This window comes from Setaria viridis, chromosome 1, assembly GCF_005286985.2.
Source record: "Setaria viridis chromosome 1, Setaria_viridis_v4.0, whole genome shotgun sequence".
Classification (NCBI taxonomy): domain Eukaryota; kingdom Viridiplantae; phylum Streptophyta; class Magnoliopsida; order Poales; family Poaceae; genus Setaria; species Setaria viridis.
In genome coordinates, this window is record NC_048263.2 from 33,117,495 (window position 1) to 33,184,968 (window position 67,474).

At 48.5% G+C, this 67,474-nt stretch overlaps 10 protein-coding genes across 15 annotated transcripts; 3 read left to right on the forward strand and 7 right to left on the reverse strand.

Annotated features, from left to right (window-relative positions):
- Positions 1–13,689: 13,689 nt before the first annotated feature.
- LOC117863622 (acyl-acyl carrier protein thioesterase TE1, chloroplastic) lies at positions 13,690–16,062 on the reverse strand. The gene is made up of 4 exons (XM_034747422.2): positions 14,848–16,062; positions 14,422–14,760; positions 14,244–14,339; positions 13,690–14,136 (listed from the first exon to the last, which is right to left on the reverse strand). Exons 2-4 carry the CDS (start codon positions 14,518–14,520, stop codon positions 14,026–14,028), a joined length of 306 nt encoding a protein of 101 aa, XP_034603313.1. The 5' UTR covers positions 14,521–14,760; positions 14,848–16,062; the 3' UTR covers positions 13,690–14,025.
- Positions 16,063–16,203: 141 nt separating this feature from the next.
- LOC117863611 (acyl-acyl carrier protein thioesterase TE3, chloroplastic) lies at positions 16,204–17,667 on the reverse strand. The gene is made up of 5 exons (XM_034747414.2): positions 17,336–17,667; positions 17,150–17,250; positions 16,934–17,043; positions 16,711–16,806; positions 16,204–16,630 (listed from the first exon to the last, which is right to left on the reverse strand). Exons 1-5 carry the CDS (start codon positions 17,650–17,652, stop codon positions 16,523–16,525), a joined length of 732 nt encoding a protein of 243 aa, XP_034603305.1. The 5' UTR covers positions 17,653–17,667; the 3' UTR covers positions 16,204–16,522.
- Positions 17,668–19,981: 2,314 nt separating this feature from the next.
- LOC117835214 (peroxisome biogenesis protein 19-1) lies at positions 19,982–23,365 on the reverse strand. 2 transcript variants are annotated; one of them, XM_034714594.2, is made up of 4 exons: positions 23,087–23,365; positions 22,709–22,991; positions 21,394–21,710; positions 19,982–20,174 (listed from the first exon to the last, which is right to left on the reverse strand). In XM_034714594.2, exons 1-4 carry the CDS (start codon positions 23,218–23,220, stop codon positions 20,129–20,131), a joined length of 780 nt encoding a protein of 259 aa, XP_034570485.1. In that variant the 5' UTR covers positions 23,221–23,365; the 3' UTR covers positions 19,982–20,128. The 2 variants fall into 2 exon arrangements, with proteins under 2 accessions (XP_034570485.1, XP_034570481.1); XM_034714590.2 differs by having other exon boundaries at positions 22,709–22,994; positions 23,087–23,364.
- A 795-nt stretch (positions 23,366–24,160) lies between these two features.
- LOC117833387 (probable trehalose-phosphate phosphatase 1) lies at positions 24,161–28,142 on the reverse strand. Of its 4 annotated transcripts, none has more exons than XM_034712877.2 (13): positions 27,982–28,107; positions 27,678–27,764; positions 26,727–26,833; positions 26,220–26,646; positions 25,990–26,130; positions 25,827–25,898; positions 25,629–25,721; positions 25,474–25,530; positions 25,205–25,306; positions 24,997–25,074; positions 24,770–24,910; positions 24,586–24,678; positions 24,161–24,478 (listed from the first exon to the last, which is right to left on the reverse strand). In XM_034712877.2, exons 4-13 carry the CDS (start codon positions 26,496–26,498, stop codon positions 24,428–24,430), a joined length of 1,107 nt encoding a protein of 368 aa, XP_034568768.1. In that variant the 5' UTR covers positions 26,499–26,646; positions 26,727–26,833; positions 27,678–27,764; positions 27,982–28,107; the 3' UTR covers positions 24,161–24,427. The 4 variants fall into 4 exon arrangements, with proteins under 4 accessions (XP_034568768.1, XP_034568756.1, XP_034568763.1 ...); XM_034712865.2 differs by having other exon boundaries at positions 26,220–26,653; XM_034712872.1 differs by lacking the exon at positions 27,678–27,764 and having other exon boundaries at positions 27,982–28,142.
- Positions 28,143–30,089: 1,947 nt separating this feature from the next.
- LOC117861791 (protein INAPERTURATE POLLEN 1 homolog) lies at positions 30,090–35,345 on the reverse strand. Of its 2 annotated transcripts, none has more exons than XM_034745394.2 (3): positions 34,190–35,345; positions 30,679–30,755; positions 30,090–30,558 (listed from the first exon to the last, which is right to left on the reverse strand). In XM_034745394.2, the coding sequence occupies exon 1, from the start codon at positions 34,885–34,887 to the stop codon at positions 34,210–34,212; it is 678 nt and encodes a 225-aa protein (XP_034601285.1). In that variant the 5' UTR covers positions 34,888–35,345; the 3' UTR covers positions 30,090–30,558; positions 30,679–30,755; positions 34,190–34,209. The 2 variants fall into 2 exon arrangements, with proteins under 2 accessions (XP_034601285.1, XP_034601237.1); XM_034745346.2 differs by having other exon boundaries at positions 30,645–30,755; positions 34,190–35,344.
- A 213-nt stretch (positions 35,346–35,558) lies between these two features.
- Positions 35,559–36,609, reverse strand: LOC117855966 (protein RGF1 INDUCIBLE TRANSCRIPTION FACTOR 1). The gene is made up of 4 exons (XM_034738373.2): positions 36,424–36,609; positions 36,247–36,318; positions 35,985–36,125; positions 35,559–35,828 (listed from the first exon to the last, which is right to left on the reverse strand). The coding sequence occupies exons 1-4, from the start codon at positions 36,607–36,609 to the stop codon at positions 35,631–35,633; spliced, it is 597 nt and encodes a 198-aa protein (XP_034594264.1). The 3' UTR covers positions 35,559–35,630.
- A 9,249-nt stretch (positions 36,610–45,858) lies between these two features.
- On the reverse strand, positions 45,859–47,995 carry LOC117845025 (uncharacterized). The gene has a single exon (XM_034725900.2). The coding sequence runs from the start codon at positions 47,638–47,640 to the stop codon at positions 46,693–46,695; it is 948 nt and encodes a 315-aa protein (XP_034581791.1). The 5' UTR covers positions 47,641–47,995; the 3' UTR covers positions 45,859–46,692.
- A 6,147-nt stretch (positions 47,996–54,142) lies between these two features.
- LOC117837772 (probable lipid phosphate phosphatase beta) lies at positions 54,143–55,061 on the forward strand. Its single transcript, XM_034717535.2, has one exon. The coding sequence runs from the start codon at positions 54,241–54,243 to the stop codon at positions 54,856–54,858; it is 618 nt and encodes a 205-aa protein (XP_034573426.1). The 5' UTR covers positions 54,143–54,240; the 3' UTR covers positions 54,859–55,061.
- Positions 55,062–56,108: 1,047 nt separating this feature from the next.
- On the forward strand, positions 56,109–59,061 carry LOC117837764 (vesicle-associated protein 1-3). The gene is made up of 8 exons (XM_034717524.2): positions 56,109–56,686; positions 56,792–56,862; positions 56,967–57,048; positions 57,135–57,250; positions 57,356–57,514; positions 57,614–57,661; positions 58,164–58,241; positions 58,748–59,061. Exons 1-8 carry the CDS (start codon positions 56,638–56,640, stop codon positions 58,859–58,861), a joined length of 717 nt encoding a protein of 238 aa, XP_034573415.1. The 5' UTR covers positions 56,109–56,637; the 3' UTR covers positions 58,862–59,061.
- Positions 59,062–65,372: 6,311 nt separating this feature from the next.
- Positions 65,373–66,486, forward strand: LOC117864444 (14 kDa proline-rich protein DC2.15). Its single transcript, XM_034748557.2, has one exon. The coding sequence runs from the start codon at positions 65,502–65,504 to the stop codon at positions 65,877–65,879; it is 378 nt and encodes a 125-aa protein (XP_034604448.1). The 5' UTR covers positions 65,373–65,501; the 3' UTR covers positions 65,880–66,486.
- The last annotated feature ends 988 nt before the right edge of the window (positions 66,487–67,474 follow it).

The window sequence follows — 67,474 nt, forward strand, 5'->3', positions numbered from 1 at the left end:
ACATTGGCTACTTATTACTGTTTTCAGAGTGTAATGGCAACTGCTATTCAGTCTGTCAGTGATCACTGGACTTGCAATTCAGTTCGTCAGACAAACCTTAGAACAGCAACTGGGTTCCATATTTGAGATTCAATTCAAATATTCAGACCAACCTTTTCTTGTCCAATAGCTACTGTTCATTGTTGAATATGTATTATAGATCCCATTTTGCATGCTAACGACCAACTTCTACATATAGAATCTCCCAAAATTTATGAGCCAAGTTGATCATTTCTCACTGTTCTTGGAACTAAAACAGCCACTGCCATTCAGTTTCGTCAGGTGATTAACAGTTCATGGCTGAATTTTTGAGCTCCAATGCAACTGCTCAAACTTAGTTTATTTTACCCAAAAACTGCTGGAACTTGTTAACCGTATGACAGAGATTCCATTTTGCATATTAGATACCAACTCTTTGATATAAAATATTCCAAAATATCGAGCTAAAGCTGGACATTCCTCACTGTTCTTAGAACTGAATTGGCGATTGATATTCATTTTCGTTAGTTAAACTGACAGTGCAATATTCAAATTTTGGGCTTCAGGAAAAATTTGAATTATTTATTTTCTTTATCCCACAACATGCTCAAAATGTTCCCTGGACATCATAGTCCACTTGGAATCCGAAGTCTTTCAATGTATATATGAAAAATCTTCCAGACTTGAATTTCAAGGTTGCATACCTGACACTGTTTTCAAACTTCCTTCAGTTTAGCAGCTAAGTTGAAAACTGCACAACTTTCAAACTTTGGACCCCATTTCAAATATGAATTCTTTGTTTTCTCTCGCTAATAACATATCCAATAGATTCACTGAACATCCAAATCTATTTGTGACCCAAAACTCTCCAAAGCTTATATGAAAAATCTCTCAGAAATCAATTTCCAAGTTGTCAACTTGCCACTGTTTTCAAACTAAGAAATTTCAGATGGGGAACAGTACTTCAAATCAGCCACTTTGATTTCTGAATTTTTGATGCATATGACTTGACTTTGGTCTCCAATTTGATTCCTTTGAGTTCTAAATACCTTCAAGGCTTTACTTCATATTTTTTTCAAATTTCATCAGATTTGAATATTGAATTTGCATTTTTGTCAAATTTGACCCAAATTTGACTTTGGCTCATAATATCTTCTTATCATCCAAATTTCACCACTAACATTTTAATACCATGATTAAGCCTTTAACAACCTGGTTGTTACACAGCGCGTCTGACAGGACGAGGCAGGCGGATAGGACGGGGCACTGCGGGGAAGATGACACGAGGTGGAAGACGAGACTGGCAAGCAGGGCCCACCTGTTAGTGGTGGTGTGCATGTTGCGGACATGGAGTCGACCTGGTGTGGGAGCCAGGCCGAACTGGGCTGTGCGAAGGGAAGGGAGGTAGGCGGCCTGCTCGGGAAAGAAACGGGAGAGGGAAGGATGGACCGAGCCGGGCCGAAAGAAGAGGTGGGAGAGATTGAGCCCGAGTTCAAGGAGAGAGGGAGAAAAGGTTTGAACATTTTGAAGGGGATTCAAACAAGGATTTGAGAGGGTTTGAATGGATTTCAAATTTGAATCAAGGAGGTTTCCACCAAAGGTTTCAGGAAAAATAAAACACTCAAACAAAAATGCATATGGTGAATTTTGACAAAGTTTTAGGAAAAACAATTTTGAAAGGTTGTTTGAGATGAGAAACAAGCAAACACATTTTAGTTTATAGTTTTAAAAAGCTCAATTTTTTATTGGTTTTTAACATGAGGCAAAACACAAGGTGTTACAAACTTTTAAAATGTTCAGATCTTCTTTTCAGGTGTTGGCTTAGTTTAGGCCCAATTGGATGTCGATTTTGCACATGCAGGAATAGCTAGTCATGTGATGACATTAGCACAAAACGCACTATTATACTTGCATCGTGTTGCACATTGAATTTACAGAACTCTCAAAACTCAAAACTGTAGCCACACATTCATTTCAGTACAACATTCAGTGCAATAGTTCTCTCAATCTAACTGACTCCCAAGGCATATTCAACCATCTGCGATATCAGGGTCCCAATGTCCGCCCATCCACCAAAGAAAAGCTGCACCCAACACATCAACGAGCACCGATGCTAAGCGCGCCCAGAGCTCAGGGTCGCGAATACCCGGGAATCCTCTGATGGCTAGAAAGAATGCTCTTGATAAGCCATTGACAAGAACATTGGCAGTTCCATTCTGTTCATACTCCAGCATATGGTTCTCATTATTGATTACTCTTTCTCTTATTAGGACAACAAACCATATAAGTATGAAAGGAGCAGCAACTCGTTCCACTAGCCAGCCTGTGAATTTGATTACCCACTTGCTCCATACATCCTGCTGCGGCTCTGCGCTTGGAGGCTCTCCACAATGTATGTTTGATCCTTCATCGGTCTGTTCAAGCAACCTCATTCCCACAGATAGAAAATAGAGAACCACATTGGAGGCAATTGAAAAGCCAATAGTTGTCATAAAGCTTCTCCACATTCTCCAATAGTTGTTCGGCTGAGGAGGGTGTGCCAATTGTGGATCCCGTTGGTGACTAGTTGGCAGAGCTAGATTGCTGATGATATGACTGCGCGCTCTCTCAGACATGTGACTTAACATTCCAGTTATCAAAGTTATTGTTGCTTCAGTAATTCTACCGTCATCAATATCGCACTCAACATTCTCTATTGCTGTGAGGAGATCAAATATCATCTGCAACAAGTTTGAGGTACCACTGCACAAGCACAGCATCGAAACAAATCAACACACCATAGGCCAACAATACTTGTCTTTTCAGAAAATTAACCAGCTAGCTAAAATTTATGTACTGATTATCATAACCTGCTTCTTCTTCTTTTAAGAATCAGAGTCCTACATAAAGTGTTCATCAATCTAACAACATAGGCAATTGAAAATGAACTCGGAAAAATTGGAATGTGCATAACCTTTCACACAAATGGTTTCCACTTAGGCTGCTTTGGCATTGCAATATTGAGCAACTTTCTACTACATTTGAGGCAGGCGTACAAAAACCACATACTAATTTGAGGCAGGCGTACAAAAACCACATACTAATTTGAGGCAGGCGTACAAAAACCATACTAATTTTTTATTATTGAATATTTTTAATTAGTGAAACCAATTCCAAATGGTTCAAACCATTATAATCACTAAACCAAACCAAACCAAACCCAACCATTATCTCATTGTCCAACAAATCAAGCTAGATCAATTAAAAAAAATCAAATTATTAAAATCGATTTGAGACCGAACCATTCCCAGGTTTAATTAATTGGACAGAGTAAATTAAGGCAAAGATTAGCTTAGGTAAATACCTTGGCAGTACTTGATCATCCCGATTTATCTGCGAATGCCGCAAGCGTCCCTCTTCGAGCATACGGAAATCTCGATCATTCATGACATTTTGTGTAAGAGGTGGTAAAACGCCGTAGTCTGCGGCGGCGGGGTGCAGAGTTAGCCACGGTGGCCCGTCGAGGCCGACCGCCGCTGCTGCGAGTACAAGCAACCGCCGCAGCCCGTCGACGCCGAGCGCTGCGGCTGGGAGCGGAGGCAACCGCGGCTCGTCGAGGCCGACCGCCGCGGCAGCGAGAATAGGTAGCATGTCCACGCCGAGCGCCGCGGCTGGGAGCGGAAGCAACCGCGGCCGGTCGAGGCCGACCGCTGCGGCAGCGAGCAACGGTGCGAGGCCATCGACGTCGAGCGGTGGGAATCCCGGCGGCACGTTGACGCCGAGAACCGCGGCATGTAGTAGACCGCCGCCGCCATGGTTAGGGTTGGTGGCGGGCCGTGCGAGGACGAGCACAGCAGGTCGGAGGATATGCAGAAGTTGAGGCCGCCATTGGAGTAAGACTCTGAAGACGTTGAGGATGCCTCTCCATTCCTCCCCCAATCCGTGCGCGAGGTGGCGCTGCTCCACGTCGGCGTTCAGGAGCGCCGGGAAGGCACGTCTCCCGATGGTGACCACGAACAGACGACGCACGCCGGCCCGGTCGAATCCGACGAAGACCTCCAGGGTGCCGTCCTCGCGGAGGAACCAGGCCGACGCCGCCCGCGCCGTGCCGTGGCGGTCGAGCACCACGACGGCGAGCTCGCCCGTCCCGTCGTGGCGGACGAAGAGGGTGCTAACGAGACGGGCGATGCCCTGCCGGTCCAGTACGCGGAGAGATAGCTCAATGGTTCCTCCTTGGTGGAGGAACGCCTCGGCGATGAGCCTCGGCCTCCCTTGGCTGTCGATAAACACCAGGCGGGCTGCCATGGTGAGTTGTTGGAGCTTTGGTGTTGGAATTTTGAGGGGCGGCCGGGTGTTGGTTATATAGGGCCCCACATGCCTGCCTCGTGGCTGGAGAAGTCCGGTGCGGCGGTTATTTCGACGCCCACGACGATCCATGCCCCACCCTCTGCGTGCCCGATTGTGGACAATTGGTCGACCGCTAGGGTGGGCCTGCAGCAACCTCGCCCGCCTCGCCGACCTCGCCTCGGTCGCCGACGCCCTGGAGTTCGTGCGCGAAGAGATTCTTCCGATCCTGTACGCCTACCCCTCCGACCCGGAGCTGCTTCAGTTTCTGACCGACGCGGGGTTCCTGGCTCGAGCGCTCGGGGAGGCGGTCGAGGACCCGTTCGTTCAGAGGAAGACGAACACCCTGAAGCACCACATGGTGTTCACAGCGCAGAAGGCCAGGAAGTGGGACAAGGAGAGGATCCGCCCCGCAGGATTGTCGCTCACTACGGAGAGATCTCCGACCTTCTGGATCGACAGGTTCTCTTCCCTTGATCGCCCCGCCTGTCATAGCTTCCCGTGTGCGAGTCCCCCTGCCGTACAGAACCGTTTGATTTTGCATGCCAAGCTGTGATCAGATAGGAGAATCATGTGAGTAAGGAATTAGTTCCTCAGCATTGGATGTGAAATAGCTGTAGTTTTTTGCGCGCGCTGAACTCGGTGCGCCCCCTGGTGAGGGACCCAATCGGGTTCGATGCAGTTCGTCAGTATATCGCTTTAATGTTCAGATGAATAAAAGTTGTCGGAAACTGCTGAGAATTGCCCAGACACCAAGTTGTTCGTGAATGCATCCGTATTGCTCTATTTTCAGAATTGCAAAGCATGTTATTCACCTAACAACAGTGTGTATTAGGATCTCCAGTGGACTGGATGTTCCCCACCACATCTAATTTCTGTGATGCGTGTTCTCTGAGTGCTAAGTATTTGGTTATGATCGAGGCACCAGTTCATCTGTAAGTTGCAGTATCCTTCAGAGTCGACTGAAAAATGCCGTATGCCTCATTTTCCTTCGTTTTGCTTCGTTTTATGTGGGCGTGCCTGGTTTTTGGTGCTCAGTCCCATCTAGTTTTTTTGTCTTCATCCGCAAGGAATTCTACTTTGGATTGTTTCTAGCTGAAACTTCGAAGTTGGTCGGGTCGGGGAGAAGGGTGATGATGAATAAATTTCGGATCAGTGATTGTGGAAGGCTCTGGATTGTTTAAATTTCGAAATTGTTCAGATCGCGCTGGCGACCTTGTCGATGCCCCGAACGCGAACTGTGACGGGGTGGCGGTGGAGGAAGGGCTCCGGGAAGTGGCCGTAGGCGGCCGCGAGCAGCTCCATGTCGGCGAGGCCGTGCACCTCGTGCTCCTGCTCCGCCATGCTGCTCGCCTCGCCTCGCCGACTGCTTCTCCGCCGCCCGCCTGCTCACCGCCTCTCTGGAAACTTCTAGGAAACCTCACCGCCTCTCTTCCTTTGGATTGGGACGAGAGGTAGGCGAGCGATTTGGGTTTGCGATGTGAATTTCATTTCCTCCATCCCCTCCCCCACGTTATATAGGCGCCCGCCCCCCTTCCCAAATTTCAAACGGAAAAGGGGAGGTCGTCGTCTGGTCACTGACGGATGACCAGTGGGCTGGGCTCTTATTTCACAATGGTGGGCCGTCTCCAGACAATTGAGATTTCCTCAGGCCTCAGCCCAGCTCAGCTGTGCAGACACCAGCACATCGTGAAGGCGATCGAGAGGCCCCGGATACGCATGACGCATCCTGCCATTTCGAAAGGTTGCCTAGCCGTGGATGCTGCAGGATCAGTGTTGTACTGCTGTTATACCGGTCACAAAAGGTGTTGTTTGCGACATGGTAAAAAAAACACCGCTGGGACCACTAATTACTACTACTAGCATAAAACATATGAAGAGTATAGCAAAGCTATAATAATATTTCGAAACTCCTTTTGAATACAAAGTTAAATGTACCGTTTTAAAAGTGCATACAGAAATAATATACTGCTAGTAACTACTGTTATAACTTATAACTCACAAAGTGTAAGCTACTATTATAACTCACAAGCCTAGATTAAAAAAGGGCAAAAATACATTATAGGATGTTATATTTCACGTAGGGAACGATCATTCAGTTCACAAGCTCTCGAAACAGTAGTGGAATTTGTGAGCTCTCGAAATGTGGTTGAAAGAACTACTCCATCTGTTCCAAACTATATGTCATTTTGACTTTTCTAGGTGCATAAATATGTATATGAATCTAAATATAATGTATATCTAAATGCATACAAACATCCATGAATCTAGAAAAATCAAAACGCCCTACAATTTGAAACGGATTGAAACGGATAGAGTAACTCTCTAGCTTAGTTTCAAGAAACAATCTAAAAAAATACTAACTAGCTAATTCTCGTCTACTCTCAAGCACAGCATTTCCTACATAAATCACTTTAGTGGAGCCGGACGGCCAGTGTTAGCCCAACGTGTTGAACCCCACGGCCAACGCCGCACCTAATCACCTCGTATCCTCTACCAAACCTGTGCACCAGTGGATGCCTCGGCTAAGGCTGAGCCCCACGCCTAGAAGACGCTGGATTAGAGAGGCAGAGGAGGGAGCCGTCCGAAGAACGAGCGGGGTGAGACGACGAGAGGAGCAGGCGACTCGATCTGTTTGGGCTGCGAAGATTAGCACTGACTATTACTAAACTACTACTCCTTCCAGTAATTCAACTCTTTTTTAATCAACGGTTGATAATAATCGGGTAGAGAGGTATCCAGGAGTTGTTGGTGGAGTTGTGGGTGCATGTGCATGAATCTATCTGCTAATTTTCAAATCCTAGAGTTCGCATATTTACATGTTTGTATTTTTTTTGTGAGTTACATGTTTGTATTTAATGACCATATGCTCAGAGTGGGAAGTTATACTTACTTTTATCCTAAAGAGCTCTTTTACGATACACAATATTAAGCTATACTAGGGTTCAAAAAGGACTAGTATACAAACATCCGACGGTCAAGATTAATTGTATACTACTTAAACTTTCACATGTGGTATGGGTAGTATACATGAGTAGTATAGGTAGTATAAGGGTATCATGGTAAAAGAACACAAATGACATCACTAAAATTTTATTTTTAACACTAGCATAAAGTTTAAAAGGCCATTCCGTTTGAAATATCACTTTTCACATGTAATAATTACTAAATCATCCATAATCATGAACATTTAGATCTTATATATACTATATATACTACTAAGTAGTAGTATTGTGTACCGTAAAAGAGCTCTAAGGCATTTCATCAGACTGTAGTGTAAGCAAGATTGACAAGTCAACGTTGATCCACAAGTCAATTTCGAGCAAACATTTCGGCATTTTTTGGCATAATTTGCAAAGACACGCAAGTTTCACAAGTTGAAGGGTCTCTCCCTCAAGAAAAATAAAAAGTGAGAGAGAGTAGGGGGACGCGGGTTAGCACAGAATAAAAGTCGCTTAGGTCGATGTGGAGTTCTAGATGATTTCGTTAGCAGAACCGTATCTTTCATCGGTGACGTGCAACGATCAACGATGGCTACATCATCAGTTTTGGCCTAGCATTATCCTCTGGTATCAACAGTGTTATTGCAATTCTGTAGGTCAACCGGAAGTGAATTGTGTAGACTTCGTCGCTGATCCCGGCCAGTCCTGGCATCTCGACGCGTCCAAAGTCCAAATAGCACAGCTGACAGCAGACCAATCGTTTTCCATGATCATCAATTGTCTATCAGAAGGGCTTAGATAAACCATGGTCTAATCACACTGATCGTTCCAATATTCCTAGCTATTAGCATGTTAAGTAAGCTCAGTGAACAATTGGGGTCAACAGCGCTACCGCACGCCAATCATGCGCCGCGTTCCATTGCTTCTTCTCTTCCTGACTCCCCATCGCCTTCGCCTGCCGCCGGCGGCCGACCAGTTCACCTTCGACGGCTTCGCCGGCGCGAACCTCACGCTCGACGGCACGGCCGCGGTCACCGCGGACGGCCTCCTCATGCTGACGAACGGCACGACCCTGCTCAAGGGCCACGCCCTCTACCCTTCCCCTCTGCGGTTCCACCACGGCGCGGCGGGCGGCGGCGCCGCCGTGATGCGGTCCTTCTCGGCCGCATACGTGTTCGGCATCGCCAACGAATACGCCGACCTGAGCAGCCCCGGTCTGGCCTTCGTCGTGGCCAGGAGCACGGACTTCTCGACGGCGCTGCAGAGCCCGTACATGGGCCTGGCCAACGCGGCCAACAACAGCAACGCCACCAACCACTTCCTGGCCGTCGAGCTCGATACCATCGTCAACGCCGAGTTCGGGGACATGAGCGACAACCACGTCGGGGTCAACGTGAACGGCCTCGTGTCCCAGGTCGCCAGCGAGAAGACTTCCCTCCTGCGTCTGCGTGGCGTTTCTCACCACGACCGCCCCAGCCTCCCCATCGCCTGTTTCGTTGCCGCACTGGGCTTCCGCCCCCTTGCCTGTCTCGCGAGGCCCTCGACACGACCACACGACGCGGCCCGATGAACAGTAGGAGGAGCGTATTGGACCTGGACGCAAGCGGCAAGTTCGTTTCGTTTTTCGTGAGGCCGATCCGTCCGTACAAGAAATCATCTTCAAAAAGTGCGTTTCGTTTTTTTCGTGTTGGACCCGGTTACTATAACTCCTCGCACATATAATCCAGCCCCCCCCCCCCCCCCCACCCACGCACCCAACAACCCCCCCCCCCCCCCCCCCCCCCCCCCAAAAAAAAAAAAAAAAAACTCCCCACGTCGGTAGAAGCGCCGCGGCCCGCCACCGTGATGTGGATGATGGAAATAGGGTCGCTGTTGCGCCGCCTCGCCATCATGATGTGGAACGTGGGGTCGCTGTTGCGCCGCCTGGCCACTGGTGGCGGCCGCGGCCACGAGCCGATCCCGCGGTGGGAGGAGGAGCGCGAGGCGATGCGCGCCGCCGCCAAGGGCTTCAAGAAGGCTGCTTTCTCTCACGTCCACGCCAAAAACTGTACGTTAGATGTTGTGAATCGTGATCAATCTCAATCGATCGGTTTCTAGCCAATCTATACGGCGGTTATCACTTCAGCATTGCTCAAACATAAATCATGATGTGATGGTGATGGTGATGCAGGGAGAGAGGCCGCACTGGCGTTCGACGAGCAGGCTGCCTGTGACCTCAAGGTTTGTTCAGACCCCATCCATATGAACACATGATATTACTCGATCTGTTACAAAACAAACTTATTTATTTTTGGTCGAATTTAAATAAAAAAAAGTTTATGATCTATCTGGTGGAAATAGTTTGATGCTATAGATACTTCTACATTTTTCTATAGACTTTACCAATGTTAAAAGAAAAGAAGTTTGATATAGGACAAACCTAAATCGACTATAATTTGGAATGGAGAAATCCCTTACCAATTTGTCGCTGCGACTTGCAGTTAGGTGATGAGCTGAGTGCAGCATCTGCACTTCTCCATTCCGCTAAATGCTACGTTTGGATCCATGATGAAGGTACGTACGTCACGTACATAACGCCTTCTCCGAGTCTAGTGCTGTTGGTTTGTGTGTACTGACGCACCCTTGGTCGATATTGCACAGACCAGGGTGCAATTTCTGCCACGAAATTTGCATTGGACAAGGCCGTCGCGTTGTCTGTCAAGACAAATGATCTGGAAATGGCTGCTATGAGTTGTGAGGAACTGGCAGAGTTGTATGTGGAGCAGCGGGAGTTACAGACCGCCCTGGATTTCTACGAAAAGGCCGCAGATTATTATGGTAGTGATCGTCATAGCTGGAAATGCAGATTCGAAGCTAATCGGCTCAGGTATCTCTTGGACAACAAAGAGACTTATCGTCGGTCATCTGAGCCTAATTGTCGCTCACAATTGTACGAGGTGTTTGCTACTGGTATAATGTAACACTCCTTAGTTGTATAGTAAAATTATCGGTACACCAGCCAATTGCACAAGAGCACGTGACTAGGTTTATTTATCGTTTCTCAAAAATATTTCGTGAGGGTTTGATTAATGTCTGTAGGACATTAACCGAAGAAGACCTTCAGGGAATTGATCTCCTGGATCCCCTTTAATCCCTTATAATCCAGGATTAACCGAACAAATATGCGGTAACTAACCAGCACATCAGGAGGTGTTGCAAGGAGGTGTTGCAAGCCTCGACGTTTGCACCCTATCCCACGTGTCGCTCCTCTTGGAGTGACTCGGGCGATATCCGACACCCCATCCTCTGTCTTCTCGCCTCACCGCTGCCCAAGCGGGCTGCCGGAAGCCAGGCTGCCGCAAGCACGCTAGCCGAGGATAAACAGTCTTTGATACCAGCTATTGTAGTTGTGGCCGCCACGATCACTGGCGACGCGACGTGAGAAGATGAGATTGGATTGGAGAGGGGAATAGGAACCAAGAGAGGAAGGTTTCCTCTTCACATGTTTGTATTAGCTGTTCGATAATAGATTCGGTTACAAATTACAAGTTCTGGTACTTCCTCAATACAACAGAGACGACGGCCTCCGCGTTGCCCCGCTCGACCGCCCGCTCCTACCGCCACCACCCCTTCCCTCCCCTCGCTGCCGCCGGAGCGGTCGGCCGGAAGCCCGCGCCGGCCTCCAGGATGGCGGCGGCGGGGCCTCACTGCCTAGGCTCGGCGGATCTGGGCGGGCGTGGCCGTCAAATCCACCAGTGGAGGCTCATCGGCGTGGGAGGCGTCCCGCGGCGCTGGAGCTTGTCGGGCCTAAGATCCGGCACGGCGCCGGCCGGATCCAATGGTTGTGGCGCGGACGGCGGCGGTAGTGACAGCAGCGCAATCGGCGACGTGCGGAAGGAAACAGCGGTGGCGCAAGGGGGAAGTAGCCGCGTGCGCCCTGAGGAAGCGGCGGCGGCGCGGGGCAGGAGCAGCCGCGCGCCCCCAAGAGAAAGCGGCGGCGGCGTGGGGAACGAGCAGCGCGCACGCGAGCGGGACGAGCGGCGGCACGCGTGAGTGCACAGGGAGGAGCGGCGGTGTGATGCAGGCTCAAGCGGCGGCGGAGGGCTTGCCTCACGCTGGGCTGCGCAGAGGCCGTGAGCGGCGCGTGCGACGACGGCAGCGGGAGGCTCTCCGGCGTGTTAGCGACCTGTACTATACCTAGTTAGCACGTTCCTTGGCTCTCCTTAAGTGTAGCTATTGTTAGTTATCTGACTGCCGTGATGTACATGTATAAGAGGCGTAAGCCCTGATCAATACAACTTGAGTCGTCTGTATTCTTCCTATTCAGTTCTTACATGGTATCAGACGTTCCACGATCCTAACTCTCCGCTGCCTCAACCTCCCACCCCGACGCCATGAGTTCATCCTCGTCCTCATCGTCGTCGGCCTCCGACAACTCCGACGCCGAGTCTGGCCTTCCCCACACACTCCGCGTCCAAACTGAACCTGCCACACCGGCCGTCGTCCACGGCATCAACATCCTCAACCGCGTGCCGATCGTCCTCGACTTCAACGACGCGAACTACGTCGCCTGGGCGCGCTCCTTCTCCGCCATCTTTGGCCAGTTCGGACTCCGCGACCACGTCGACGGCTCCACCGCCAAGGGCGACAGCGACTGGGTGCAGAATGACTGCGCCATCGTCTCGTGGTTCTACAACCGCATCTCCCCCGAGCTTCTCTCCATGGTCTCGGAAGACAACGACACCGACACGGCGGCCAGCTCCAGCGAGCTGTGCGGGCTTCCAGTGCCCCCACGGCCCGGATCCGGTAGGCCTTGGCCTAGAGGAGGCCACTCGAGTGAGGGCGCTGAGGAGGCGCGCAGCAGGAGCATGCCGACCAAGCTGAATGGCGGCACGAGGAGCAGGCCACGGGTGAGACCTCGGCAGATCTGGCCGGGGATGCTACGGCAACAGTGGTGTCGTTGCGGTGGTGTGAGGATCTACACCGGTGGTGGTGGGGAGCCATTGTCGCGGGAAGCTTTGTGTCTGCGCACATGGTACAACTGAGATTCCGACGGCGGCAAGGTGGAGGTGAAGTAATTGGAGTAGCTCGGTGGTACCATGTCACCCCTGACGGCAAAACAAGTCCGGATCCTTGGTGTGGAGTCCCGCGACGGAAGTGGCGATGCCCCCGTTCGCTTTAAGGTGATGTGTCCGAGGAGTGGTGTGCGGCGGTGGATGTGGCGAGGCCCCCACGCGTTTCGAGTTGTCTTGAAGGGCTAGGATCCGGTGCAGTGTTTTGATTGTTTGGTGTGTACAGTGCGGCAGCGGTGCTTCGGCGTTGGGTCTTGTAGAGCGGTGGCCTTTTTGGTATGGTGCAGTGTGCTCCTCCTTTGACTTCTGCTTATAATAAGCCATGGACTGGGAGATCGACGACCATGTATGTGACCTGAGGATGACAGCGGCATGGTGGAGAAGCCCTCGTAGCTACATGGCTTGCAGCGGACTACGGTGGTCAGTCCTACGTGGTAACGACTGGTTCGGCGTGGGATATTGTCGGGACGACGGCGCTGGCGATAAGGGCTACTTGTCAGCTTTTTCTGCTGGGTGGTGGTGGTGTGGCGTGGTGGTTGTTGCCCAGACGTTAGCGTTGCGTGTCTTGCGTCGATGGCTCAATCCGACCGATCATAGAGTTCTCCTTTGTTTTTGTTTTGAGTTGAGTCGTCTGTTGGGAGCTATTTTGGTAGCTTTGTTGTTGTACCCAGTTTGGGATATTTCTTCCTTTTGATATAACTAGCTCTCCAACTTCGTTTCAATATAACAGAGACCCTCTCATCTTACTGCCAACGGTGGCCCACACCCTCACGCCCAACGCACGCGCTACAGCTAGCACATAGCTACACCTTTGATTTATCGTTGGCGCCTCCTTAAGTACCCGCCGCCTCCTCTGCTTTAGTACCATTCAGTCCGGGCGCCACACGGGGTTCACTGGGTGGGGCCATCGTGTTTGGGTGCCCCTTTCGAGGCCATGGTGGCGGTGGCTCATTTCCGGCGCCCTCGCGGGCAGACCCACCTTGCCGGCGACCTCTGGTTTTGCTGCGGTCCTCTTGGACCGCGGTGGCCGCACGCCTGTGGTTAGCTCGCCGCGGCTGCGTCATCCAGCGGTCGGCGGCCCATTGCAGACGGCCGCTCGTAGCGAAGAGAAGAAGCTGTTGGTGCTTATGGGTCGGATGAATTCGCGCTTCATGTGGCTGCTGATTCGTTCGCATACTTTGGGCCTGAGACAAACGAGATGAGCAGAGGTGTTTCTAGGCTGATCGACGGTTGCACAAGAAACAAAAAAGTTTGATCGCACATGCTGTGCTGCTAACCGACGGCGAACCCTGGATTAAATTCAAAGAATCCACTGAAGTACTCAAACAAACAAAAAAGTGATTCGTGTGGCCAAATTGATCGCACATCGGAGGCCGGCATACACAATTCAGCCTGGCATTCGCACATGAATCCCACATTTAGCTGCTGAAGGAGGCATGCGGCAGTTGAGCTCTCGCGCGGAGCGGAACACGAATGATCTGCCGTTGATTGACAATGCAAGTGACAGGAACTCGGCGATGCCTTCCTTATCTTTCAGAGTAATTTCTCCACCACGCGAGAGCATGTATATGTACCAAGAGACATTATACCAAGATACTACATACTACTGAACTTTGTTCGACTGCTGAAGTAACAAACGTACGGCTCCAAATTAGCAGCAGGCCAAGCAGCTTTGCCGTGCGTGATTGATCCTAGTCAGGATGAGAGAGGAAGTGCAGCAGATTCGCCATCTCCGGGAACATGCGAGTCGGGCGGTAGTCTTCGTTGAGGCAGACGACGGTGGCCATCGCTTCTAACACGAGCTGCAAATGCCATGTATATAAGCGTTCTCGCGTGCATTAGGAAATGTTTTTGCATTGCGACTATGACCGGCCGGTGGTCGCCACTCATGTACTATACGCCGACGTACCTGACGCTCCGGCAGCGTTGCAATCAAGTGCTCCATGAGCATCCGCACGCCCTTGATTCGGACGATCCTCACCATGACCACGAACTTGGCGCCGCGCTGAAGAATATAGTACCAAGCATGCATATCATGCAACGGCGTGGTAAGTAAAAAACACGAATGGAATTGAAAAAGGCAGTACCTTTAGAGGCGCGAAGTACTTGACGTTGAGCTCGGAGAGCGCCATGGCACGGCCGGTGCGCGCGATGGAGCCGGTGCAGACGCCGAGGCTTGCAATCATCTCCTGACGAGCTGGTTGGTTACCGTGGATCAAGGTTCGAAATGAATAATGAGCAAAAATTTAACTCATCAAGCTTGTGATTCCGTAGACCATCTGTTCATATGCTGTTGATGATCGAGGGTACGTGCTAGTACCAGACCTGTCTCGATGTAACCAGCATATATGGCATTGTTGACGACCTCGTACTTGTCGAGCTCGCAGTCGCGGACCGTCATCTCCAACTCGAAAAACTTGCCCGGCCTTTAGTTTCCACCAAAGATCGAAGTAAGACACGAGCACGTACAAATGTTGAATGCTCTGCAGGGAGAAATAATGTGACGATATAACCTTGGCAATCTCGTGTCCTGGATGATGTTCTTGGTGCAGATGACTTGAGAGGGACGAGGGGTAGTAGGAGCATCGAGTTGCAGTGCCCGGCTGCTCGGGCGTGATTCGCCGATGCGACCAGCGGTGGCGGGGAGGCCGGAGCGAGGCGAAGCCGCTCTCGCTGCTCCGGCGCTCGCCGGCGGTTGTTTGGTCTTCGAAACCGGCGGATTGAAACGCTGCTGCGCGCAGAATTCCATTGCGCTGCGCTGCCCGTCTTCCGAACCTCGACCAGCTCTCTTATACAGACCGTCGCGCTCGCGCCTTGACAGCTGCTGCTGCTGCCACGCCAAGCATGCGCGTGGCTCTGCTGTGTGGGCGTATGGCACACGAAGATGTCGTGTCAGAGCAGATACTTCCACGGCCGTACCTAGAAGGAGCAGGAAGCCAGGAACTGCATAGATTCTGCACAAGGTCGAGGCGTGCGGATCGGAAATTGTTTCTAATTTGATTTTTTTTAAAGAATAGACCATCCTATCTGCATCTATGGCTGGCACGCTCGGAATCTATCGAAGGCAGCAAGAGCTCAGGCTAGGATGCATACGTGCATGCGCACTCTCTTTCAGCCGTGGCAGCCAATAATCGTCAGTTACAAGACTTGGATATATGTAAGGATGAGGCTTTGCGTCCTTTTTTCCTGGACGGTATCATCACACTCCAGCAGCTAGTAGTAGCAGCTGCGAAAATCGGAGTAGAATATCAGAGGCCTATCCGGCCCCGGCTTCGATTAGGTGCTTTTCTTGTAGCAGGTCGTCAGTTGAGCTTTGAAATGACCGACAAATTTCTTTCCCGTTTTTTTCTTTTTCGGGGAAAATATTTTTTTTCTTTTCAGTTGCAACGCGGCGAACCGATTGCATGGCGGCCGGGCCGTACATTATCGAGATGAGATAGAAATCCCGGGCTGGCCGGACCGAATCGTATTACCAAAAGGCCCAGATGACGACAGCCTGATGAACGACATCTCGCAGTTGTGATGTCCACGTAGAGGAGTACGTACGTGCATTCATTAGTTGGGCTAGCTCGTCGTTCGCTGTACAAGGTCTCACAGTCAACAGCTGCTCCAAATTAAAAGCAGGCCGGGTTAAGCAGATGACGGTTAAAATTCGCGGTCCAACCGTCAAACAACCTCGCGCCTTTCCACCCATCTTGTACCTAGGCTGCAAGAATTAACCGAGCAATTGATCTCCCCAGAATCGGCTGCTAAATCGATCGCACATCACCGGCCATGCGTTTCAGCCTTGGCACGGATCGCGTACGTCGTGTCGTAATGTCGTGCGACGTCGACTCTCACCTGCTAATTAAGGAAACATGGCCGCCAGGGACACACAGACGCCAGACAGTGGCAGTTCTTTTCTTTTGCTGGCGATCACCGGGAAACGAAGCAGAGCCTTCCGGCCGGGCTTCTACACGCACGACATCGATCACCGCGAGCACGTACATACGTACAGAGATACGTACGATCGCTCATTCGGCTATGGGGTTTTAGTTTTGAAGTTTTAGATTTTTTTAGTCATAACTCATACGCTGGATGCTGGAGTTAACAGCAGTTGAGCACGCACGCACCAAGAACTAGATACGCTGTATACCACGACGACGTACGTCGATCGGCTTGTTGCCATCAAGTACTCCATGGTAACTACTAGGACGAGAAGAAGCTCAGCAACTTGGACGCCACCTCCGGGAACATGCGCGTCGGGCGGTAGTCTTTGTTGAGGCAGACCACGGTGGCCGTTGCTTCCAGGACGAGCTGCATGGCGTCGCTCTTCCACAGTTAATACGCCTCGGTTCATGATCGTTAGTCATCATAACAGCATAGCAGATATATACCTTGCGTTCCGGCAGCGTCTCGACAAAGTGGTCGACGAACATCCGCGCGCCCTTGATTTGGACGACTCTCACCAGAACAACGAACCTGGCGCCGCGCTGAAGAATCGAATGATAAAAGAGAGGTAAATAACCCGAACAGATTAACATTGGCAAACACCTGGATGAGCTGATGACGCAAGTAGATCGATCGGCATCCATCTACCATGCGTCCTCGCTTGCGTACCTTTAGAGGCGCGAAGTACTTGAGGTTCAGCTCGGAGAGTGCCATCGCTCTACCCGTGCTTGCGATAGAGCATCTGCTGATGCCAAGCCTCGAAGCAAGCTCTTCCCGAGCTGATGGTACAGTATCACCGAGCGCGTTTATAGAAAGTGTATGTAAAACCCATACTGCTTAGTCCAATAACATCTATACTATCCCTACCATTTACGGTTTAATTACCTTTGTCGATGTACTCCGCGTACACAGCATTGTTGACGACCCCGTACATGTCAAGCTCGCAGTCACGGACCATCATCTCCACCGGGAAATACTTGTCCCCCCTGTGTGTATCGCGTTAACGTTCGATCCCAGAAAGCGAACACTACTACAGAAGAACGGCACGACGACCGGGAACAGGGGGAGAACCTCAGCTTCTTCGTGCCCTGATCGATGCTGATGGCGCAGCCGCAGCAGATGGTCTCGAGGGGCCGGGACTTTGGGTTTGGGGCAGCGATCCGCGGAGCCCGCCACGGCCGGGCACGGAGGACGGCGAGGTGGCTGGAGCGAGGCCGAGCTCCAAAGCTGATCGCTGTTGGCGGTGGTTGGTTGGTGTTCGGATGCAGCCGACAGCAGCGAACCCGCATGCCGAGCTCCATTATTGCGGGGATGGCTAGCGCCTGCCCCTGTGCTTTTATGCACAGCGCGCGTATGCTATCACTAGCTTTTGCCCCCATGTGAAGCATGCGCACAGCAAACCTGACTAGTGAGCTGAATTGTTTAAATGAGTACAGAATATACCTATACTAATGTTATTAGTCTCGTCTCAAATTGCATTTCTACGTTCACAGCTTTCCATATGCATCTAAATACATATTATACCTAGATACATATTATTCGTGCTACGCACCGCTGCACTTGCACGTACTCCATCGCGCGCGGACCTCACATAGGACTAGGAGCCTTGAGAGTGATGGAGCCTCCTGAGCAACGCACGCCGCCCAGTACCTCGCCGGCTGGAGACAACCACCACCCCTCGCACACAGATGTTCCCCACCTTTCGCCGCCGACGGCCAGTCACCTCCACCTACATCCTCCCTCCAAAGCCTACCACAGCTCGCCAGCCTCTTCGCACGCCGCGGAAGAGGCACTGGACCTACTCTACTGCGCAGACTCTGAAGAAGACAGCCCGTGCTCTCGTCGCTTCAATGAGCGGGCACTGAAGACGGAGAAGGCGCAGCAAGTAGCATTAAAGACGGAGAAGGTGCTGCAAGCGGAGGAAAGAGGTGAGAAGGAATTTGGGAATATTTCTCTCGGACTTCTCCTTGCAAAACTAGGCTCTCAAAAAGATTGACAAGCTGAGAAGGGGTTTTCTATGGAAGGGTTCTGATAATGCACGAGTTCACTATCTTGTGAGATGGAAAAAGGCTGTGCTGCCTAAAAGCAAGGGTGGACTTAGGATCCTGGACCTGGACACTTTCAGTCGGGCATTAGATTATGGTGGTTATGGTATGAATGGAATGAACCGGACAGGTCTTAGGTAGAAACTACAACGCCCTGCAGCAACATAGATCAACAGCTAATCAGAGCAAGCACAGTTGTGACAGTTGGAGATGGAACACGTGCAAAGTTTTGGCTGTGCAGCTGGCTCAATGGTAGAACACCGATGGACATAGCACCTAACCTTTTCAAGCTTGCTTGGAGGAAAAATCGATTGGTGCAGGAAGATGTAACTAATCACAATTGGACAAGAGGACTATGGTGTATGAACTCGGTTGAAGAAATGATTCAGTTCATCGCATTATGGGACTTGGTTCAAAATGTTCGGCTAAATAGTGAGGAGGATAGCATCTGATGAAAATGGACATCAACTGGTGCATACACTTTAAAGTCTGCGTACATGGCACAATTACAAGGAACGTACTCATCCTTTCAAGCCATGAATATATGGAGAGCCCACGCAGAAGGAAAGCAGAAGTTCTTTGCATGGCTGCTAGTTCAGAGCAAAATCCTCACAGCAGATAAACTCATGGCAAGGAACTAGCCATGCTCACCAATTTGTGCTTTTTGTGATCAAGCTCCAGAAACAGCGTCTCATCTATGTCTACAATGCTCCTATGCAAAAGAAGTATGGCTTCTGGTTGCCAATTGGACAGGCGCTGATGCAACAATGGAGGAAGGGGATGAGGAGGACATTAAAGAATGGTGTAACAGATCTCTAGCCAAGCTGAATGGCAAGCGATGATGATCCATTGCAACAATCATGATGTACAAAACGTGGCATATATGGAAGTAAAGAAACCGAGGAGTCTTCGACAACAAATCTCTTCGCCCTGACCAAGTTCTCGGTTTGATTCAAGATGACATCAATACACGCCGGCAAGCATGTGGGAATCCTTTGTTAGGAGATGAGCTCCTTGTATCTTAATGTTGTTTGCCTATCTTTATGTTCTAGTGTTCGAGAGAGACCATCTCATTTATGTAATTGACAACTATCTGTAATATGGAACCTCTTTTCCTCTTAAATGCAAGGCAGCGCTCCTGTCAACATTTTCAAAACGAAACATAGTAAAAACTATGAATATAAGAATGATAAAACGACCTAGGACGTACCCCTCCAATTCTAAATAAAAGTCCATTATGCAAGGACATCAATCTTGATAGTGTCAATTTATATGAATTTGTAGCTATGACTGATCAAATTGAAAAAATTATTTGCTCTAGACAAATCTTGATTGGGTTGCATTTGGGATCGGAGGCAGTAGTTGCAAGCATATCAAAGCTAGAGTTGTAAAGGTACTTCGCGAGACAAATCTAAACAAATCATCGTCAGCTTTTAAATATGTATGCATCCATGACCAAAGTTCAAACCACGGACCATTCGTTCCTAAAGAAAAAAAATCTAGTAGTACCAAATGGTAATGGTAACAGAACTGCGTCACTAAACCAGAGGGGCATATAAGAAAATTGGGTAGAATTCAAAACAGGTCTATGAAAAAAATTTGAAGTTGGTAGGAGAGGAAGGGACATTACAATACATCAACGGGAAAGAATATAGCTTTCACTCAAGAACCATAAAGAACCATGAATTCATTATATAATTGTGAGGCTTTACAGATTATCCAGATGAAAATTATCTTCAAGCTACAGAAGCCAAAAGGGGGCTCGTAGAGGTAAAGAAAACTCCATGGAATTTGCATCCAAAATGGAATTCTTCACTCATCACATTACACAACAATTTGGTGCTGATTCAAGCATCTCAGGAGACCTGTAACATTGTGGAAACCATAAATAGTCAGATACGGGATGCACAACCAATGTATACCATACATCTTATGCAAGAATGAATTTGGATGAGATTAAGAAAAGAATGAATAAGATACCATAAGGCAAACCATCTACTCTATGAATATAGTGCAGAAGCATGCAAATTCTAGTTATAATACAACACAGATGAAACTCAAGCTAAGCTAAAATTTCTCAAAAAATACAAAAATTTTATTTCGCGAATGGCCACCTAATCTACTACAAGACAGCGGCTCTACTGTTCAAATGTTACACTGGAAAATGACTGCTCAAACATTAAAGTGCAATTGATGTTCAACTATAATCGTCTGAACTACCAATATTCAACTTGTCATGTGCTTCATGACTTGTTCAGTCAAGCAAACTGTTCTTATTGAGCATTAATTGAGCATTACTGGGTGATGTTCTTTCACCAGTCACCACCACCACTAATTGAGCATTAGTACAGTCAAGCAAAAGAATATTTCATATTTAAAAGCAACGGCAAAACCATACATCCACCTACTGATGGAAAAAAATGCCAACTTAATCTATAAGACAGCTATTTTCAATTTCAAACAAACAGTAAACTGGAGAAGACAGTTTCTCTCTTTCAAACACATGAAAGTGAAATCTATGTTCAACTACGATAATCCAGTTTATTTGCATCACCCAGCTTTCTAGGAGCTACAGAATTTGCTCATATGGCCCAATTATCACCACAGGGCAATGCCAATAGTTATACAATTAAAAATTGGCTAACAAAATTTCATATTTGCAAAGGCAGATGACTAAGAATTAGCACCTACTGAGGATACAGGATAAAAAGAAAGTCAAATTACATAACTGTGAATGATCAGAGCAACATTGAATTCTTCATAAGATTCTTTTTAACCACAGGTCTTTCTTATATTTCAAACTATTTGTTTTTTTTTCACGGTCCACTTCTTCAGAGACAACCAAAAAAAAAAAGAACTGCAGAGGCATGCATATATCTAGAGAAAGTCTAGGAACAATATTTTTGCTTGACCAAACCAACATGTTGTTGGAACATTATTGGATCCATAAAATGCATGCTGGGCCATGTTTTCAAACAGAAAAAAAAAACCAGAAGCCTTTTTGATTATAGACTTTGATCGGCATGAACATGCATATAGACATTAATGGCAGAATGGTTTGCTGGAAAAATATGAAAAACTCACAGCTGCCCCAACTTGCTCAGATCCAGATCAGGTACAATATCTTGGACAAGATCACTGGGGGGCTGACCACATTCTTGCATATTTTGCATGATGTCAAAAATCTTAGTCATGTTCTCAGGATCATTTTCATAGACCTCAATAAGCTTCACCATGAGTCCGAGCTGATTGTTGTAACGCTCATATTCTTCTTTGCTTATTGTACCTTTGTTATCCTCCAGCCATTTTGGATATTTTTCCACAATGTCTTTCATGGGCTCATGAAGAATCTCCTTGGACAAAAGTTGCTGCATCATTGTTTCAACAATAGAGTCCATATCCTGTGGATGATAAAAGAAAATCATTAGTTCAAGTGTACAGGCGCAAGTGAAAAATGGAGTAAATCAGAAAACCACAGGTTTCGTACTCGTAGCTGAAGAAAACTTAATGCCATGTTTTATGGTCAAAGAATTTCATAAACGGAGTGTCAAGTGGATCAACAAGCGGAGCGTATCAAACAGTCAATGAGCTTTAACTAGATTGGGTGGGGTTTTATGAAACATTATGACCATAAAATCTGGGATCAGTAGCAATGGCCAACTAGTCAAGAAAAATGTGGTTTTCAGGAACCATGGCCACAAATATATGTTCTTGTGAAATTATTACTCTGTAAATTAATTATGCTTTAACATCAAACAGTAGTATGAGATAAAAATAAGTGAAGTATATAATAGTTCAGTCAAATCAAATGCACTTCTTTTAGTACAAGTAACAGAAACTGGAGGGTAACTACCTATCAAGTATGAATACCAAACTGCCGATGTGCAGCTAACAGATTCATTTGCCCATTACACTCCCCAATTCGTCAAACGCCTGACTAAGTAAAGAGTCTTATAAGAAACCTACTGCTGCTGTGCTGCTGCTCCGAAACAAAACCTCTTTCCTTCCATAGGTATAAAGTAAAGAGTCTTATAAGAAAGCTAAAGCTGTATCAGCGTACCAGTCATCAGTAATGCCCACCCCTAACGTCCATGCCTACCAAGTCTCAATTCATCCATAGGACTTCAACATAGCAAAAAAAATTAGCAGGATAGGGAAAACGAGCATCCTTATTCCATAAATTGTCTATGCTCCAATATCAAAAGTAGCCTGACAACCTTTCAATGAAATGTCAATGTGAAATATCCAATGGTTCAGTAATATGAAATGTTCTTTCTTGTATCAAGGAACAAACTATATGATGTTATCCTGAATGAAACAACTATTCAGCAATTGTGCCTGCGATAGTGCGATGGAGCAGTAGGTATTCCATTGAACAGGCAGGCTAAAGCGATGGTACCTGCGCCCCTGCGAACTCCTCGAACTGCTTGACGAACTCCTCCATCATGGCATCGTCGTCCAGTGACGGGACACCGCCGGTGGCCGTCTCGAGCCCACGCACCGCCTCCCGCGTCTCGCGCGTAAGCTTCTCGAGCGCCTCCGACGCGCACGCGCCCCTCGGCAGCGGGGGAGGCTTCGCCCCGCGCCGCTTCGGCGCCTTGGGGTCCGGCAGCCCTAGCCCCAGCCCCAGCACCGGCCCCTTGGCACCCGACCCCGACGCCGACGCGGAGGCCTCGCTGCCGCTGCTGCACGGGGAGACAGACGCCGAGTCAGTGATTTGCGCAAACACCTAGCTGAAGGTGCTATTGACTGCGAGGGGAAGGACCAGAGGCGGTACCTTTTGGGAGCGGCGGAGGCGGAGAGATCGAGGCTGGTGAAGTCGTCGAGCGCGCTGTCTAGGAGCTGATCGAGGTCGTCGCCCCCGTCAGCGGCCGTGGCGGCGGCGGCGGAGCTGGAGTTGGAGGAGGCCATCGCCGGAAGCGCCGCTGCGCCTCAGAAGCCGCGACGGCGGCCGTGCTCCTAGATTTGGGGCTGGGGCGGCGGCAGCAGCAGGCGTGTGAGAATTGGGTTGGGATGATGGGGGTTTGGGCGTGCGTGAAGGGGAAGAAGAGAACACGGCCGGCAGGCGGCAGCCGGCTCGATTCCTTTTCTGGTCGGCAGGTAAGGACGGGGGCGCTCGCAGCCGTCGGATCGTGATCCTTGGAGTCAATTAGCAACCGATCCAACGGCGGCTGTAGACACTTGACACGGAACAAACTGCCGGTGCCGGGCACGGGTGAAGGTGAAATCAAATTCGGCGAACACCCGCTTTGAGAGCGTCCCCAAGTCCCACAACTCTGAATCTTACTCGCAACAAACTACTCTATTTTTGTGGTGTTTAAAAGAGAAGAAAACTACTCCCTCCGTCCCGTCCCAGATTATAAGTCATTCCAAGAATCTTGGAGAGTCAAAGCATCTTAAGTTTGACCAAAATTATAGAAAAAATATAAAGATTTATGACATCAAATAGATATACTATGAAAATATAATTGATAAAGAATCTAATGATACTTAATTGACATCATAAATGTTATTATATTATCATATAAATTTGGTCAAACTCGAGATGCTTTGACTCTTCAAAATTCTTGGAATGACTTACAATTTGAAACGGAACGGATGGAGTACAGGACTATATTCGTTGAGCTGTTGTTGGGTTTTTCATGTTTCCTCCCCTGTGGATTTACCCGCAGGGTGCTTGCCATTGAACAGTTATCGATTCAGTTTAACTTGGGACAGCAGCAAGCATCAGCATCCGGCACTCAATCAAATGCTTGATGCTTCTGACTTCAGACACGCACGACGACACCACATGACCTTGGAAACAAATGGACACCACTGGCAGATGCAAGATGCAGGGAGCACAGCAAGGTAAAAAAAAAAAGAGTAAGCGTCCCAGTTTTATTAACCATACTGAACAGGAAAGAGGCCCTCTTGCTTACAAACTACAGTTGCAAGAGGGTAAGCCAGCCACCGATCATTATCTCAGCGGCAAAGAACACGAACAAAAAAGGAAAAAAAAACAATGACAGACATGAAAGAATGAGCCACCCGGTGTGTCCAACTCTACAAAATTGCCGCCGCACGAACCACAGTTATTTTCACGACTTCTGGATCAATCATCGTATTTTCGGTTTCGTCACAGTGAGCGCTTCCTCCATCTCACCAGGGAATTGAGGAACCCCATCACCTACGTCAAGCAAACTCAGATTAGAATCACCAGACAAGATCACTAGACTGAATGGAACCAACAGGGTACAAGGAAAAACTGAAGAGGTCATGAGAAGAGAGATTTACTTCAGATGGGTCTCTCAGCGAGTAGAAGGCTTCAGTGTCCTTGGGCACCTGCGAAACTAGTATTCCGTATCCACAGTTCCGCTCTCGAAGTACCTGAGGCGAGACACCGAAGATTCAGAGATTAGACGCCTTTAGAATGAGTGAGATGTGCAACCACAGAAGTTCCTTCAGAAGATGTAGCAACCTTGAATGCGTCTTCGTCTGTTCGATCATCTCCGATGTAGATAGGAATCACATTTTCAGAGTCGTTTAAGCCGAGTGATTGAAGCAGGAACTCCACGGCCTTTCCCTTGTCCCAGTCAATCACTGGACGAACCTCTAAAACCTGAAGAATTGTGAAAGATTTATGTTAAATCTTGGAAGAACTATCACGATTTGTGCCAGACCTAGTAAAATAGTCTAGTCTCCTACCATTCGTCCATTGGTTACTTTGAGACGAGGAAAGGCCTCCAAGACTTCGTTTACGAGTCGTGCAACAACCTGCCAGTCCTGAAAACAACCGCACAAAACTGTCAGATAAATTGGCCAGTACTTACTCCTAAAGTTCTTGGAAGAACTGTCAGAGTATAAAACAAGAAAAGAGGCAAGAGCGCCTAAAGTTTGAGGTGCAAATGTTCACCTTCTCTGCTACATTGCGGTAATGTACAGATACGCAGAATTTGTTGTTCTCAATACTAGCACCTTCAATTCCACTTATGACCTCCAAGAGGGACTTGGAAACCTGTTGCAGAAATGTGTCTCAGTAATATATCACCCATCAAGAACAGTTACAGAATTGCACACAAATCAAATAGAGATAGTGCCATCATTTTTATGGATAAGTTTGTACTGTCCATTTGAAGTAAGCAACGTACTTTGTTAGCTGCAGTAGTTATAAAAGAAACACACCTCATCAATCATAGGAAGGAACTCGCAAGCAGGTTGGAAGAGATTGGCTTCTTTGCACTGCAAGTAGAATTCAAGGGATTGATAAGTATTATGCACAGAACTGTATGCTAATAATAACAGAATAGAATTCAGTGCTATTAGCAAGAAGGCCTCACCTTTTCAGTATTATGTTCTGCTACAGATGTCACTATGTCCATACCATGACTTCCAGCGTAGTATAGTTCCTTCAGTTTTACGAATTCAAACACCTGCATGGAGTGAGAAACAAAAGCAGATGTCAGACGATATATAACTTGCATATGACTAGGATTTTGATACTAGCACAGTAAGATACACAAACATATCATCGATACCTTCTTGCGTGACCTTCCGCTGACAATTGCAGTAGGGAAGGACTTTGCGACATTTCTCACAGCAGCTCTCATCTGAATAGTAGGTTTACGGACAGAGTATTAGTAATTTTTTAATGATCAAGTAATGCTATTTAAGTACTTGGAACAGGTTATTCTAATTTACCACTGGGGACATGAATGCTTTGTTGGGATCGTCCACTATAGGAGACAGGGTACCATCATAGTCCAAAAACACAGCAATCTTCTTGCCCTGTGCATTGGCTACTATCTGCTTGAAGGACGTCAGAGCAGAAGGGCATTTTGACTGCAACATAAGATAGCCATTAGTACATTTTGCATCCATCTCTAAAGGAAGTAGGCCACTCAAAAGTCAAAACTGCATATGTAACTTACCATCCATGAACTGTAAACAGGATCTTCGTCAAGTGAATTGCCCTGGCCGAAGGCGAGATTGTGTTTCTTGCGCGGTGATGAGGATTTCATTGCATCCAGCAGGCCATTGACAAGGACCTCTTCGATCTTACGCCTACTGGCGCTCACGTTCATGCTGGGACTGGAGCAGCCTCCGGACATGACTGAAAACTGCATCATATTTGAGGCCAAGCTTCCTAACAGTGGGGGGCTTATCGACAACGGATCGGTGATGACAGGTGAGCTGGTGCTCATATCCATTGGGGATGAATCAAGAAAGGGAACAGTGGTCAAGTGTTGTCTCTTTCTCTGAACTGAATTCAGCCTACTGTTTTGTCGATGAAAAACCACTTCTTGAGCGTTTTCTTGTCACTGCAGGTGTGGAGGCAGTTCATCAACAGCAGAATACCTGAGAACTGATCAGAGAACAAAAGATAAGTGCATCTCTTATATGAGAAATGAAAAGGTGGCTTAGGATATGTCGTGTACCTTCTCATGTTCAGAACAAGGAAACATCTATATCAGGAATCCGGATTGCTTCATAGGGATGGCCATAAAATCCAGCTCTGTTGCAATTTGATATTCAGAAAGCTCCACTGCACCAGTCAAGAAAGAAAAATATGAGTAGAATATTTGCAAAACAAAAATTGTGATCATTAGCAAAGTTAACATAATTTACAACTACTCCCTTCTCCTTTATTTGTTGGTCAAAGTATAATGATATAGGAAACGTGTTCTTGATGGAAAATATATGTTTTATGAGACTTCATTTACGTGGATCAGTGGTTAAAGTTTCAAAAGGTCGACTATACACACATTTTAGGACAAGAGAGAAAGGAGTTAGCATAATGACATGTTCGCCTAATCACTGTGGCCATGTGTGCTTGGGCCCATAGCTATGTTAATGTCTTGATGAGTGTTCTGACCTAGAGACATGGTAGGTAAACCTAACACTATTTTCAGTACGCAATTTAACCGATGCTACCAACCTTGAAAGAGCAGTTGCGTCGCTATAGTTAAGTTGCGATAGAAAGCATATACTATAAGAACGTCAGCTGTATGTTCGAATAAGATGTGATGTAAGCACAAGAACGTCATGCTACGGATCTTTTATCGAGAAAATGTCATCTTGGAAATCTTGAGAGAAAATGTTTCACGAATTACTTTCAGGATATTAGGTGAGAACGTTGACATTGATTTATTTCAAAGAGAACAGGTGCACGGAAGAATGACTTTATCATGACAAATTTAAGAGGTCAAGAAGAATACTCCACTAGACTGTGGGGATGGAATAGGAACGAACAGGTCAAGAGAAGGGGAATGACCGAGTACATGCTATGAATGCAGTCAGGCAGAAGCAGAACAATAGCAGCTCCCACGAGGGGAATGGCAGATTCAGTAGGAAGGTGTCCTAACTTTGATCCAAGAACTGTTCTGTACCTCTTACAAGTTCTAACCATGAGATGCTTCTAAAGGAAATTTCAGATTTGGCACATTTTTGCAGCATTTCACTTATTTTCTACGGACCTACATACATAAAAACCATCAATCAATTGAAACAAAGTAGCCCCACAAGCAGAAAAGAAAGCATCTCTTGTTTTCCAGGAAGGGACACTGAAGTTTAGTCGATACACTTTTGTGCCCAAATTTTGCAGAAGCAGAACATGAATGAACTCCAAAACAAGTTCTGAGGAAAGGATTGCACACCAAAAGGAAATAAGGAAGATGACCAAAAGATGCACACCTTAATACGATGGAGGGCTTGGAATGAACACGAGATGCGTGAGCCAATTCACCGAGTGGGGAGGGAGAGGAAGAATGGAGGAGAGGAGAATGGCGTCGGCCGTCGATTCAAGGGCTATATATAGAGGAGCGGGGAGAAGAAATCTTTGGAGAATTCAATGACGCCTGCATATTTTGTTACGGGATATTTGTTAGGAACCCTAGGTTGGAGTCCACACAATTTTGCGTGCCCCTGGTGTAGAATAACTCTTTAGCATTAGATGGTTTTATTATGTCGGATTCCTTTTGAGACTTGACAATGTAACGTCTCACTTGCTAAATGTTGACGTCTGAAGCATGGCCATGGTGGCTAGATGCACTCTTTAATTAATATAACTATTATTTGTGGACTATATATGTTTATTTTTATATTGCACCGTATTTGCTTAATAAAAAGATATCAGAAAGAAGTCAAAGGAAAACCGTGGTATTAAATATGTATATGTCGTTTAAATGTTCCCCTTAAACCGAATAAGCTATATGATGACATAACAAAATTGCAGGTCACACAAATCCCATGCCCGTATGAATCCGCGTAGGTACCAACCTACATGCTATGTTTTTTTATGTGGGGCCGAGCGTTCATACTATTTTTTAGATCTACAAGCTACACTAACATTTCTTATATAAATAAAACAAGGAATTGAACATTCTACTGCATCTTCAATCTTTAGTTACATCTATCATGAAAAGTACGTACTAAGACTTCTGTCTTAAAACTGATCAGAATACAATAATTCATTGCAAGGAAAAACACACAGAGCACATGAAAAACCATATTACGAGCCATTGAGATGGTAAATAAAAGGTAGTATCCGTTACTGATAAAACTGCAACAAATAAAAGAAAGGCTTCAGAATGAATCACCAGGTGGCGTCACACCAGGGGAGACCGTGGTGTGCACCCAGCATTTTGCTGGAACTAGCTGCCAGCAACCGCACACCACCACCCACCGGACCGACGCGTAGCCCGCCTCCGGTCCGGGCCCACCGGAAAAGCGCCCGGGCTCGCCCACCACTGACAATTGGACCACGCGACCCACGTCACCCTCAACCGCAGCCGCGTCCTCCTCAGCGTGGAGCTGGCGTCGCATCAGCGTCGACGTGCCGGGCCCCGCCGCGGTGGAGGCCTCACCACCCGCCCGCCGCCACCTCGGCGTGCCGTGGCCCGCCGCGGCCGGGGACGGGGCCGGTGGCGGGCGCGAGGAAACCACCACCAAGTCCCACCACCCCCGCCCCTCGCGGCCCGCCGACCCGTCCACGGTTACTGACCTGACCTGACCTGACCTGACCTGACAACCCCCCCGCGCGAAAGCGACGCGGTCGCCCGCTCGCCGTACGCGCGCACGTTTCGGACGGCCATCCGTGGCTCGGCGGCGGCTGGCGCGCGTCCGGTCACGCTCAGAGGGCGCAGCAGGGGGCGGGCGCGATCGCTTTAGCGCTTTACTCCCCGTACCGCTGCTTCCCCACGCCGAGCGCTGGGGGCCGAGCGCCCCGTCGCCGTCGCACGACGCGACCGCCGCGAAACGCGGCACATCGGCATAAGAATACACGACAGGGGCCTCGCCGTAGCTGTCCGCGGCACGTGGTCCTCTCGGGCACACGACGGCAACTTGCGGTAACCTGTCTTTCCTTTCGGAGCGCCCTGGCTTTGCAACTTGCGAGAGGGTTGATGTTACAGGTGCTACTACCAGTCGAGAGCGAGCGCCGGGCCGCCGGCGCGGCGGGCGAGCGTATCTTCCTTGTAACTTGTGTGCGGCAGGGCGATGCCAGTTTTGGGGCTTGGCTCTGGCTCTTCGGCGGCGAGAAGGCCGCGTCGGCGAGTCATTTTTATTTCGGGAAACTGACAGACCAAGTGCACCTCACGCTCACGGACACCACAGCAGCTGGTTCGTGCCGGGAAACAGACGAGAGGAGATGAGATAAACAAATGCTGATGGCAATCTTGTGCAGATATAAACAAGGCATTGAACAGCATGACCGATGGGCATGATGTTCCCTTGCCAGTTGCCACATTACTTATATATGCATCTCCCATATGGTTGGTATCTTGCGGGCGAAATGGAACCAATAAGCAAAGGAAGTCAAGTGTACTGCAAATTCTCAACGGACCAATTAGATGTCACTGATGTACACACTGCCTTTGGCCGGGACCATGCAAACAGACTAGATAAGATATCTCTGTCAACAATGCTAAGAAACTTCTGCACCATAAAAAATTATGCACAAAATACAATAGAGTACTACTGCAATATTAATTGGTCGGTGGCTAGCCAATTCCATGCAGATGTTACCGCATGTCCTTGTAAACAAACGTGCATCATCTTTCATCCGTCACCTTTTCTGTTTTTCATTGCCCACTAAAAGATTTGGTATCAAGTCAATTCGCAGGAGGGTTAATACTGAGGCGTCACTGCTGGCGACATGGTTCCTTGGGGAGAAATTGGAGTCCAAGTCGGATCCACGAGGCGCAGCTGCTCACAGGACGCTGCTGCAAACGTTTTCGAGTCGCTCACCACCACCTACCACCCAACTGGCCACTGCCAAAACACAAGCGAAGAACATGAGCTCTCATGAGCATCAGATATGAAAAATTGCATGTGGGAAGCAGCCATTGTATCTGTACCCGATTGTATCTAACTGGGACAAGAGTATCATACAATATTATACTTTGTCTTCTTGGTTTGGTCCTCGCTGCCCAGCACTTGCTACCCCATCTCGTGCTTCTCAAAGATGCCTGCATGATCAACAGGCACAAGCAGTAAGTAAATAGCCAATAGCACTCTGACTCTGAAATCAGACTCACGCATCACTCCAGATGTACTGATCCTACTGTTTCTCTAGTTACTTGTAGCATAGATTAATCTGACCACCAACAAGAATATCAGAACCAATAGGAACGCCATGTGCACTACTATAGTAAATGTGTCCATCCAGAACTTGAAAGGACAATGCTATAGCAAGTCAAATGAGAATATGATTAGCCAGGAAATACTACCAGTAACTGCCAAGTACATTAGTTTAGAAGTAGATTTGAACATCTGTTTGTTCTGTAGTAGTTCGGATAAGTATGGAGAATAGATGATTAAACAAGTTCAACCAGCAAAGATTCTTGGCCGTATCGTCTTAGTTTACCTTATCATCACATACCAACCCCACATGTCCTGTAATAAAACAGACAGATGCGATGCAGGGTTCAGGTGTTTCCTCTTGTCAGGTTGCAAACAAACCCACACAAGAAGCAACAGCTTTGCACTATACAAGCATGCTGCATGCGGGTGCAAGATTTACTAGGGAAGCTCATGGCTCAATCTGAAAGTCAAGGCCAGGCTGCACGACAAATTGGTGCAACATGGCAGATCAGAAAAGAACTCAAATGTGCAGTTCATCACTCCTTTGCCCTGACACCAAGAGGTGCATACGAAGGATATTCTCTTTTGATGCGCTTATATAATGTTAGATAATAATAAGAACCCAAGATCTTTAACATGGTGTTAAAACTTAGCCTCTTTGGTGCATGATTCATGAAAACATGCAGATTGTCAGGCCAATACGTGAAGACACCATTAAACTTCAACAATGCGCAGCTATGAAGAAAAATACAGAATAAAATACAAAAGCCAACTAGTTAGAATGTTTATGACATGAAGTTTCAGAGTCTACAAGGTAGAAATGTCGAATCAAGAAAACTGATATGAAAGGAATGCACTCCCACTGGTTGCTGATGAATTAAGGGAAAATCAATAACAGTCATATACATTTGTGTGAACTAAGAGAACAGATTTATGTCCTTGTGAACACAAACTCATGAACACTACTTCAGCGTGATCTATTGTAAACTTACAATCACCTGTATGTGCAACTGCCAGACTGGAACTACATGGAACCCAGAGGGCTTTGTTCTATTCAATGGATCTACTATGTGAACAACGGGACCTCTGGGTGCACTTTTGGAGACCATCACCTAACCCAGCAGTGATCTTTTCACACATCACATGGAAGAACTGTAAAGAAACTGTTCTTTATGACCATGACAAGTTCCTGATGCTAACCAACAGACTCCCATTATTTACTTAGTATAAGACTGTAGATCACACGTTGAGGTTAGATTGGACCACCAGTATACATATTCTTTCCATGTTTCTTGCACTGCTATAAATCCTTGCTGCTTTGGACCACATAAGCATAGAGTCCTGTGCTTACTAGCCTTTGTGAACCAAGTTTTACATGCTATAGCAGGTCCAGATTCTTTAGAAAAAATGGTTCTACAAGCTAAAGCAGACATATGAGTGTTGGGCAATAAAGCCTTGTGTATCAATGAAAAACAGCAGGCAAATATCCTTCCTACTTCAAAAGATTGTAGTGTTGGTGGTAAGGTTGCAGTGCCTTAACTTTGGAGAATTTTATCTAGATTAATGAATTTGTGTGTGCATGTGCATGTTCCACTAAGGATCCTCCACGAAGGATGGATCATCTTGTGTGCAGATCTATTAATGCGATTAATCATATATCCCTATGGTTGATGGTCCATCGGATGTCTTTGCATGTAAGTCTAGATCTAAGGATGCATGTTACATTTGAGATCTGTTACAACCAACAGGCAATAGTGTGCTAATGAAGTAGGACAGACAATGTGCAGCTCAGCAAATGCATGGTTCTAGTAAAGTTGTCCATTCTGAAAAGTTTTTTACCCACAATTTCACAAGTGATAATGTAGAATTTTTGGAATATGAGTGATAATGTAGAATTATATGCTTAATTACAAAACATGACTTGAGTAGAACCATTGAAGCAATTGTTATTCCCTAAACCAACAACTTCATCAAGTACTAGTTCTAACTGGCAAAACTGCAATTGATGATAATCTGATAACTAGAAACGTGGTTGCACCATTGCTAGAGTTGTGGGTAGATCTGCCAGGATTCCAACCGCATCCTGACATAGGGGGCCAATCTAGACTCTGGCCCCTATGATAATCTGATAACTGGCTATTTTCAGTTCATGTATTCACAGAAAGCAACAGATACTATAAATTAAACTTAAAGTCCTCTGCCATCAGAGGCATAAAATACTTGTGTCAGAGTACCAATAACATGTTAGAGCATTGAAATTTGAAACAATATAGCAAACAGGCCATATGTGTTTGGTAGAGCTGGACAAAGAAACACTTAAACAACAACACCTAGTAACAAGGATACCATTGAAATATGGCTGTCATTTTCTTGTAGGGGCATCATGAATTATCTCGTGGTTATCACTTTTATGTTTGGATTACACATTTGTCCAAGATATGGTGAGTTGCCATCCTATTCATCTAGCAGGCGGCAACCATGTCCAAATTGTTTAATGTACTCCAGCTCAATATAGCCAGGTAAAAATGCAGAATGGGCAATTAAAACTGATTGACAAAGCATTGACTCTATAAAGCAACCAGTGCGTGCTAGATCTCAATTCCAAGCAACCTGTGCGCATTAGATCTCAATCCCAAGCAACCAGGGCACATTAGATCTCAATCTCAAGTAACTGGTACACGTAGATCCCAATTTCAGACATAAAAGATGCTACTTGTGAGGTCAGACTGAAATTCAGGCAAAAGTTGCATGAGGAAGCAGGCGAAGTATACATCACTCACACTATCTGCGCAAGTCAATTTTATTTGTCACAAAACAAAGGTTCACGTGAGCAAACTTTAAGCAACCCATACACTTACACATGCAATCTGAGCAATGTACACAAATAATAAGATGCTGAAGTACTCAGAATATATAGATCATATGAAAATTGCAGATAAGCAATGCTAAAGCATATCCAAATAGGCATATCTTCATATGTCATCCCTCAAAAATAGAATCTCCAAATCTCATAATTTTGCCCCAAATTCAACGGACATTGACGACATTCCCTTGTACAGTCAATAGATGGTTTCACGGAACCATCTGTAGAATAGGGTTGTACAGAAACTGGCACTGCACTATACACATAACAACTTCATAGACACCATTGCACAATATTTGTGCAACATTTTCTTCAAATATTGTACATGGACCTACATTGTGCTCGTAAACGTTATCTTGAAAACTTTTTGCATGAACTTGCTATTCCCCCAATACAGAAACCAAGAATTTGCACGAACGAAAGAAATGAAGCAACAGAGAAAGAAACGGCACGGACCTTGGGAGCGAGAAGGGGGACTAGCTACCGGGCGAGGGGCGGCACTGGTCAAAGCGGCGGAGCACCTCGGGGTCGTGCATGGATAGCACGAAGCGCGATAGCGCCTCGAGGTAGAGCGCCGCCTGGTAACCCCCGGCGGCGGCGACGAGCTCCGAAAGAACGCCCCGACGGAGGCGGTTCGCCGCGAGCGCGACGCCCTTGAGCTCCTCCAGGAACGCCTCCACGTCAGCGGTGCCGGCCACCTCGGCGACCACGAAGGCCTTCTGGGCCCGGCGGAGGCGGTCGGAGACGGCGGGGACGGCGGCGCGGATCCGGCGGTCGACGCGGTCGGCGGCGGCGAGGAGGCGCGGCGAGGGCGAGAGCGTGCGGAGGAGCGAGGTGAGGAGGGATGGGTGGACGTCGCCGAGCCACAGGAAGGGGAGCTCGAGCGGGGAGCGCCAGTCCCCCGAGGCGACGACCCGCGCGGGGTCCTGGCGCGCGGCGGCGTCGAGCGCGGACCAGTGCGCCTGGAAGTGGGCCTCGACGGCCGCGGCGGCGGAGGAGAGCGGATCGTCCCAGGAGCCGGTCGAGGAGGAGAGAGCGCGGCGGAGCAGCGGGAGGAGCGGCGAGCGGAGGGTGGCCAGCCAGGCGGCGAAGAAGTCCCGCATCGGTCGCCTGGCGCCCGGGGCCCCGCGGCCCGGAGGCGGGGGCCGCGGCATGCCTGCGATTTCGGCGGGGGGATTGGTGTGGCCCGATTGCGGCGGTTGTTGGTTCGGCGCTTGGAGTCGGCGGCTTGCCGGCGTTGGAGTTGGAGGGAAGGAACGAACGCAGGGAGCGGGCGGACACCGGATGCGGGGGTGGGCGTCGTGGGCTGCGAGCTATCCGAGCCGTGGCAGAAATTCTTGGCCCGGTCCAGTTCTTTTGCGGGTTCTTTGCGTCTTCTTCCTCTTCTTTCTTTGGCTGATGAAAAACAGAGTGAGGCGATAACCGGATGAGAATGAGCTTGCTGTATGCTTGCTCGACGGATTGAGTTTGCCGTGGGCGAGCTAGCTCGATCGTTTTCTGCTGTACCGTTGCTGCCTAGTAGATAATTTTGTATGATTTTAGATAACTATTATTGAATTGAAAAATAATTTAGGACAAATATGGATGGACATACATTTCCGATCGAAGAAATTAAATTTTAGTGCCAACCATTCTTAATTCATAGCCTCCCAATCAAACTTTGTATCATAATTTTTTTGAGAAGTGTACCATAAATTTGATACAACGGATAAGGAACCAATAACTAAACCAGTTCCTTCCTGCTAGGCTGCTGTTCTAGCTTACACGTACGCCAGTCGAAATAAAAGTCATTATAGTCGTCACCATAGCAGCAATCCCCTCAAATCAAAAGATCCAAAAAGCAAAAGATCATGGAACAGTCCAACCACAAAACGCGGCCAAGCCCACGGTCGGGACGTCAACAGAACGGCGCCCGTTCCGGCTCGGGCTGCTTCCGGCCCCGCTTCCGCAACGACCCGCCGCAGCTCGGCCCCGCGTCCGACGACGACGCCGGCCTCCGCTTCCCGCTCTGCGTCTCCGGCGTGGCGGCCGCCTCCCGCCGGCTCACGCGTAGCGCGCGCCTCAGGCCGTGCTCGCTCTCCCCAAGATGCTTCACCTGCGCCAATCAATCAATGCCAACCCGTGTCGTGCAATGTCAGACGGTACTCCTACCGTCCTACGTACGTGACAGTGTGCGACACGTAGACCGGACACGATCAAAGGGTACGCATGGGATCCTGTGGAACAGAGATCACGCACGGTGCTTCTTTACCTTGCAGAAGAGGGAGCAGTAGTCGTGGCCGGAGGGCATCGGCCGCGCGCACGCCGCGCAGGGGTTCTCCGCGCTAACCGAGCGCTTCCTCGCCGTGCGCTCGTTCAGGAACACCACCTCGTGGTCACTCACCGTGTGCAACTGTATGCATGCACGCCGCAGATTGGTTAAGATCAGGAAACGACGACGGAGCGCGTGCCGCACCTCAGTAACGATCGCCGGGGTTGTGCGCGCGAACGTACACCACGATTGAGTAGCGTACCTGGATGCCCGCGCAGTCGAACAGCTTGAGGTCGTCGACGCGCACGACGAAGCAGGACGCGTACTTCCAGATCTTCGCAGTTAGTTACATTCCCCCGATCAAAGGTGAAGAAGTTGAGATCGATATGGAAGCTTAATGAAAGGAATAAGCCTAGTAACGGCGCGTGTGATCGCGTACCTGGAGGACGTCGTGGGCGGGTTCGTGGGGGAGGCAGTGGCGGCAGAGCGCGGCGGCGCAGTCGACGCAGAAGTGGTTCTTGTCGTTCTTGCGCTCGCCAGGGTGCGCGGCGCACGCGTCGAAGAACTCCTCCGAAAGCAGGCCGCGCAGCCACTGCGGCGCGCCGCGCACGGCCGCCGGCTGCATGGCTCTCCTGTGGTGGTCGATCGGCGCGCCGGGCGGGGGCCGAGGGATCCTGCCGGCTGCTCGCGGGTTCGATCGGTTGGATTAGGGGAGCATGTAGTGCGGCGGCTTCAGCCACGATAGGCTGGATTCAAAGACCGAAAAGCGCGGGGGTTCGGCACCGTCTCTGGGGCTCTGACTCTCGACGCTGCATGCTCGACTCGGCCCGAGGGGCGCAGTGCCCAGCAGGCAACAAAGCCAAAGCAGCACCGGATTTCGAGCTGTACTGACTGGATCGAAAAGGATCGAATGGGCCGGCAGAGTTCGAGTTGTACTGACTTGTGGATCGAAAAAGGTCGAAAAGGAGTCCGGTCCTTCTGCTCCGCGCACACAATAGGAATCCCGATCGGAAACCACATCCGCATAGAAAAGCCTGCCCATATATCGCCGCGTTTTCCTCTTCTTAATTGATTTGTTCCAGTAAGAGCAACTCCAAGAGTATTCTAAAAAATTCTTCCCCAAAACTATATATTGGGGGTTCTCCTAAAATTTTTTTTCCCCAAAAACATATTAGTCCACAGCAGATCGCTAATAAATAGCCCCCAATATTTCAAACACAGGCCACGTCATCGTATTGGGCCCATCGGAAGGGACGCGCGGGCGTGCGGGAATCAGGATTGGGGGAGGAACGCCAACGCTAAAATATACGCGGTGGCAGTCTGTTTTTTAGCGTCGCTAAAAAATTGGGGAAGGTTTAGGTGGATTGTTGGAGTTCATTTTTTCTCTCTTTTTTCCTTAAAAAAGGTATTGGGGGTAAGATTAGCAGCCTCTTGGAGTTGCTCTAACCAGCCAACCACACTTTCCAATCTAGACAAAGCCGCCGAGTACCCGGTATTGCTTCGAGGATGGCGTCGACGTCCAAGAACTCGCCTGTCCCTCCGGAGCTAACGATCGGATCCAAACCGCTCATCATCAGATTCAATGGCGGCGAGCAGGAATCGGGCGAGATCATCGACCCCTTCGACGCCGACCTCGCAGAAGCAAGCCTGGAGGCATGCAGTGTCTAGACTGCGTTCAAGGAGAATGGCTCCTCATGCTCGACGAGGGCACCAAAGAGTGCTTCTTGTTGAGCCTGGCCTCTCTGTGCAAGATCCCGCTGCCTCCTTTGCGGACGACGCGGGAACTCTCCCTGTGCGCCCTCTCTTCTCCGACGATTCCCCCGGATTGCACCATCGTGTTCTCCACGTACGATGACAAGTATCTGGTATATTGCCGGCCTGGTGACGAGAAGTGGCGGCAGCGGAAGTTGCCTGACAAGTTCGTGGGTAACATTGTGAGCTCTCGAGGTAGAATGTACGTGCGCTCAATGATGGATACATTCATCGCAATCGATGTATCCATGCCTTCCTCCTACGGCGTCCATATTAAACGGAGCGGCATACCTCACCCGAGCACAATGCGCTGGCGGTCTGAAGAGAGCTTGGTGGAGTCCGATGGCAAAATCTTCCTCCTGCAGTTCTACATCCATGGCTTTCGCAACTCAGAAGTTATCGACATGGACATTCACCTCTTGGACACCTCGGCCTATGTTTGGAACAAGGTTGAAAGCATCGGGGATAGGACGATTTTTGCCGGCGACAATTGCTTTGTGTGCTGTCATCTGCAAGTAGAGCTGGGATTCGGCCTGGCTATATCCATCTACTACACAAACACTACCGTGACGATGTTCGACTCTATACAATCCGCCTGCATGATCGAACAATGAGCTGCACCCTTCTGCCCGGTTCTTATGATAACATGTACTGGGTGGTTCCATCAAGGTCAGCAAATTTTATCTTTTTCCCCATTTTTTTTGGTTGCCTTGCGTATACAAGAATTCATACCTACTAATTTGACAACCCCACATGAATGCAATTGTCTCCAAATGCCAAAGCGCGTTCATTAGGACACGGTCCATGACAACTTTATGACAGTGCAAAGTACGGCAAGAAGATATCGTAGAAACAAAGTGCCAGCTATTTTCCTCAAATTGGACATCACTAAAGCCTTCGACTCCATACAATGGGACTGCCTTCTCCTACTTCTGCGTCATTTGGGATTCCCCACTCGCTGGTGCGATTGGACTGCGGCCATTCTGTCTACTTCTTCCTCACGCGTCCTCCGAACTCACCAATAAAACATGGCCGTGGGTTGAGGCAAGGCGACCCATTATCACCGTTATAGCGATCGATCCACTACAAAGAATCTTGCAATTAGCGACAGATATGAACATCCTTACCAGACTACACGGAAGGGCGCCCTCATGCTATATTTCGATGTACGCGGACGATGCGGCATTATTCATAGCACCAAGAAAAAAGGAAATTGATGCACTAACTAACATCCCCGAAAATTTCGGGGAAGCAACAGGTCTCAAAACAAACTTCCGCAAATCGACTATCGTCCCCATCTGTTGCGAATGCGTGCAATTGAACGTGGTACTGGAAAATCTACCGGCGAGGAGGGGAGCCTTCCCGATCAAATACCTTGGGCTACCACTATCCACACTGCGACTAAAAGCTATAGATTTCCAACCCTTGTTAGACAAGGTCGTGGCCAAGTTAAATAGTTGGAGTGGTAGAAATATGTTGACAGCTGGGAGACTCACTTTGGTCAAATTGGTACTAACTGCTCAGCCTGTTTACTTACTGTCAGCCCTCAAAGCGCCCAAAGAGATACCGAAGATTATCGATGCTAAGCGAAGGAAATTCCTATGGGCGGGGACGGAGCCACTATGCAAAGTGAATTGGATGCGGTCTGCAAGGCCTAGGAGGGGAGGAGGGCTAGGTGTGTTACACCTCGGAAAATTATCCAGGGCCTTGCGGTTACGGTGACTCTGGTAGGACTGGATGAATGATGGACCTTCCTGGGAGAGCCAGGACATCCCTTGCTCCCAAACGGACCGCAAACTCTTTGCGGCGGCAACCAAGATCACAGTGGGAGATGGCAGCAAGACTTCCTTCTGGGACAGCGGCTGGGTAAGTGGACAAAGGTCAAGGGATATTACACCAAATCTATATCATATCTCCAGAAGGAAGAACAGGACACTATATGATGCAGTCACAAATTGCACGTGGATAAGAGATTTAAACCTTCTTCATCAAGGATTTACCGCCACATATTTCACTGAGTACTACTGACTAGGTTGACACCAACCGTCTGCACCTTACGCCAGGTATCCTGGACACCATCACATGGAAATTCACGCCGAATGGGAAGTATATATAGCACACAATCGGCATACAGAGTACAATTCATTGGATCCATGACAACTAATCTCGAGAATCTAATCTGGAAAACATGGGCGCCACCAAAGTGCAAATTCTTCAGCTGGTTGGCCGTGCAAGATAGAATTTGGACAGCAGACAGACTCCAGCGTCGGGGATGGACCAGTAACCCAACTTGCACCTTTTGCAGCACGACGGAGGAGACAGGGTATCACCTTTTCGCCAATTGCAGTTTCACACGGCTAATTTGGACGGAAATTAACACATGGACGCAATGCCCTAACGTTGATCCAAGCCGCTGGGATAGGCACGACTCCATACATAATTGGTGGATAGCTACGCTGGCTAGCTCGGTGGCGGGGGGAACAGGGGAAAGGGTTGCGGACCCTCATTATCCTCGTTCTTTGGGAGATCTGGCTAGAGAGAAATTGGAGGGTCTTCCAACACAAAGACAAGACGGTTACCCAGATAACCGACAGCATCAAGAACCAAGCTGCGATGTGGGTCGCTGCGGGAGCTAAACACTTGGGGGACTTTCTCTCAGGTTAGGCATCCGTTTTGTACTAGTTGTCATAACAGAGTTCTGCCTCCCCGTTTTGGGGATGCGAGTGTACAGCTTGTATAGTACGTTTGTATACGGCCCGTTGGGCTTTTCCTCTCTTTTAATATAGCACCAGCTCTTCTGTTGGCTCGTTTAAAAAAAAATACCTACTAATTTGTTGTGCCCATTATGCTACGCAGCTTTGAAGAAGAAACACGAGGAATCTTTGACCCTCTTCTCAAGTGAGGTCAGTCCACAATTCCATGTTACCCTCCTGTTTCATACATGATCATGGTAATGTGAAAAGAGCATATATAATAAACAAACTGTTTTTCTACGATGCAGTCAAATATCAAGATCAACAAGCTCACCTTTGATGAAGACGTGGAACAAGTAGCAGCACCATGTCTACTCTACCTATTGATATGGTCGAGGAACTTGTCGCAAGGCTATCCTTTATTGATTACTTGAATGTTCGGGAAGTATGAAAGCGATGGAGTTCAATCAGCAATCCTGCTCAGCACGCAAAGAAATACCCAGCATACCCGGTACTGATGAGCATTATTTGCTCTAGTTCTGCAGGCACGTTCAAACTGTTTGATCCCATCATCGAGAAGGAATACACTCTGAAGAATAGTAGCCTAGTGCCATGTGATGATTACTTTCAAATGCTGCTCTTTGCAAAACATGGATGGGTTCTGGTGCTAAGAGGCAACAAGTACATGTACGCCACAAATCCATTCACAGGAGAGATGCTTGAACTTCCAGAGATGCCATGGCTTGGCCACCAGTTTGATGGCATATCATTCTCATCTTCACCAAAATCTCCAGATTGCGTAGTGTGCGCCGTCGAGAAAGAGCGGCGTAGCGAGAATATTCTTCTTTATGTGATGGTATGGCATGCCGGTGATGATCACTGGACAAGAGTGAAAATGTATGACCATACTCAGTTCCGCACAGCATATAGCAACCCAGTTTTCTACCGTGACAAATTCTACTGCCTGGGGACTCGGGGGAATCTGGGTGTTTTCAACCCACACAGCATGAAATGGAGAGTTCTCGACAAGCCAGGCGCTATTCCTGACGATGATCCAATGCCAGGTGATCAATACTGCCATCAATTGGAGTTTAGAGATAATCTAATTGCCACTTCAGACCACACAACGAAGGGCCTGTCGACCTGTACAGGCTCGACATGTCTCAGATGGTTTGGACCAAGGTTGAGAGGTTAGACAACGAAGTGATTTTTTGTTGATAATTGGAACGCGGTCATGATGTCAGCACCACGGGATACTTGTTGCAACAGGATCTACATATCAAAACTGGGAGGATACAATGAAGGCGGAGAGTCCCATAGTAGCGCATCCTATGATTTGAAGTCTCGCAAATATTATCCCAGTTATTTCAACTTGACAGAACGAATGAACTCCATATGGGTCCAGCCAAACTTCAGTCAATGATTATAGGTGTTCTATCATGCTCTCTAGTGAGCCATAGCAGCGATGCCGAGAAGGCGAGAACTCCTTGCAACAAAGCAGTACGGGATTGAATGAGAGCTCGAGCTATATATATCCTGTGCTACATAGAATGTGTGGAGAATGATTGGACGTGCACAACTTGTGTAGCACAAGTTTCGGTTCCTGGCAATAGAAGGGCATGCACAGCAGAAGAGGCCCTCGAGGCCTCAACCCAGCAGTCCGAACTTTTTCCGCACACGATAGAATCGGGAACCATGTTCGCATCCTACTCTGATAAAAAGAAAAACAATTGCCTGCGTGATCCTCTGAATTGATTTGTTCCAGAAACCGCACTTTCCAAGCCAAATGCGTACCCCCTCCATCACATAAAGAACACAATTTAATTAAGGATTCAAAATTTGTCTCAAAAAAATGCGATTGTAGCTTTTGAACCACTTATGGGAGCAGTTAGTCGTGCTCTTTTCTTTAAAGTTCTGCATGCATAGGTTTTTTTTACGAGGTAAAGAGAACTTCTTTAGTACTCAGAAAATGAAGTACATTTCCGAGCAATAATCTGCTCGACACACGCTGGGCGGCGAAACGCCAAACTGCTGAATGCCTCATTCGTCTTGCCAATTATTGTGCGAGCTCATGCGCGGCACCACTACGACGCTCTCTTTTCGTGTGGACAACCTTCCACTCTGTAGTCTAATCCTTTCTATGAATTTAAAATTGATAAAATTAGTGAGCTTACCATAAACAATGGGTTTAAATTTGCTCCGCGGTATTCTAGCTATTCATAGAGGCCAAGAATGGTAGCTAGAGTGGTCTTAGTCAGTGGTTCAAAAGCTATCCGTTCATATATGTATGGGACACTATCCGTGCCTGAATTCAATTTTGAAAAGAACAACTATTTGTATCTGTATCCGTATATTGTCTTTTTTGGAAACTCCGTATATTTTTGTCAGCATCCGATTTCTGCATGCTCGCTTGTTGGATTCAACATGACCTCAAGTCGTGGGTCCCCACATGCCACCTTGACACCTTGTATATTCTACCAATGAATTCTGAAAATAACTATATTTGTTCCGTACTTCAGGGCTGCTTCGTTCAATAAGTTCTCCAGGCCTTCGTGTTTCAAATTGAGGCATAAGAACGTGCTCACATGTCCTACCGAAAACATTAAACAGTTACTTCCTCTGGAAACTGCAGCCATATTTACATGTGTGCAGACTGGGGTATGGAATTTGAAGACGAAGCAACTAGGTTTTCCATGTGATCAGGTCATCAGCATTGTTGCCGTTAACCTGATGATGGCTGGGAGGCTTTCTTTTGCAACCATTTTGAGTTTACTGACTTCGTATCTGTTAGAAAACAGAAAGTCCCGTATCTGAATGTCATGTGCTTAGCTTAACCTCTGACTGAAACTCCTGATGGTACTTTTTCATCTGAATCCTCTCTTTGTTATGCTACATGAACCCACACCGATGGTCATCAGACTGTAATCTGCTGTACCGAATGTCACAGTGACTAAATTGACTTGTACTCCGCATGTTTTCAGAGCGAGTGAGAGAAGCAAGGCAAGCATCAAAGCAGCCATGCCATTAACCCGGGAGTACACCGCAGTTGTTGAGCCATAAAAGTTCAGGACAGGATCTGCACCGCTGTGTGGGCTGTACTCCGAAACAGGCCGCCATCATGGTGCTCCAAAACCCTTGGTCCATCCAGGCCGAGCCCGGTGACGAGCTAGCTATCTGCTTGTTGCGGCAGGTGTACACGGAGACATTCCTTCATCAACTGGGAGTGGGAGCAGTGTCTGATAAGTACTCCGGCCGTCCAACTCAAGCAATCATGCTTGCTCCGGTCTCAAAGCAGCGCTCTTTCAGTCTTGCCCTGCTTTGCAAGCCTTGATCTCTTTCTGTTCCTCTGATGCCAAGCAAGAGCTCATGGCCTGTCCCAGGCTCGCAGAACTTTAGCGTCGATTTGAATGGCAAACTAAACCAACAGCTCTGAGATGAAATCATCAGTTCACTTTCAGGGCTCAGCGGTTAGGTATAGCAGTTGTTTGCTCATCCACCGGCTTCGTCCTTAAAATTTCCCGTCAGTGGACAAGCGAGTAGATCACAATTATAGTCTCCAATAAATGAGGTCGCTGCAGGTTTGCTGGGAGGGCGCTTGACAGGGAGAGACTATTCAATACCGGAAATCATTTGCGTGTCAGTAGCCAGCTACGAGTAATCAGTTCGACCTGCCATGCAGCAGGGTAAACAAGTTGACATCGACCATGAAGAAGAGTTACTACAACCATGTGATGGGCCGATGAACTCGATAGCCGCTCATGTGCGTAGTTTTTCTAGGTCAGAAATGCAATGCTAGTTGCAAGGAGAGGGCCGGCCTCTCATGGCCGGCCAGGTGAAGAACAGTGCCGGCAGTTGCTGTAGCTTGGACTTGAAGACCATTCATGGTTCATGTGCTCAACTATTGATGCCTTGTCCTTTTGGATTTAAACAAGTCGCAGCTTCTTCCACTGGAGTTATGTTGCCATGCTTGTCAGTCTAATCTGCCTATGATTCTGTGTCTTCTCTGATTAATATATGCAAGCAAGAAGGTACCATCTGTTGCAAGTAAAATATTGCAGATGCACATTCCGGCAACAATGTGCGGCGAGTGCCGAGTGCATTGTGGTGAAGCAGTAGGGACCACTGCCATCCTATGTACGTCTGCTATACAGTACAAATACATATACTACTTATACATATATTTTTTTGAAACATTGGCAGGAGCACTACCTTGCATTTAAGAGGAATAGAAGTTCTGTTTAGATATTACATAGCGATTACATAATGAACTAGTACACTCATACATCCAGGGGAAAATGATAATCTGTTAGACATTATAAGTGAATTACCTATACACATTAACATACAGTATACAAATAAACAAGAATTGACAGTTGAAATGCTCCTATATTCCACGGGTCCCCAGCTCATGGAACAAAGCGCGGCTCCCAGCAGACCAGCACTGTCAAGACTGGGGAATGGGATGAACTGGTTCAAACTCGAGTCATGGCACCTTGAGTTCGCCACTCATTCGGGTTGCCTGCCTTTTGAGGCCTTTAGAAGTTTGAGCTTTCCGAGCGCTTTTGTGCAGCTGCGCTTTATACGCGGATTCCCTTTACTTGGGCAGATTCAGTTGGACTAGAAAGCGAGAGCGAGCTATCTGAAAGAGAAATCTTTGTTTGAGGACTATACTGGCATTCGAAGAATGTATGGATGGATTCAAACTTTGGACTGGCCTGAAAAGTGTATGTACGGTCTGAAAACTGAAAATGCTCGATGATATCCTAGCAAGTTTCATATTTTATTAGACAGCTTTTGCACATCTAAGAAATACTTCATTTCTCTGCCTGGAAAAACGATGCTCTCTTTTGCGGGAAATGCTCTGTTTTCAGGGAAGTGTTGGTCATGCATACTTGATACTACCCGCTCTACAAACATGGAGCATACTGAAAACGCTTGCAGCGAGGGCTTTAGCTTGGGGACAGAAATAAAGATGACTGCGAGCTGCTAACTAAACCCATCCCAGTGCACGAGCCTTGTACTCCAGTCAACCTAGAGAACATTTTTGGGGACGCAAAAAGCGCCGGCTAATCATCGCCAGCCCACAAAGAAAGCTACGCCGGTGATGATGCGTGATAGCAGAACGTATATGAGGCAACAACTGCAAATAAAGTACTAATATATCTGTATCTTTTTAATCCATGGAAAAACGAGAAGATAATGGAGTACTCCTACTTGTGTAGTAGCTGGTACGTGTACCTTTGAAGGAAAGGCGACGAATTAAAGTTTGAGCAATAAGCATGCGGAGCATACACTACTCATTATTCAATTCGACGGATCGATCGGTTCGGCAGTCTGCACTGCAACCGTGAGAAGAAAAAAGAATTGTTTTGAACCCGGCAAAGACGATCTGTTTCTGAAAGAGAAAGACAGCTACCTGACAATACGCGAGCCTGACAAATCGTATCTATTTCAATACTTCCATGGACAGTACGAATACGCGTACACCACTTCGAGAGCAAGATCCGTAGCAGCAGCGGAGTACACCCACATGGCATTATTCTGAGACTACTCGGCCCTGAAACCGCTGCCCACAGATCGTCAAAATCTCGCTTCCAGGTATGCAGGTTGCTACCCTCCATCTTCTGAATTCGACCCGTGTACTGCACTCCTGCTCCCAAGGCGTGGCGCGACGCTGCAAGCTGCTGCAGCCTCCATGCATGCAATACAGCAGAAGCTCACATGATGAACAGAAGGCGACGCGCCCGAAATGAAGGCAAGCGAGCAGTGCCGAATCCAAACCCGAAGGCTTCCTCTTTTATGGCCCTTAAACGCGGCTGTCTATTCCTTTTGTCTTTCGCTCGCTCCGGCCGGGGGGCCGGGGGCGAGGGCGAACGGCCTCAAAAGCCTTCCCCGCCCGCAGGCCGCATCGAACGCGACAACCCCAGGGAATAAACTACGAGCGGCGCCACCACGCTCGCACGGGCACAGTGCCCTCGCAGCTCGCGGGCTCCCGGAACGCGCCCGCACAGGACCTCGATCAGGACATGCGCGGCCACTGTGCGCGCCTTCAACTCGCAGCAACTGCAAGCGGCACAGTGTTTGCAATTGCGCGGCTGCGAGCGAGGCACGGGCACGCCGGGAGTGACCGGCGAGATGAGTAATGGCGAAGGCTAACGATCGAGGGCGGTGACTGGACGGAAGCAACTGAGATTACCACAACCACAAGTGACAGAAAAAAAAATTAGCAGCAGGGTTGATGGACATTGATGGTTTTTGTCTTTTTACAGCCTGTAGATGATGAGGAAGCACGGGAGCACGGCGTGGCGGTCGAACACCACCAGCTCGCCGCCCTTGCCTACCCGGACGGAGTCGAAGTGCTCCTTGGGCTTGGAACCCGCCCCGGCCTCCGCCACGCGGCCCGCGATGACCCTGCACAGGAACATGGCCCGCCGCCCGGTCGCGGGACCGCGGCCGCCGGCGGCGTGCGCGCCGCCGCTGCCGTCGAAGGTCCGGATGCGCGGGGCGTCCTCGCTACCGCCGCCGCCGCTCGGTGTGGAGGCGGAGGGCGACGAGCCGTACGGCGGCGCAGGGGAGAAGCGCATCATCTCGTTCCCGTCCGCGGCGCTGCGCGCGGCCCCTCCGGCCCGGGCGCGCACCGCGGCGCGGTAGTCCTCGAAGCGCGTCACGGCGCGCGCCGGGTTGTGCACGCGGAACAGCATCTCCACCACGCCCGGGAACGCGCCGCTGCCGCTGCCGCTACTGCTGGTGGTGGGCGCTCCCGGCTGAGGCGGCGGCAGCGGCTGCGGAACTGGGACCGGAAGCGGAGACCACGAGGAGAGGAAGATGATCTCCACCACCTGCCGCGACGAGTGCCCCGCGGGGAGCTCGGTCAGCGCCGGGACCGGGCCGAGAGGACCCGGGGGCGGCGACGGCGGCACCACCACGGAGGCCGGCTTCGGCTTGGTCTTCTTGCCCGGCTCGGGACTCGTCTTCGACGACCCCGGCTTCGGCCTCGGCCTGCCGGCGGGCTTCGACGGGGCGACGTGGCTGAGGGCGTCCCCGGAGCTCCCGCACCCAGCGCGCGGGAGGAGCGGGTGGTGGAGCTTCTTGGGCGCCACCGCGACCCTGGCGGCCACGTCGTCGGCCGCCATGGACTTGCAGTGGAGTGACCGGACCCAGCTCCCCGCCGCCGTCGCGCGGCGGCGTGGCAGGGGAGGCTTCTCCGGCATAAGGCGCTGAGCCGGAGACGCAGCGCGGTCGTTGTGGTTGACGGCTGTGCGGCGCTGGGCGGTGTAGCAACTAGCTAGTAGAAGGCTAGGACACGTTCGTATATATGGTTAAGCAAAGCGTTTACTACGCTAGCGCTGTGTTAAGTCATGCTCGGCAGCCTGTACACTGCCTTGGGTGGTCAGCTAATATAGGGCTGTGGCCTGTGGACTGTGGCTGCAGCCTGCTTATCCTGGCAACTGGCCAGGTAGCGCAGCTGTCAGTGTTAGAGCTGCTCAGACATCTCACTTGATCAGAGAGGAAAATTACTATTTACAGACAGTAGAATGCATGGTGTCCTAGGATATACGGTGGCTACACTAGCTAGTAGGCTTTGGATAGTACATATACCACTGTAGGGATCGTCGTCCATAGGCTTGTGACTTCTGCCACTGCAGTATCGACTGTTGAACGTTTTAAAAAGACTGGAGGGGATCTCTTCAGACTTGACTGCTTCAGTAATGTTTGCTTGCAAAGCATTCTTGGTAACAAGGGCTGCAAAGCATTCTTGGTAACAAGGGCTGCTCTGCATGCTAGATGTGAAGCCAGAAAAAAACCAACGCAAATTTAAGCTCGTAATCAATTCGTATGTACTGTCCTTGGGTTTGCAAATGGAATGGAAACGGTACAAACGTTTCTGTCTTCAAATATGAGACGGCAATTTAAATTACGCCTAAAAACACTTGTACAGTTACGCTTGTCATGGCAATAGCTAGCTTTTCACTCTAGTAGCTCACATGCCTTTGCATGTTTCACCTTTCAACTATCCTCCAAAGCCACATGTCATGCGCTCATGGCATTGACACTAGCCTGATATATCAAAACCAAAGCAAGCATTATTGGCACGGAATGACGCATGATCGTCCTATACTAGTACTAGCCACTAAAAATTACGCTCTCCTCCCCTCTCGTGAGATTCCATTCCATTCCATTCCACCCGGCCGCGATCGAGCTCACGCCATGCGCGCATGTACCCGCCGAGAAGCGAGAGCCAAAGGTTAGGGAAGGAAGGAGGCGGCCACGGAAGCGGCACGCGAAGCGCGGGGGCGTCCAGTCCAATCGCGCAGCTGTTGTGCACGTCATCGACGATCGGGCATGACGGCGCGCGCACCCGCGCTCGCGGTACCGGACGGATCCGCGCACCAGAGGGCAAGCGGTTTGTCCCTTCCTCGCCCATGACGTCGCCGCGCGCGCTCGGGTCCAGCCCAGGCGCGGCGCGGCCGTCGATCCGCGAGGCCATTGCAATCATCTGGGAACGCTTGATGGGCCGCTCGCACGTCGTCGTCGTCGTCTGCTGTTGTCGCGGTCGACCGATATCATATCGCGCGTCGTTTCCCTCGTCCCTTCTCTCACGCACGACGCGTGCTCGCGACGATCCAAAGTTTGTTCCCGTTTCGTTTTGTTTTGTTTTCGGCGGCTTAGGTGAGGCAGGGGCTCGACCGGCTGCCTCTTCTACGGAGCAGTTGTGTGTGGTTCGGCAGGTTAGGCTGGAATTTGGTTTGGAGCTTACGATTTCGGGACTAGAATGTGCGTGCCGCATACGAATTGAACCAGCAGGTTCGATGTAGACAGTACGTCCAGGGTCTAGCACTAAGCTAACAGCCGGTCGAGCTAATTCTAAATGCCGGCCTAGTGGCGTCAATGATCATCGCTAATTTGGAGCCTGCATTAACTTTTGTTTCTTGCGCGGACTGTACACTTAGCCAATAGTCCAATACGTAGGCAATAGCTCGCTATCCAGATTACCTGCCGCCGAGCCTAACACTGAAAACAGGAGAGGAAGTGCAGTACGTGGTGCTCTATGCTCCCCAAGAATGCGGATGGAACTACGGTTAATTGGCATGCTTGTCAACAAAGGAACAGCCTCGTTCACTGAAGAAAGTACGCGTGACACACACGGTGCCTGGCTTAGATTCGTATTTGAACTAAAGGCCGGAAGGTATGGTGCCAAAAGTAACCTTTCCTGTCCTCGCGCGCAGAGGATATCTCACTACCGCTGCTGCGGCTTTCGACACATCCGCACCAGTTTGTGTGTCACAGGATCATGCGTGCGCTTTCTGTCGATTCAATTTGATTTGATCCCACGAGGTGAAAAAAAGGTTTAAAATAGTAGCAACGCTACGCTACGTCGCTACAATTTGAATTGTTTCCGTCAGCTGGTGAAACCGTGAAAGTGAAACTGATTGCAACGTGGGGGGACAACGGGACCGCGTTCAGCAAACTTAAATGCTTCAGATGGTACTGCAGCTGCAGCAGTACGTTGTGAGTTTAAATTTGAAATTCAAGTCAATCAGCACAATCAACGGGATCTCACGAGCAGCGGAATGGAAGGCACAAACTTGGCATTGCATTGGAATCCGGAACAAGTTCGAGGTGGGTTTGAATGGAGCGGTGGGAGTTCGAGGCATCGTTACCACACGGCCCAGCACTTTGCTCGCTCACAAGTCACGCCTGCCGCCCATGCGCGTGCGCCACCGTGCCCCAGAAGGCCCATGCGCGAGGCCATGCCCATGTCACAGGAGGCGGCCTGCCGCGCCCATGCGCCATGCGCGCCAAAACTTGCTGGACCTATGGATCCGGCGGCCTCGTCCGGTCGTCCTGGGCTCCTGGCTCTGCACCCTGCAGTCAGGGTTGGCTGGCCGTTTCTTGCTGTCTTGCTGAGTGCTGAGAATCCTCTGCTCTGCTATCCTGTACCACCATTTTGCCCCGGATCTTTATGATGCAAAATAGCAGGAAACTTTGGTCAACTTGGTCGCTGCTCCTCTGAACTCATCCAGGCCACGGGGCTACGTGATTTTGAGACAAGGGCCGAACAGGTAATAGTAAATGGTACATAAAAAAACTTGCACATACGAAGAGATTCGGGTTTACCTCCTCCTCCAATCACAGAATATAAAACTGTTTAGGATACTGACACCCCATCCATCTATAAGGTGAAAATTGCACGTAATTTTTTTGAATATATAATTCAAATATCATCGATCTTAGTCAATCTATTTAATTGTGTTACATCTAAAGTCAAAGCGGAAAAGTTGCCTGATTTGAAATTCTACACCGCTTGTAACTTAATCTTGAAATACCTAAACCCGATATTCCTGATAACTATATCAGGTACACTGTTGAGAAATCCGAATTTAATTCGGAAAATTCGGGTATTCAACTTAGATATCCGAATTCCCGAACTATACTTAAAGCTATTGGATTACGCACTAAGTACATTATAAATGTAGCGAAATTTATTAATTTGATTCGTCATTTGCTTATTGTTTGATCCATACGTTGGTATGTGACATTGACGGTGGTCAAGCACCGAGAGCGGGGATCCGATGGGACCCCTTTTAGAGATCCGACCTGGGGTTAGTTCGTGCGCAGGGATTCAAGAAGCGTTGGGGGAGTTAGTGTGTGATTATGTTCAGAGAGGGTTTTTAGACAAGTTCAGGCTGATCGGAAGCGTAGTACCCTACGTCCTGTGTGTGATGTTGCTTATAGTTGTCTATCTGTACGAGAGCCAGCCTTTTATAGGTCAAGCCCACGAGACGGGATGAGGCGAGCCTCGCTCTCCAATCCTTCCCTTTACACTGTGTGCGTGAACGTGGCCGCCCAATGGCCGTCCTCCTTGATATAGTTCGTCTGACACGCCATCCATTTGCCCTGATGCTTCCTTGCCTTGGTACACACGACGCTTGTCAGTGTTTTATACTCGGTAACCTTTCGAGGGTATCCTGAGGTAGTAGATTGGTTGGTGAGGAATCGTCGGACCTGTAATTTGAAGGTAAAAGCGAGGACACAAAATACGGATTTATAAAGGTTCGGACCACCAGAGTAGCGTAATACCCTACGTCCTATTTTGGGTGTTGTATATTGCGCCCTGCGTTTGGGTGTTGTGCAACTTGATTGTTGGCTATTGATGATGGTTTTGAGCTGTCGATCTAGGTACCCCTGCCCTCCTTTATATATTCCAGGAGGCATGATTATTAGTCAGTTACAAGGAGGAATCCTAGTAGGATTACATGGTATAAGTCCTAGTAGGATTACAGAGGAATCATAGTAGGAGTCTGTCTTCATCCTTCCTTGCGGGTACTGAGGATCTATCCTCGACAAGCCCCTGAGCACTTCATAGTCGAGTGTAGCAGCCTTTGAGTACTTTTTAGATCCTCGCCGAGTAGTTTTGATGCTCTTGTAGTACTTTGTCTAACTGAATCTTCAAAGTTTCTCAAAGCTGCCATGAGGTTATGGTGTGCTCAAGCCCTTGATTTTGTAATCTTCATCTTTGGAATGTGATATGGAGGGTGGCTGAAGTCACACTCCATATGGAGTAGCCCCCGAGGTTTAGGTTGAATCGAAGAATCAGGCTGAGGATCAATAAAATCTTGAATCTTTTTCTTTCATCTTGAAAAAATCAACTATTGGGTGTAGCTTATCAGCCCCCGAGCCTTTAATTAATCAATTCGAGGGTCTTTAGTTTTCATGCAAGTCATCATCCGAGTTGTATTGCGGTGTCCAGCCTCTGAGCTTATGCGCCAGGTGAACTGTAGAAGCCACATCAAGTAGTTATTTCGCGCTTAACCCCTAAGCTTGGAAACTAGCGGAGCCATTATAAGTACGCTTAGCGTTCTGGAAAGTTGTCGCCGAAACTTAACCGGAAAAAAGAAATGCATACATTATGTAGCATATTTGTAGAATTTGGAACTGCTGAAATTTATTCAGTGATGAATATAATGCTCTTATTTCGACCATATTTCTCCCGAGTAGTTAGCATATTACGTTTAGACTCTTAGTCCCTGTTTAGCCATTGCCACTGCGTGTGAGATCTTTATCTCGTGCTACGGAGATCTTTATCTCGCGTCCTAGCATTTAGGCATGACAGAAGATCTGAGGCTATCACGAATTAAAGCGTGTTCTGCTCAAGGATATTGGTGACCGCTAAGAGAAGGCATTTAAAATAAGTAGTTGGCATTGCGACAAAAAGAGAGCGTGATTGCGCTTAAAGTAGTCGTTTAGACTTTTTTTGCCTTTTGGCGAGAAGAGCGTGTGTTGCCACGCATAGGATTTGTGCCTCCTTAGGGCGAGCCTCCAGCACTCAGTGCACTAAACTTCATGGCAGAGCTTCCTAATTCGGTGTACAAAGTTTGTGGTGGAGCTTACGGAATTCGGTGCACCAAACTCATGGCGTTAGCCTCCGTAATTCGGTGTACGAAGCCCATGGCTGTCGGTCAACATGCCCCGGAATAATTGGCAAAGTATAGCTCTGGAGGGTAATTCTCGTTGAGAGGCTTACACAAATAAGTAGTAGGCGTGTTGCCTTGCATGCGGAAAACAAGCTGGAAATTTTATATAAAATAATTAAAAAAGTGACTTAGCTTGATTCGTGGACGATTGTCGATGAAGCCGTGTCGATTGTTGATGACGTCAACTAGTTGGAGTCAATTCCGACTAGTTCTTGATCACGTGAAACTCGCCTTTGCTCGCTCACGAGTCACGAGTCACGCCTGCCACCCATGCGCATGCGCCACCGTGCCCCAGAAGGCCGATGCGCGAGGCCATGTCACAGGAGGCGGCCTGCTGCACCCAGGCGCCATGGGTGCCAAAACTTGCTGGACCTCTAGATCCGACGGTCTCGTCTAGTTGTCCGGGTCCTGTTTGGAACCGCGGCAAGGAGAAGTGCTTTTCAGATAAACTATATAAATATCGCTTATTTGAGAAGCGGGTCTGAATCAACTTCTGCATTTTAGTAAAATGAGAGGTGGTGGGGAGAAGTGTGGTCAAAAAGAGCTTAAAAAAACATGCTGTTTGGCTTCTAGTTTCAGCTGAATTTGGCCATAAGCTGGATTTAAGCTGTTTAGCTTCTAGTTTTAGCTGAATTTGACCATAAACTGAATTTAAGCCGTTCCAAACTGGTCCTGGGCGCCTGGCTCTTTACACCGGGTTGGCCGTTTCTTGCTGGCTTGCTGACAATCCTCTGCTCTGCTATCCCATTTTGCCCCGGATCTTTATAATGCAAAATGACAGGAAACGTTGGTCAACTTGGTCGCTGCTCCTCTGAACTCATCCAGGCCGCGGGGCTACATGATTTTGGGACAAGGGCCGAACTAAAATGGTACATGAAATTTTTTTTTGCAAACACGAAGAGATTCGGGTTTACCTCCTCATCATATCACAAAATATAAAATTGTCTAGGATACCGTCACGCCATCTAGATAAGGTGAAACTTGCACGTAATTTTTTAATAAATGTTATCGAAGTACTTCATGATAATTCAAATATCATCGATCTTAGTCAATCTATTCAATTTTGTTATAATCTACAGCTAAAGCTGAAAAGTTTGCCTGATTTGAATGAAATTCTAAAACACTTGTAATTGTCACCGGAGGAAAAAGTGGAAAACTGCAAATATTTTGGGCCCAAACATCTGAATGAAAAAGGTCCTATTTCTTTGGAGTGAACAGAGAAGGCCCATAGAGCAAACGCACCGAAAACAGATCATTGATTCGGATCGGGACACGCCCCTTGGCCAATCCCGATCCCACGCTTCCCCAATCAGGCAATCACCCCTGCCGGCGCGCATGGCCCCCCCAGCCCCCCCAACGACCTCGCCGTCGGCGCCGGCGAGGCCCGCACTCCTGGGCAGCGTTGCGGGGCTTGACGCGGCCGTGTCCCTCCGCCTACACGCGCTCTTCCTCCCGGTGCCGCGCCTCCTCCTCAAGGCGCTCGAGGTCGCCGGCGACGGCCGCATCTGGCTCCCCGTCCCCATCTCCCTGCTCCTCCTCTCGGCCTCCCCCGCGAACGCGTCCGGGGCGGTCTCCCCGCTCCTGGTCGGCCTCGTCGCGGGCCTTGTCATCGACCTCGCCCTCGTCGGCCTCGTCAAGGTCGTCGTCCGCCGCCCGCGCCCGGCGTACAACGCCAAGGACATGTACGTCGCCGTCGCCGCCGACCACTGGTCCTTCCCCAGCGGACACTCCTCCCGCGCCTTCCTCGTCGCGGCCTTCCTCGCCGCCGGCGGCTTCCAGCCCCGTGAGGCGCTCTTCCTCTGGGCCGCCGCGACGTCGGCGTCCAGGGTGCTCCTTGGCCGGCACTACGTCCTCGACATCGTCGCGGGGGCTCTCCTCGGCGTGTTCGAGGCTTGGCTCAGCAACTTACTCTTGAGATTCATGTGCGCTCAAAGCACATTTCTGGTGTGCTAACCTAACCTGCTAACCATTGTCCTCATACGATTAATTGCACTGCGATGGTATTGGCATTGTTGTTGTTGCGAGGTTGCAATTTTGGGAAGCAATTCAAGTTTGCTGAGCGGGCATGTTGTTTCTTGAACAAACTTGAGCACGAGAAAGACTGAAAGAGGAATGAATTTGGTTGATGCAATTGACATCATGGAGTTTGTTACATATATGCAAATTCTTCACTCATGGACTAACAACTGGCTGTTTTTTTGGCAATCTTATTATGAGCAATTACTGTGATAAATTCGTTTCTACTACTTCCAGGTGCTTTGGCTACAAACGTGGCTAGGCTGTTTTAATGTTTCATAAACTGATTGCTCTGCATTGGATACTTGCTAGTATATTTATGTGTACTGGTTAGGTGTCATGTCTTAGATGCTATGCGTAATTGCATTTGGATACCAAGAAAAATGATTACTGCCAGATACCTGATGTTAATTTGATTTTGCCATTGTCAATCTAGCAATATTCATGTTTATATGGATCATTGCTCCCAGGCGCGAACAGCCTTTCAACTCTGTCCTGGAACTGTTAACGTTAAAGTAGATCACTGTGTATCCGCACAAAATCGGTACAATTTTCTGTGCCTGATACCAGGTGCTTGCTGCTTTTGGAGATGCCAGCCAAATCAAGCTGGTTAGATCAAGGATTTTCATTTCAATGGGGTATCAGAGTAGGACATGGGTATTGAACAGCATCGCTGGCAAAGGGGCTGGATGAGAAGAAAAGGATTGCTCACTTGCTCACAGAAATTCAGAATAATTGGCTGCAAGACCTCCAATAATGCAGCAACAGTGAATCTACTAATATCTTCAGTCCCGTTAGTGTTAGATCGTGCGATGGAACGCCTGAAATAAGGGGCTCGTTTCTGGCGCCTGAATCATTATGCTGACGACGGCTTATCCTGCTGCAGCTAGCAGAGGATAATCTGTGGGCACAGTCAGCACACATCTGAAGTCTTCCAAGTAACGACCTGTTCCCAAATGAGGTGGACAGATGAACGCTGACAAAGTCTACGGCAGCGCGCAGAGACTCCAGAGGCTCGGACGCCGTCAGGTTCACAAAAGACGAGAGATCCCCATCCAACGGCGAGGAACTGACTTTTCGCAGTTCACGGCCAAAGGTTTGCTGATCAAAAGCTTTGATCTGATCTCCCGTTTTCGTCGACAGCCGCACCCAAAGAACTGACAAGATAAGGTATACATCGGCCGCCGACCCTTTCCCCGCCAGCGTGGGTGGGCGGCGCAGTCACCAACCGATCCCAAGTTCCAACTGGCAGGCGGCGCCAGGCTTCGCGGTTCCAGCGGCCGTTGCCCCGAATCCAACCACTCTGCCAACCAACGCGCGAACGGATTGCAGTCGGGAGACCCGGATTAGCACGACGCCACCGCCGCAGCCAATCATCACCGGGCCTCAGCTTATGCCAACCCAAACTCCACCTCTCCTCCGGAGTCCAAGCCCGTCTGCTCCCCTCCTACGATTCGGTTCTTCTTCCCTCCTCCCCTATCAAAAAGATTCAGGCCCTACCAAGTGCCAACCGTACTCGTCATACCCTCTGGCTTTGTCTCTCTCGTGTCCCGATACTTTGCTTCCGGGGGCAGGAAACACGCCGCCGGGGCCCCCCCGTCTTGGATATTTCAGTTTTCAGGTTCTTGGATCTTCCAGATTCTCGGTTCTCGAGGGTAGAGGAGAAGAGGAGGGCGTTGAATTTCCCCTTCTGATCGTTGTTTCTTGATCGCCGTCATGAGTAACACTCTGCTCCGAGTCTCCCCTTCCGACTTGAAGATGCCATGTAAGCGCTTACTTATCCTGCTATATAGTTCTTGGTCTTTCTTGTTGCGTGCTTTCGGCTTATCAGACTGATCGGATCGTCGCTGCTGATTCGTGCCATGGGCAGTCGAGCTCAAGAAGCAGAATTCGGCGTGTCTGGAGCTCGTCAACAAGACCGATCATCGCGTGGCTTTCAAGGTGACAAATTTGGCGAGTTTGCTTTGGCGACAGATGCAAATCTTGTGCATCGGGGTCTGGCTCAGAGAGATTGATACCTTTCCTTCGTCCTGTCGAATCTGCAGGTGAAGACGACGAACCCTAGGAAGTACGCGGTGCGGCCTGCCTCCGGTTTCGTGCCCCCCAGGGGATCGTGCGGCGTCTCAAGTGCGTCCGCTTCGCGCGTATGCTCTGTAATGCTTTATCGTTCGGTTGATCATTTGTTCTCATCTGCTACGGTGAAATTGGTGTAGTTACGATGCAAGCGCCGAAGGAGATCCCCCCGGATTACCACTGCAAGGACAAGTTCCTCGTTCAGAGCATCGTTGCGGAGGAGGGGACGACGCTGAAGGACATTGTCCCTGACATGGTAAATTCTGGCAGAACTCGCATTTACGAAGTTGGATGGCACCGTACAATGTTTTGTTTTTTACAGTCAAAGAGTATTCTGTAACATTCACGTTGTGGCTTGTAGTTCAGTAAAGTACCAGGTAAGTTGGTCGAGGAGTTCAAGTTGAGGGTGATCTACGTCCCTGCGAATCCTCCATCGCCTGTGCCTGAGGAAGCAGAGGAGGAGGATTCCCTTGATTCAGACGTGGACCACGAAGTGGAAAGACCATCCACGTCCAACTATGTAAGTATTAACCTTACTGCTTGCTGCTTAGAGCAAAACATGCCATGTTCGTTCCTTGTGAATCACTAATGATGATTGGTGCTTTCCATTGCTTTTCAGACATCAGGGCATGGACATACATCTGGATCACCAACTTCACATAATGAGGTGACTCTAGTTCCACCTAATTAGCACTGCCTTCTCATCTTATCTCAGATTGACAAAAAAAACATGCACGCTATAGTATCATCTTAAAATGTTTGATCTAACTTCAGTACTCATGGAAATACTATACACTCTAAAATCCTCGTTAGTTCTTTCTGTCCGTTATATGCTATTGCTTGACTGAATAATTTTGTTAGGATTTGTGCGGGAAAAGTTTCTGTCATAAGCAAACTTCCTGCTCGTGTGATGACAAAGGAAGCTCTGGTTTAGCAAAGTCATATGCTTTCAAGTTGCACATCTCCGTACGTTAGTGTCTCAGAATGACATTCGAAAACTGAGAAACTTGATTCCTAGTCACCATATACTCGCATCACTTCCACTGCGATTATTATCACCATGAGTCCAGGATGTTGCAATTACAGTTTCAGAATATTTGTACTATCCTAAAATTTTGCCTGGCCATACTTTATATTACTAACATCATTGATGTTTTGTGGTTCTCTAGGATGTCTCCATGGTATCCAAGTCAGGAGAGCAGGAAAGTAGATATGCAGAGGAAAACAAGAAGATGCAGAAAGAGCTGGTATCTTCTGATGATGACTTTCTCTCTATTAGCAGACTAGTCGCTTTATCTGTTTCACATACATTACTTTTGCATAAATAATGTACCCTTTTATTTTTTACGTGCTAGTTTCATGAGTGCCTATTATGATATATAGGGTTTAGGTATTATTGTTTTTGCTCTTTACAGTTATATAATAATTCCTTCTAGAGAAAACATTAAGTCTGAGAAAACTAATTGAGACACATATGTTACTTTCATCCTGATAATGCACATATGCTGGTTAAATTATGCCGCAATAAACGAATCACCAAGAGCAGCAGCCAGCAGTATGCCTTGGGGTTCGATATGATACTTCTAAAAAAGATATTTACACAGTGAAAACAAGTTTTCATGGCCTCTTGTTCTTTTTTTTTTTGGCTGCTTCGCAGCATAACTTTCTATGGCCAGAAGTCCCTTTCCAACTCTGTTTGCTATTTCAGCTTTGGTTTGTGGTCACTAACCGGTCAAAGTTGCTTCGTTTTCAGGAACTCCTTCGGAAAACAAAGCCGTCTCCTGGGGGCTTTTCGGCCACGTTTGTGCTGCTTATCTTCTTGTTATCTTTCATTCTTGGATACTACTTGTTTGGAAGCAGAGCTTAGCAACACACGGCAGCGCATCACCCTTCGCCGCGCGGCTCTATCTTTTCGGCATCTTTGCTCCTTTTTAGTACAGAAAATTTATATTAGTTAGTCTATAATACAGATAGGTTTCTTTTTTGGGGTTTGAAGTGTCCATATTATAACAGAATCTTCAGTTTTGAAATATACGTGTGTGCTCGGAACAGTTGTGCTGTGTTCAATGTTCGGGTAATTTTGGCCACGAGGAGTGATTTGTCACGATTCCCTTCCAGTTCCATGACATCTAATTTGGCAAAGGAGCAAACAGTAGCGTTTTCTACCTCAATGTTGAATCTGATGGCAGTCCCAACCCATAATTTCCATAAGCAGAGTCTATCCTACCAAATCAGTAAGGCAGTCCCAACCCATAGTTTCTCTATCCTACCAAATCAGTAAGAAACTATACCTTACCACCCATGGTTTCTTAGCGTGGACCCTAATAAATTATCTCCTCCCCTCTCCTCTCCCTCCCTCCCTCCCTCCGGTCGTCTTGTTTCTCCTTCCTTTCTAGTGTCGACCAAACCAGCCGTGTGCACGGGCGCCGGCGACCAGGCGCGACCGGCGGCGTAGGTACTCCGCCGGCAGCGGCGGGCAGCAAGGAAGGCCTCCATCCGCTGCCGGCCTAAGAAACAAAGCAGAGAATCATTGAGTAAAGGAACACGATTTGGGGATGAGGAGAAAAAACGACAATTTCCTTCCTTCCCGTCTGCATCTGACCCAAACTTGTTTTGCATACGCACACCGAATCAGTAACTTGAAGGGTTTGTCTTTGTTCAATTGCTGCACGATTTCTCTTGCAATTATCACTCTTGAGATGCTTGTGCAGAACAATGAGAACAAGAAAACTAGTAAGCAATAGCAACCACCGTGTCCACCCTCTGCAGTCTGCACCTCGCACTTGAGCCTCTCGGTGTGGTCAACTGCAGGCCCAACTTGGCGAATTCATGCGTCCATCTTGCTAGCAAAGAGGATGCAGGATGGTCTGCGCCATCCAGAACACGGCGGCCTCTATCGTCACAGTAGCAGTACCAATTCTTGAGCAATAGTAGTGCAAACGATTCGATACATGGGGACCTCGCTGCGGGCAGCCTCTAGCCCTCTATACACAACGCGCGGGCTGGGCGGGCGGCAGCGGCATGCTGGGGGTGCCACGCGAGCTAAGCGGGCGGGGCTGCGCCGGCGAGCTGGGCAGGCGGCGCGTGGGCGAGGCCGCGGCCGCGGTAGGAGCCAACTGCGACGCGCGGGCAAGGCCTAGACTGCGGCGGCGTTGGACGTGAGGGTGCAGCGTAGTAGCGCCGTAGCGGCCGCCGGCCGCAGTTCGCCAGGGGACCGGTGGCGAGGCGATCCGAGCAGCACGGGGAGGACGAGGCGTAGCGAGCGGCGCGGCCGCCGGCGAAGTCTTCCCATCGCGCTTGCGCTGATTGTTGGAAGAAGCGCCGACGTCGTTTCTCGGATGATAAACGATTTCTTCAATTTTTCCCGTTCCCTCTTCATTAACTGTGCTGCCACGTCAGTTTTTTTTCATACCTTATTTAATGCTACAGAAACTGGATGTGATTGGTTTGATGCCAAAATTTTGAAATGTCAGGATTTTGGTAAGCTAAAAGTTAGGTAAAAACTTGCCAATATTTTAGCAGAATAAATGGGAGATGTGGCAAATTTATGTACCAAACCAAGTGGTGGCCAAAATGTTAGGTTGCTAAAATTTTAGCATGCCAACATTTTGGTAGCAAACCAAGCAGGCTCTGTATCAACTAGAATACTGCTGATCAAAAAGACGGCGCTACCGTCTCCTTTAAGTAGGCTTCGTTCCTTAACTGCTTCCAACGGCCCACTAACAATAAGCCCATGTACTGTATGGGCCGTCACGGGCCGTCACGTCACGAGAGGGAGCTGAGGCCTCTGTGTGTCTAGCTGTGTAAGCCTTGTGCCTTATACATTATCGCTTCAGTTACACACGCGTACTATCTTTTTCGTGATGTATCAAAACGTTTCCGCGATGTATCAAAACGAACAGTATAAATATGCTCTCTTTTGCTATAGAGCCGTATAATATATATTTCTTGGCATCTTGGAAATTTCGCGCTACTTTGTTTTGTGCATGAGTACATGCATCATGTAATTCCTCTATTTTTGGTTCTTTGTGATGTCCTTCCTGATAATAGCATATGCAGCACCCTTAATCGCCACTTTTTCCTGGACCTCGATGCCGTGAGCACCACTACACACCGCTCGAAACGCCAAGATCCACAACTAAAATACCGCCCAATAGTCAGTCATCTATGAACAATCGTCGGTGTGTACCATGCATCGCCGCAGATATCCGATCAGCAAGAACGGTCATAAAGTGGTACGAGCAATTATATAATCCTGAGGCTCGACTATAAGTACCCCCTCTAACGCTGTGCCGCAATCGAACCATCACAAATCAGCAGGTTAATGGGCTACGTTCAGTAACTAAAGAAGCTTTGATTTTGGTTTTGGTAGCAGACCACCAATCGCTACTACAGGTGAGCAGCAATGGCGTCCAAGGTGCTCGCGCTGTTCCTCGCTGCCAGCCTCCTCGTGTTAGGGGTGGCTACCGCCGCACGGACCCGGCCGGTGGCGGCGATGTCCGCGACGGCGCCGGGCAAGTGCGGTGTCAGCACGGTCAGCCTCGGCGCGTGTGCGAGCGCGCTGCTCCGTCGTCAAGGGGCTCGTCGACGCCGAGGCCGCCGCCTGCCTCTGCACCGCCGTCAAGGTCGCCGTCGGCGTCCCCCGGCCTGCTCCCTGTGGCAGCGTCCCTCTCGGCTTCGATTTCGTCCTCAACAACTGCGGCAGGAAAGCGCCCGCCGATTTCACGTGCTAATGAATAATTAAGCCCGTGGGCCGTGTTGACGGCCTTGCCTCCGTGCTCGATCGACGTGCGTAGCTCTGCTTCCTGCTGGGGCACACGCGTAGGTCTCAGTTTGATGCGTGGTTGTTTGCTTGCGTTCTTACTACGTACACGTACCAGTTTTCATGAGTGCACCGATACATGGTCGCGCTCTTCGTATCTGTGTTGGGTTGTGTGTACCTCTTTGTATTGTTCTGTTTGCAGTTGCATGGAGGGTGTTTGAATACTAGGTGCTAAATTTTAGTAGTGTCACATCGAATGTTCGGATGCTAAACTTTATCACCGGATTTTTTAGAAGCGGCGGTGAAAATATTGGTGGTAAAAATGCTTTCTGTAGTAGCAGAAATTATGCTTTTAGCAAGGGATGTGATTTTATTTTTTAGATCGCGTGATGCGTGTAACTATTTTATTGATGGCAAATATTTGGACACTTAGATGAAATTCATTCGAGGAAGTCATTGGTGCTGGGAGAGGCCTACCAAAGTGGAAAATTGTCCACACGAGAAGGGAGCAAAATTGCGCTGCCCATGACCTCGCGCAGCTGGCGAAACAAACAAAACAATCTGCAGTTTGGAGATTTAAAGTGCCGGGCATGTGTAGAGCAAATTATAGCTCGGGATTGTAACGATACTTCGGAGTAATAAATGAAGCCCTCATTACTTCGGGGGAAAAAAGTACGCATGCATGCTGCACTGACGGGTGATGATTCAGGATGGTTTGAAAACTTTTTTTTAAGGAAAAGACGGAATCCAAAACGCTAAGATCGTGAACTAAAATACCATCAATCATCATAGAGTACCAAGCATTAACGTGTTCCAGCTAATGCAGCAAATATATATATTCGACGGCAAGTCAACTATCCAGACTGGCGGGCACATATATTTAGGCCACTCAGTGAACAGTTACCTAGATAACTGCCAAATGAGTGTCATGGTCTCATGAGAATAAAACTTCCCTCCCATCTGATGAAACTCTTTCTATTAATTATCTTACCAAGTCAGCAATTTTGCTGATGTGGTATTAAATTTAATGCCATAAAACTTCCCATTTCAATGGTTTCGTTTCACGTGGCCACTATGTAATGTGCTATTTCCGATTCTTTAATCCTGGTTTCAGACAATAAGTACCCTGACACCGTGGTGAGTGCAAGCCACCACAAGCATCACGCTAAACACTTGCTTGCTAGAGCGCTAGCTAGCTCATCATCGCTGCTTGTGACAGGGCGCAATGGCGTCCAAGTCCAAGGCGTTCGCGTTGGTTCCTCGCCTTCAACCTCCTCTTGCTAGGGATGGCAAGTGACGCTGCCACATGCCCCCGCGACGCGGTTCAGCTCGGTGCGTGCGCGAAGGCGCTTGTTGGCCTCGTCGATGTGAAGGTGGGCGACCCCCCTGTGCTGCCGTGCTGCCCTCTCGTCGCGGGGATCGTCGACGCCGAGGCCGCCGCCTGCCTCTGCACCGTCATCAAGGGCAACACCCTCGGCGTCCATCTCGACCTCCCCGTCGACCCCAGCATCGTTTTCAACAACTGCGGCAGGCCCGGGCCGTTCAAGTGCTAAGCTCCTGTTGACGCGCGCATACGGCCGGCCGCCGGGCTACCTGCGTGCTCGACGTGTGTACCTCTCCTTGATGCTGGGCGCACACGTAGGTTTCAGTTTGATGCATGGCTTGCTATTGCTTACTTCGTGTCACTGTTAATAGGTTGTGTGTGCTTTTTCGTATTTTCTGTTTGCAGTTGTCTGTAACCTTTGTAATAATGGACCGGTGGTGCACACTGTGTACCCCGATGCTAAATTCCAATAAAGTTAATTTTGACTCGATGTTATGTTTACCTTATTAGTTTTTTATATTTAGTAACTCGAGATAATATCTCAGAAGTTCAAATGTACTGTCCTACGAAATGGTGAGCATCGCTTTTAAAATTGTTATTTCAGGTCTCACAAATTCTCGATCACTATAAAAACTGTTGGATGAATTGAATAAGGCTTTTACAATTGTTTGGAAAATATAATCGCGGATATTTTTAAGTGGATGATATGAGGGGATAAATAAACCGAAATCATGGATAAATAAAAGATATACGATTATAAAAAAAAACAGAAAGATAATGAATAATAATAATGGAAAAACACACACCTGCGCTTGTGGGCCGGATTGTAGACCGGGCTGGATTTGACCAATTGAATCGGTCCAGCGCGCTGGCTGCTCTGCCTGGTGATCTGTGGGCTGTCCAAGTAACGGGAAATTTTTTTTAATTTTTAATTTTTATTTTAGTATTTTGTAAAAATATATGATTAAAAAAATTGCAAATCTATACCTATACTGGCAGTAACTTCCGGGTACACTTTCAAAAAATCACAACTAATTCATATAAATTCAGATGGAGATAAATTTTATATGAAAATTGTATATCTCAACGAGATCTACAACTTTATAGTCAAAATTTTTTCATTTGGTATCATCTTGGTGGTCAAATAATCAACACAAGTTTCAGATCTAAATTTGAATTTTAGATCTGAAACTGGGTAGCACACATTCAAAAAATCATAACTAATTCATATGAACTCGGATAGAGAAAAAATTTATATAAAAATTGTAGCTCTCGATGAGATTTACAAATTTGTAGTTCAAACTGTTTTCATTTGATACCATCTTTGTGCTCAAATAATCGACACAAGTTTCATATCTTTTGTTTCTGAAACAAAAGATATGAAACTTGTGTCGATTATTTGAGCACAAAGATGGTAACAAAGGAAAACAATTTGAACTACAAAGTTGTAGATCTCATCGAGATATATAATTTTTATATAAAGTTTATCTCTATCTGAGTTCATATGAATTAGTCATGATTTTTTGAAAGTGTAGTGTCCAGAGGGGAAGTTACCGCCGGTTCAACTGGCGGTAGCTTGCTCCCGCCGGTATAGATATAGATTTGCAATTTTTTTATTTATCCATATATTTTTGCAAAATATTAAAATAAAAAATTAAAATTAAAAAACCCTAACGTGGACGTGGTGCTGTGGGCCTGTGGCCCAAAGTTGTCAGGCCTATCGAAAAATAAATGTAGGTCAACATAGTACTCTGTGCACGTACAGACCAGACACTTCAGCCTACTTTATGTCGGACATTCCTCTAAATGGACCAAGTAATATAGTTTGGCTGGCGGCTTAGAAACTTCGTGCTAGTTGGTTGTAGCGACACCATATTATTTCTAGCCTTAGTTCCTGCGCGCCCATTCCTGTGATGATCGCAGCCACTACGCCACATTCATTGTTAATCACCATCTGCTTGACCTCTAATGTCCTCCTGCACCACTTGCGCACGCTACGCACCGTCCGATACGCCAAGATCCCAAGCTAAAAATAACACCCAACATCATATGGAAACAAGCGCAAATGTGCGCCAGCCCATGCAGCGACCTTGGCCATTTGCGCAGCTCACCCAGGCCGTACAGAGAAATAGTCGATACCCCATCGGGGAAAACACTAGTTATACGAGGTGGCCAATAATCCAGATCTGACTCTTCCTGACCAGTACGCTCACATGCCAACGATCGCAAAGTTCACATGAACGCTGAGTGCCCTAGAGCTAGCGAGTGCTCCGATTAATTAATCCCGGGGCTTGACTATAAGTACCCCCGCTAGCTAACACCGTGATCAAGCCATCACAAAAACAAGCTAATCACTTGCTCAAGAGCTCTAATCACCTTGCTCGCGAGGTAATAGCTTGTTGGCTTGTGATCGACGAGCAAATGGCGTCCAAGGCGTTGGCGCTGTTCCTGACCGTGAACCTGCTGGTGGTGCTAGGCGTGGCCAGCGCGTGCTCGCCCTACTGCCCGACCCCGTCGACGCCGACGCCGACGCCGGGGTCGTTCGGCAGGTGCCCCCGCGACGCGCTGAAGCTGGGCGTGTGCGCCGACGTGCTGGGCCTGATCAAGGCCAAGGTGGGCGCCCCCCCCGCGCTGCCGTGCTGCTCCCTCCTGCAGGGGCTCGTTGACCTCGAGGCCGCCGCCTGCCTCTGCACCGCCATCAAGGGCAACGTCCTCGGCATCCCGCTCAACCTCCCCATCGACCTTAGCCTCATCCTCAACTACTGCGGCAAGACCGTGCCCACCGGCTTCAAGTGCTGATCGCCTCGATCGATGGCATCTCAATACCTCGCTGCTGGACATGCATGCGTGTGGGCTCTCTTGCGTGCGTGCGTGCGTGCGTGCATGCATGGGCGTACGTGCGTGAGACGACGTCTTTTCGTTTTGTTGCATAGTTTGCTTGCTTGCTTGCTTCCACGTACCCATTCGTTTATTTGCATGCATGGCCTGTTCCACCTCAGGCACGCCCCTTGAGCAGTTGGTGCGCTGCTTTCACCTGTTTCTTGAGCGTCGATTTTTGGGCGTTTCCCCCTTTTTCCTTTGGAGGAAAGGAGCACTGTTGTAACTCGCCTATAGGCTTTCTCTTTTTTAAAATAACAGGCAGCTCTCCTACCGGTTCGTTTAAAAAAAAATACATGCATGATCATGCTGCTTGTATATGATTCGGATTTTATCTACATCTTTGTATTCTTCCCTCCCTGCTGTGCATTTGTTGTAAAGGGCCGGTGCTCACTTTGTGTGCCAGTACGGTGCTAAAGTTTCAAGAAAGTTTGGCTTGCAAATTTGTAAAAATGCCGGTGCTCGCGTGCCAGTGTTTAAGTTTGGTTTGCAGCTTAAATATTCATGGTTTGAGTTTATTCTTGCCGCAGACGAGAATATATGGCTATGTGTATTGTGTATACATGTATGCATGTCTTCATTTTCTGATTATAGGTATGAGACACACACACATGTACAGACACCACGCTCACACACACTCCCTCTCATATATTTGATGCCGCGAGCCAAATCAAAACGGGTTAAAATATTTGTCGTCCAAAATACAAAATCCGACGCCATGTATCGTACATTGATTTTGTATTAAATTGATGCGTACCGTAAGGAAATGATGGTATATTTCATTAACAGAGCTAGTATGTAGCCACTAGAGCCTATGCATGGTATGCAATTCTTGAAATGTACAGTTTGTAGTTTGGCGGTCATCTGACCATTTGATTAATTAAAAGGGGCAGCCACAAAGCCTGGCGTTTTGTTTCCCTGGTGTACGGAATCCAGGTCGACAGTTAAAATGCTGTCTTTTTTTGAAAAACAGTTAACTGCTGTTGGTTAAGCGCATTCCTGAGTGATATACCAAGACAATCAGCACATGAAAAACCATCAGGCGCGCGAAGAATTCACCCGGCCATGGTACCCAGCAAACCTGCAACACAAGCCAGTAAACTTTTCGCGCCGGCCCCACACCATCCAGCGTGAAGGAATCGTTATTAGCCACACGTACACAAAGGAAATATCTGCCGAACAGTTAGCGAATTAAAACCGCGCGTCGTATGTGAGGCGCTGCCTCCTTTCGATCATGGTTTTCCTTCGCTAGCAGGCCCGCAATGGTTATGATGATGATGCGCGCCGTCACGGGCCGTTGTTGTTATCGGCAACGAGCCCAACCGACGATACAAGTACACCGATGCTTTGCTCGTCGGTCTCACATCAATGCGTGCTGGGAAAGTTCCAGAAGGAACGCCCACCACCACATGATATCAGCTGGCTCGATCGAGCTAGAGGACGATGCAGCTGAAGCAGGATGCATGTGCACCGTGTCACTGTGTTTCGGTGGAGACGGTTCAAGAAGAGCTCGACCA

Bases quoted from the DNA above. Each gene is read 5' to 3' on its own strand.
- LOC117863622 (XM_034747422.2), bottom strand. From the start codon at position 14,520: ATGATTGCAAGCCTCGGCGTCTGCACCGGCTCCATCGCGCGCACCGGC. The intron at 14,340-14,421 runs GTACTGCCTTTT...TATATTCTTCAG, and splicing joins AGTACTTCGCGCCTCTAAAG to CGCGGCGCCAAGTTCGTGGT. The intron at 14,137-14,243 runs GTACGTCGGCGT...TGGCATTTGCAG, and splicing joins CAACGCTGCCGGAGCGTCAG to CTCGTGTTAGAAGCGATGGC.
- LOC117835214 (XM_034714590.2), bottom strand. From the start codon at position 23,220: ATGGCCTCCTCCAACTCCAGCTCCGCCGCCGCCGCCACGGCCGCTGAC. The intron at 21,711-22,708 runs GTACCATCGCTT...TATCATCCACAG, and splicing joins AGGAGTTCGCAGGGGCGCAG to GATATGGACTCTATTGTTGA. The intron at 20,175-21,393 runs GTGAGTTTTTCA...ACAATGTTACAG, and splicing joins CTGAGCAAGTTGGGGCAGCT to GTCTCCTGAGATGCTTGAAT.
- LOC117837764 (XM_034717524.2), top strand. From the start codon at position 56,638: ATGAGTAACACTCTGCTCCGAGTCTCCCCTTCCGACTTGAAGATGCCA. The intron at 57,251-57,355 runs GTAAATTCTGGC...TGTGGCTTGTAG, and splicing joins AGGACATTGTCCCTGACATG to TTCAGTAAAGTACCAGGTAA. The intron at 58,242-58,747 runs GTATCTTCTGAT...CTTCGTTTTCAG, and splicing joins AGAAGATGCAGAAAGAGCTG to GAACTCCTTCGGAAAACAAA.
- LOC117855966 (XM_034738373.2), bottom strand. From the start codon at position 36,609: ATGCAGCCGGCGGCCGTGCGCGGCGCGCCGCAGTGGCTGCGCGGCCTG. The intron at 36,319-36,423 runs GTACGCGATCAC...CTAACTGCGAAG, and splicing joins CCGCCCACGACGTCCTCCAG to ATCTGGAAGTACGCGTCCTG. The intron at 36,126-36,246 runs GTACGCTACTCA...GCATGCATACAG, and splicing joins TCGACTGCGCGGGCATCCAG to TTGCACACGGTGAGTGACCA.
- LOC117863611 (XM_034747414.2), bottom strand. From the start codon at position 17,652: ATGCTTCACATGGGGGCAAAAGCTAGTGATAGCATACGCGCGCTGTGC. The intron at 17,251-17,335 runs GTTCTCCCCCTG...CGATACACACAG, and splicing joins CAGGGCACGAAGAAGCTGAG to GGGGGACAAGTATTTCCCGG. The intron at 17,044-17,149 runs GTAATTAAACCG...CTGTACCATCAG, and splicing joins CGCGGAGTACATCGACAAAG to CTCGGGAAGAGCTTGCTTCG.
- LOC117837772 (XM_034717535.2), top strand. From the start codon at position 54,241: ATGGCCCCCCCAGCCCCCCCAACGACCTCGCCGTCGGCGCCGGCGAGG.
- LOC117833387 (XM_034712872.1), bottom strand. From the start codon at position 26,498: ATGGATATGAGCACCAGCTCACCTGTCATCACCGATCCGTTGTCGATA. The intron at 25,531-25,628 runs GTGAGGCCTTCT...TTCTACTTGCAG, and splicing joins CAGAACATAATACTGAAAAG to TGCAAAGAAGCCAATCTCTT. The intron at 24,911-24,996 runs GTAGGAGACTAG...ACAATTCTTCAG, and splicing joins AAGTAACCAATGGACGAATG to GTTTTAGAGGTTCGTCCAGT.
- LOC117845025 (XM_034725900.2), bottom strand. From the start codon at position 47,640: ATGCCGGAGAAGCCTCCCCTGCCACGCCGCCGCGCGACGGCGGCGGGG.
- LOC117864444 (XM_034748557.2), top strand. From the start codon at position 65,502: ATGGCGTCCAAGGCGTTGGCGCTGTTCCTGACCGTGAACCTGCTGGTG.
- LOC117861791 (XM_034745394.2), bottom strand. From the start codon at position 34,887: ATGCCGCGGCCCCCGCCTCCGGGCCGCGGGGCCCCGGGCGCCAGGCGA.